This window comes from Cibotium barometz, chromosome 18 (genome assembly GCF_041138505.1).
Source record: "Cibotium barometz isolate CiBa-2024 chromosome 18, ASM4113850v1, whole genome shotgun sequence".
NCBI lineage: Eukaryota > Viridiplantae > Streptophyta > Polypodiopsida > Cyatheales > Cibotiaceae > Cibotium > Cibotium barometz.
Window position 1 is genome coordinate 11,662,124 of NC_141063.1, and position 72,089 is coordinate 11,734,212.

General features: G+C 39.0%; 1 protein-coding gene across 1 annotated transcript; it reads right to left on the bottom strand.

Annotated features, from left to right (window-relative positions):
* Positions 1–21,244: 21,244 nt before the first annotated feature.
* Positions 21,245–24,304, bottom strand: LOC147628936 (uncharacterized). The gene is made up of 2 exons (XM_086812102.1): positions 22,294–24,304; positions 21,245–21,603 (listed from the first exon to the last, which is right to left on the bottom strand). The coding sequence occupies exons 1-2, from the start codon at positions 24,253–24,255 to the stop codon at positions 21,529–21,531; spliced, it is 2,037 nt and encodes a 678-aa protein (XP_086668228.1). The 5' UTR covers positions 24,256–24,304; the 3' UTR covers positions 21,245–21,528.
* Positions 24,305–72,089: the final 47,785 nt, after the last annotated feature.

Sequence of the window (72,089 nt, forward strand, 5' to 3'; positions counted from 1 at the left end):
TACGGGGGACCATGATGCAGAGATCTTTGATGTAAAGATCTTGCTTAGACAGAAGTTTGAGATGAAGGATCTGGGGGAGCTCAGATATTTCTTGGGCATTGAGGTGATTAGGTCACCACATGGTATTGGATTACTGCAGAGACAGTATGGCTTGGACATGTTGTCCAAGTATGGTATGACAGGCTGTAAGCCTATTTCTGTGCCATTGGATCAGAATGGCAAGTTGAGTGCAGATTCAGGAGAGATCTTGGAGGATCCTACTATGTACAGACGCATAGTAGGAAGTTTGATCTACATGACGATCACCAGACCAGATTTGAGCTATGCTGTTGGGTTGGTGAGTCAGTTTATGCAGGTTCCACGAAAACCGCATTTGGATGCTGTGAGACGCATACTGAGGTATGTGAAGTCTACTTTGCATTGTGGACTATTCTATGAGACTGGGATAGAGATATGTGTACATGGGTACACAGATGCTGATTGGGCTGGTAGTATCTCAGACAGAAGATCTACCAGTGGCTTTATGTTTTCTTTGGGGAGTGCTGCTGTGACTTGGAGCAGCAAGAAGCAGCCTACGGTTGCTCTATCGAGTACAGAGGTCGAGTACAGAGGAGCTGCTATGGCAGCATGTGAGGTAGCTTGGTTGAGGAAGCTACTTGCAGATTTGGGTCTATCTGTGGATAGACAAGTTGTCATTTTCTGTGACAACATTAGCAGTATACAGTTGGCCAGGAACCCAGTCTTTCATGCTCGTACGAAGCACATAGAGGTCCACTACCACTTTGTCAGAGAGAAGGTCTTGGCAGGAGACCTTGACCTTGTTTATGTCAGCACAGAGGATCAGGTAGCTGACATCTTCACCAAAGCATTGGGTACAGAGAAGCTCTGCAGATTCAGGGCTTCGCTTGGTGTACATGAGATGGAGTTAAGCTCGAGGGGGAGTGTTGAGATATCGAGCTCTAGTGAGGCGGTGGACACTGATGACCCACCTGGGGGATAGGCCCCACACTTACACCACTGGCATGGTTGGTGAGATCTTGGGTGATATGCGGCCAGTGAAATGACAGGCTGTGTGACAGCCACTCTAGAGACTGGCATAGTTATAGCGCCAGCTCATTTAGTCGGGTTCACACTATAGAGAACCCGTGTATGTATTTGGTTGAGTACCTTTCATATTGTGTGTACTCTTATCTTGTATATGGTGTGTTGAGTGTTTGTGTAGAGAAGAAGAAGATTTTCAGCCTCTCACCTTTGTGTGTTCTCTATTAGGGTTTTGTGAGTGTGTGTGTGTGCGTGCAAGAGCTCAAGCTCTCTTCCCCCCTGCAACGTTTAACTGTCCATGTATGGTATGACAAGTTGTAACCCTATTTCAATGCCATTGGAGTAAAACACAAAGCTTTCTACAGATACAGGTGAGCTTTTGGAATACCCCACTACATATAGGTGCATAGTTGGGTAGCTTGATCTACACGACCATTACTAGGATAGACTTGAGCTATGCTATTAGACTTGTGAGTTAGTTTATGCAGGCCCCTAGGAAGCCACACTTGGATCTCTTTCCTTTTTACTCTAACCCTAACCTTTCTACTCTAGCTTCCAAGAAGATGTGGCCGCACCAAGAAGACCAAAAGATGAGATTAAGGAGATATCCCTGCATAACAAGAAGGATGATGATTGTGCTTGGGTGGGAGAGGCATTTCGTAAGAGCGCTTGGGTTTATCTACATCCTACTGCAATCAGGCCTCACCGCGAGTTCGAAGGTGACATGTACTAGAGCACCATTGGTGGAAAGGTCATTTACAAGGCTTCAAGAAGGCAAGCAATGGAAAACTAGTGGCTATGGTACAACATGTTTACACAGCACGAGATATCCATCCTCGCCAACAAACTCGATTTCCATGCAATTGTAAGTATCGCGGGTAGAAAGGGGCATGTGAGATTTTATGACAGAGATGTTTCAATCTAAGTGAACTTATTTCTTTTTTGCAGATATTTTTCCTTCAAACATGGTAGAGGAGCAGCCATTGGAAAGCCTTACCGGAACAAGCGGATGTATGTACCGGTATGTCCTACCCATAATGTTTAACAAATCCATACTTGTCCTTGTCCAACACCACTACTCTTCTCACCACATGGAGGTCCTGGACTTTGACGTACCTCTCGATCCATGTTAAGCAGGGACCTGGTAATGTAGCACAATATTTAAAATCATCATATAAATCAAGAAAATAAGCATACACTTATCAATTAGCATATGAATATCCTACATTACCTACAATGGGGCAAAGCATGGTGCAAGCCATCCATTATCTCCAAAACTAGAAGCGGCTATGGCTAAACCATATTTGACATGGTCCTTTGAAAGCAAGTTCCAAGGAGGCAATGGAGAGCCGACACCCAACTTCTCCCTTGTGGGAAAGTCCAAGATAATGAAATCTGTTGCCCATTGAACTACTCTCCTCTTCTTATTATACTCCATGGTAGGGTCACATGCCAGCAAAAAAAGTCATGTATCCTGGCATGCATGTCATTTTTTTAACCATGAGAAAAGTCATGACCCATCATCATTGAAGAGCCAGAATGTTAGATAGGCCTTATTACAAACCACAGAAAAGCACTCCCAAAAAGGTTTTGGTGTGCAACCGCATTAATAAAAGTGTTGGGATGAGATAAATTCGATGAATAAAAGAAAATATCCAAAAATGAGTAAATGCTCATGTAAGATGAAGAGTTGACTGAGTACAAGGTTTATTAGTTAAAAATTAAGAGATATTACTAAAAAAATGAGATATTTTGGAGAAATGATGCATTTTTGACACCTAGGTGAGGAGAGGGGGACCTTTTAGGTAGGCACCTTTTTCACATGTGTGGAAGGGTTTTTTAATTCAAAAAATTGTGATATTTGTATCTCTCCTCTTTCTTGGATCAAACTGGATCAAAAAGGGAGCCAAACTGGTATAAATCTTATCTAAATTGAGTCAAACTGAAGCTGGAAAATTCTAGAACCCAGTTGGACTTAGTTTGTGGCCTACCTCACCTATAAATAGATCCTCATTCCTTTGTATTGTCATATTTGACCTATAACATGCCAGTATTACATTAAAATAATCATATTTTCTATTATCCCTTAATTTTCCTCTACTTTTGGGGAGCTTGGAGCTTCTCTCTCTCTTCAATAACTCCTGGGGACTTCTCTTCTCCTCTTGCTAACCAATTGATTGGTTGGGGGCCTCACTTCTAGAGAAAGAATCAAGCTAATCCTTGGGGTAAGAGAGGAGTTTTATGGTTTTTTGTTAATTTCCTCAAATGACTTCTCTTCTCAACCCCTCTCAAACTTGAGAAGTTTTCTAAATGATTGTTTTAATTCAAATCAAGATTTCCCTAAGAATATTAATGTTTAATTAAGAGAAAATTAATCATTATGCTTATTTAGAATGCTTTCTTAAGTATATCTCTCTCTCAAAAAGAATAGTCATCTCTATGGCTAATTTTTTAGCAAAAGAATGCTTCTCATTGATAATTTCTTATTTCAAAACCAAACTCTAGGCTTGATGAGCTAGAGATTAAGAAAATGGTATTTTCATGATTTTGTGTTAACAAAATAATGGTTATTTCTTTTAGATTATTTATAAGTAGTTAAAAACTACTTTAATTGATTCTAAATGAGAAATAGATTATCCTATCAAATTGGGAAAAGAGAAATAAATCTAGTGGGATAATTATAATTAAGTTTATGATTATGGTTAAAATCATGATTTAAATTCATAGTTTAGATTTAACCTTAAAAGTAGATCTTCTATCATATTTTCATTACAAGGTTTTATTCTTTTACGAAAATTAAAAATTATCAGTAATAGTAGCGAAGCTATGGAAAATATTTTTGAAAAAATACATATCTTATGTTTATGCATAATACTAAAAGAGGAACTCCTACCATATTGTAGGTTTAGAAATTTAAAGTAAAAGATTGATTTTGACCATATTTAAGAAAGAATACTTTTTTGTTTTATTTATGCATAATTATTTAATTAAGAAAAAAAGAAATTTTTGATAAATTTATTTTATGCATAAGATTTTTTTAATGATAAAACAAGAATTCCCATGAAATTTGAAATTCAATCATTTGAATGCAAAAAAAGGATTTTTTGGCATATTCAAAATAATAGATATTTTTATTTAATTTTAAAAAATAGAGATATTTTTTATAAATTTATTTTTTGCATAAGAAGTTTTAAATGATAAAATAGAAATTCCCACAACATTTGGAATTCAATCATTTAAATGCAAAAAGAGAATTTTTTTGCATATTCAAAATAATAGATATTTTTATTTTATTTTAAAAAAAGAGAAATTTTTGATAAATTTTTTTATGCATAAGAATTTTTAAATGATAAAAGAGGAATTCCCATGACATTCCGAATTCAATCATTTAAATACAAAAAAGAGAAATTTTAAGCATATTCAAAAAAATGAATTTTTGTATTTAATAAAAAGAGAGATTTTTATGGTATTTGAAGTAGAAAAAGGTTTAAATTAATTTTGATATCAAAAGAGGAATTTTCACCATAATTCGTCCTAGAAAATTAGGGTTGATAATTAAATTGGTGGAAAGAATATTCTTAGATATTTTTATGTGGATAAATCATGAAATTGATATTTACCCAAAATTGGATTAATGATGAAGAAGAGTATTTTTATAAAATCACGATATTCTTGTATAGAACTATTTCTTAATCTATCATGGTTAGGAAGGAATGGTAGATTTTTATCTTGAAGAAAGTCCTTATTTTCGGAATCAAAGTTAGAAGTAAACCGAATAATTTTGGCTAGACCCCGACTGTGAGAATGGCGGCCAGTAAACTACTTGCCCATCTCTCGCTGAATAATCAAGCAAAAACCTCGTGACCAATTCCAATTCTTGACACAAAGAATAGACTACCATTGAATTAGCGTAGTTTTCCCTTAACCGAAATCACGAAGAATCTAGTTGGAAATTCAATCAAATGATGGGTAGATTACCTTGATGAGAGATCAATGATTCTCATTAAGAGAATCTAGATTATGGAAAAATGGGTTTTGTGGAACCAATCTCGAATCGAAAATTCTACTTGCATAGAACCTCTATTTTCTTTTAAAGGACTGTTTTTATGCCATAATGCTGGAGGAAGCATTTGGTATGTGATTAACTAAGGAGAGACTCGTTGACAACATCAGGCAGGGAGTCATCGAGGGACGTTGCTCGCGGCAAAGCCTGCCGAGTTCTTGACCAGCCTCAGTAGTATGGTTAAAATGATGCGCTTCCGGTACGATGGGCAAGGACCGACGAAGCGGTCTCTGAGTGAAGTGCTAGGACACCTAAGTAGGATCCTCAATGGACTCAGTATTTTGGAGGATTATGATCAGTAATACTATGATTTCATTGAAAGATTGTTTTAAAGAAAGCTGAATCTGTTAAAATAGTAATTTCATATTGGGTGTGTAAGTGGTATGACTACCTTGAAATTTGCTTGAGGTGCCGGCTAGGGGACTTGGGAACTCTTTTCCTCAGTACTACCCAGGAAAAACATAAGCAAATTTTTATAAAGGAATCCCACCAATATAGTGGTTGGGGCGGTTGGCTAACCCATGGGCCGGTTGGGCTGCTGGATCATCGGAGGATTCTTGCGATACAAATAGTTACGATTAGGTTACGTTAGTTAGATTAAGTCCTAGGAAGACCCTTGTTCTGTGGGAGGAAATCAGCGGCTTTGTCTCGCTAAAAGGGAAAAAAGGCGATGATTCTATATGGACCAAGTGCAAGTCTCTTCCTTGATCTGATCATGTGACTTTTGGGTTCGGTCGGATTAGTTTCACTACAAGACAATGCTTCCATACATGCGATAAGTTACGGGCGCGTGTATGGTCGTGCATGTATATGATTAATATCGGGCATGTATATGATTAAGATCGGGCGTGTGTATATGGGCATCTAAATTTGCATGTTTATTGAGTTCATAAACACGTGTAACAGAGCGTGTATATACGCGTAAATATTGTGTTTTAGACGTAGATATACACGCTTTATTACACGTGAGAGCAAATATTATTTAAGAAAAAATCCATACCTTTAAAAAAATATAAACCAAACTATCTCATAGTACATTGCAATATATATCATTACACAATCCCACTACATGTATTTACAACAATATATATTCAAAAACAAATCATGAGATGATAATTAAAAGACAATATATACAAAAGAATTGTCATCAATTTAGAATGATACAATGATGGATTGGTTAGGATTCGATCTTATCTTCAATAAGATCCATCCTTGCCAAACGATCAACATCAATAACCATTTGATGAATTTGTAAGGGTATGATTAAATTTATTCCACTATCGATATTCTGTCCATTGATAATGGTACCGATGCCCTGATCATCCACATCAACATCATCATCAATGGCAGGGTCATCCTTATGATCATGAGAAATGGCACTCTCATCCTCATTATCATGATCATCTCTTATGTCTTGATCTCATCAATCACAATATCTTCTTTGTGGCATGTTCGACATCATCTTTTTGGTGGCTTGCTACATCCTCCATATGCTCCATATCAGTGAATGTATTGTACATCACTTTGGAACGTGGTGCAACAGGGATGATGTACCACCATTTAGTGTCATGCACCATTGGCAGATAGATAACCTACTCAAATACACATACTTCAATGTATTAGCATATCAAAAGTGAAGAGGTACGTGAGCTTAGATATATATGTACATGAAACACATTAGTAAAAAAACTCATACCTCCTCACATTGTTGTGGCAATACGAGTCTATCTTTCTTTGTTTGCCAAAACTCTGTAGAGTCAATAGTTACATAGCCACTTGCATGGTGTTTTATCATTGCTTTAGGCCCTTTTTCCACCACGTTCATTTGCCATTTGACATCCAAAACATACACAAAGAAGCGACGAAAGTCAAGCCTAAATATGTCTTGGATTGTGCCACAATAATCATCCATTTTTCCATTGGCTCCCTCAAAGCTACTAATGACATTGCAATCTTGTGTATTCCTCTTATTATCAATTCTTTGAGTTCGAAAATGATTTCCTTCACACCATATAGCATTGAACATATTGCACTGGACCAAAATAGAAGCAATATTTGTGTAAGCAATGTGAATAAATATTAAAAGCAAATCACTTACAACTAATGTAAAACTTTAGTTCTATGTACCTTTGACATGCATCCTCGTGCATACTCCCATTCTTCCGCCGTGATATGCAGCCCCTCGTCTCTCTCTACTCTCTCCATTTTCTCATGCAACCAATCAACATGGATATCATTCGGAAGTGTTGCTAGATGCTTAGAGTATGCCTTATGAGAGCCATGTTGCCTCTAAAAGAGAGCTCTTTCTGCTTGCCTTCGTGTCTTTGCATCCTCATATCTTGTAACCCATATACTCATCACATCACTATTAAGAATGCAAGTGAAAGTGAGATCATCAATTAATTAATTTAGACACCATGAGTCATTTGGATACTATCAATTTACATCTACTCACCTCTAAGCCTGTTTGATTCCATTCTCCATATATGGAGATGTGATTCAAGGTTACAATTTGACGTGCTCGTACAATGCATCCTTGACATCGATTACATATACACTTGATCCTTTGTTCTAACCACACATCGCGATTACGGTGACACATTGTCTCATCTTCACCAGAACTGCTTGAGGAGGTTGATGACATTCTGTGTACAAAAGAGCAAATACATAATCATAATTAGTTTTTAATCAAAGTATAAAAAGTATCTATTTTGCGTGTATAACCGCGTGTATCTACACGTTTACCCTGTGTCAAAACGCGTGTATTTGCACTGCAGTGTTACCATACATGCGATCATACACGCAGCAGTCAATGTCATACTTAAAGTATGACATAATTAGTTTTTAATCACAATATAAAAAGTATCTATTTCGTGTGTATAACCGCATGTATCTACATGTTTGCCCTGTGTCAAAACGCGTGTATTTGAACTGCAGTGTTACCATACATGCGATCATACACGCAGCGATCAATGTCATACTTAAAACAAAAGGTGCCGCCTACTCCAAAACCCTATCGCTTTCTTCAATTTCATCTTCTTCGTCGCCACCAAAGCATCACAAGTGCAAGGAGATTGCAGGCAGGTGGAAGGAGCATACACACAGGTGCACACAAAAGCCAAAAAGGAGACTCACTTGTCAAGAGGTGAGTCAGTTGGTCCTGTCTCTTCCCTTCCTTTTCTTTATGCAAGTATCTCTGTCCTTTCTTCTCTTTTCTGCAAGTGTCCCTTTTCTTTATGCAAGTATCCTTTTCTTTATGCGAAAGTGGAGTTGGTTGGTAGGCGGCCTTTTTTTGGTACTTTTTTCGCAAAATCACTTGTATGTCTGTCTGCAAATGCAAATGTCCCTTTTCTTTATGCAAGTATCTCTATCCTTTCTTCTCTTTCCTGCAAGTGTCCCTTTTCTTTATGCAACTGTCCTTTTCTTTATGCGAAAGTGGCGTTGGTCAGTAGGCAACCTTTTTTGGTACTTTTTTCGCAGAATCACTTGTATGTCTGCATGTACTCTGCTAGACAGTTTTTTCACGTGGATATACACGCAATCCTGGATGAGATTTTACACGCAATACACTTCATGATGCATGATGCATGATACACTTCATGATACATGATGCATACAAATGGATTCTTTTTGCAGATTCTTCATGGATCGAGGTTCTTCATTCGATCAATTTGCGTACGGCACTTGGATGATGGAGATGCTAAATTATTTTGGGCGCCACCCTGGCCTAGTGTTGAGCTTACAGAGTATATGTATGCTCATCCTCCTCCTAGATTCCCTGGTATAGTCACCCCGCTCCCGAGTGCCCATGTCTCTCCATAACCTGCTGTGCCTGCGAGTCTGGCGCGAGGAGACATACCCCTTCCCAGACACACTCACGCACCCCCTCCCAGGCACCGTCACATCAGGGCTCATAGCCACCATCACGTACTCCCTCACAGTCACGTACATAATCCCCCAGTCGTGTGACGTCCACAATCATGTACACAGTCACGTACATAATCCTCAGTGTGACGTCCACAGTCACGTACATAATCCCCCAGTCCTCGTGACTCCACCCGCAGTTCTACAGAGGAGAGCATACGTCGTAGTAGGGAGAGCAGATGCCGTAGTAGGGAGAGTGGGAGTGGAGGATGGGGAGGATGCTCGGGGGGGTCACTATATGTAAATCCTCTATATCACGTGCGTTCAAGGCCTATTTAAAAAGTCCCTTATCTATGATTTTTTTAGTGAATATAATGTATCCTTTCCTATTCAAATCTATAATTTTTTTAAAAAAAATACAATAAATAAATCCCCTCTGTAAATATATTTCTGTAAGTTTTAAATATTTAAAATGTCCTTGATACTTACATATTTATACGAGTGACCCCCCCGAGGGAGGATGCGGCGGTTGCTTTTGTGGGGGAGGTGCTAGCACACGCGATGAGAGAGAAGATAGAGGGAGAAGAGTTGGAGGAGATAGTAAGAATGAGGAGGTGGTGAGAGAGGTAGAGGGAGAGATATACTATGATGTGACGGGAAAGGGGGGGAATAGTGATGGATGCAAGGGGGAAAGAGGTAATGGAATACATGCATGGGGTAGTATCAAACTTGTATAGAAATTATTTTATTAAATTTAAAGATCAAAATAGTGGATTAGTTGGGGAGGTGATAGATGCTGTACATAGTGGGTACCCCAATCCCCCACATGTGACATTCTTGGATGTATGGGAGAAAGACGTGAATAAGGGAGATCTTAAGTAATAAAAGATCTCACCTTAAGAAACTCGCGTATGATGATAGGGTAGATCAAGCTGCGTGTGGCTATCCTACGGAGAAACCTGCCACCCACTGCCCACAAATGCGAGTGGAAGGAGGCAAAGAAATGAGTAGAGGGTGGCGTGAAGAGCAGGCAGCATGTGGAGGCACGACGGATCAAGATGAAGACCATTGGATCTTTTCATTTTGGATCTGGAGGCGTCGAGTTGTGGGAGGCAGAGTTCATAAGTATCTTGCCACCTTATTTGATTTTTTACTTAATTCATTGATGCGCTGATTGTTTTAATCTTACAAATTGTGTTGATTATGTTACAGCGACCGACAGGTTATGGGGAGGAAGTCCACAGCCCCCCATGAGACTGCGTATGCTCGTCGGCATAGCAGACGTGACACATGGGCCCTCTTCAAAACCAAGAAACGTATTACGGATGCGTAGTTTGAGATGGCCTTGAAAACTCTAAACAAATGATTTTGGTTTATTAAATTTTGAATTTCATATACTTATATATGATATATTACTTGAACAAGCACAAGTTGTTGCTGTACCTGTTGATGCTCCTGTCTCGCTGATGATCCACCCGCCGCCGTCGCTGCATACTTATATATGATATATTACTTGAACAAGCACAAGTTGTTGCTGTACCTGTTGATGCTCCTGTCTCGCTGATGATCCACCCGCCATCGCTGCTCTTGCTCCTGCTGGTGGATGTGAACGACAGGGTGAGCACTACTCTTCGGACATGTATACCAATGTGAGCTCATCTGATCTTGGAGGGAGCAGCTCATCATCATTTGAGTCTGAGTAGTACTCAGACTTATAGTATCACATCCGTATTGAGGATGTGGTTGTATATATATTTTTGTAACTCAAGCCATGGGCTTTTTTAGACAAACCAAGTTGATTTTGTATATATTTGTTTATATTGAAACCATGGGCTACTTTGACATATGGAATCCCTTGTATATAAGTTTTTACATAATGAAAGCCATGGGCTTATTTTAGCACACATAAAATTTTGATAGTATTGCATTCATGTCGTTCTTGAATCGTGTATTGATAATGTCATTCTTGAATCGTGTATTGACAATGCACAAAATGTTCTCTGTGGATGGTAGAATTGCACCAAAAAAAAAAAATCCAGAGAGTGCTATTGGGTGCTGGAATGCTGGAATAGATTTCAGGCACCAAATACCACTCTCTGGATTTTTTATTTTTTCTCTCTGTTCGCGTGTATCTAGGCGTAAAGTCTACCAAAGTCGCATTTATATGCAAGGAAAATCTATTAAACACGCATGTATCTGCACAGCAAAACTAGTAAAATACGTGTATAAGCCCATGTATCAATGCATCTAACGGGCATCATACACACCCTTTTACACGCATGTCTGTGGCCGTGATTATACACGCGCTGATACATGGGCCTGCTACTTTTTTTCACAAGTCATTTTCTGCGGCTAACAGCGTGGGTATGAGCCCCATCCCTTGTAGCGTTTGGGTAGTTAAGACTTTGACTCGTTTAGATCAATTCTCTCGTTAGATGATTTTCCTGGCCGAATCGCCTGTGCCTTCCGGGGGCGGGGGGGAGATTTTCCGGATTCGATTTTAGAGAAACCACTGGGCTAGTCTCTTTTTCGGATATCCGTGGGGAAAGGCCCCGAGTGCGGATCCCTGCCTCGCTCGCGAGAGAGTGTCCCTGCTTTCGTCGCTAGCGCCCTTGGAGGGGGCATCGCGGAGGGGGCGCGGGTCTCATAGCTAGTATCAGAGATTTGTTGAAATCTAATAAGGAAAAATGAATTATTATCGTAAATTTATAATTAAAAACTCAGAAAGAGCATTTTCGTATTGTATTTTCATTCCTTAAGCTTCATTAATGAAGATTTTTAATCAAAGAATTTGGTTTTATAGATGGAAGTTCCATGCTTATCCGGTATTCCCGATCTCACCCAGTCACCACAGGATCTGACTGCTTTCACCTTCGAGCATATCATCTCTTCCGACTTGAACGAGGCGAGCTAGACTCGCAAGACATTTTGAGGATTTATATTTCCCAGACCCAGCGGAGAGATGGTGGCAGCACAAGTGGTTTGCAGAGCAGTATGTCCATGCCTCTTTGCGACCAGCGCGTGATGCTGAGGGAGAATATCGCGTTGGCCATGATTCTGATAAGGTTAAAAGTGATTCATGGTGTTATTCTGTATATCACCCCATGTCTCGAGATTTTAGACTTTCCTGCCATATCTATAGACTTCTTAGCTACCGTATCCCAAAGAGTAAGATAGTAGCTCCTTTGGCAATAAGGGAACATTTGTATCGGGACATGTTTGTGAGCTCTATGTACATACCTTTATATAAATAAAGAAATATTTTGTGGAAAAATTTCATGTTATATAAGTGATTATTTATTATATAACAAATTGAAGAAGTAAGATCTGTTACTCAAACACTCGGGGGGGGGGGGGGGTCGCTCACAAAAAATGTGAATATCACGTGAGTTCAATAGAAGCATATTTTTAATTTATGAAACTTATAGAAATATATTTACATAAGGGTATGATTTAAAATTTTTTCAAAAAAATTTATAGATTCATAAAAAAGGGGATATTATATAGATTAAAAAATTCACAGATAAGGGATTTAAAATATAGGCCTTGAATGCACGCGATAGGGATATTCTACATAGAGTGACCCCCCCCCCCCGAGCTCGAACATATGTCATGGATCTTCAATAAGATCTTTTATTGAAGAAGTATGTGGAGAAGAAAAATATGATGTGAATGATTATACCTTAAAGATCAAGGGAATTGTGGAATCCCTTGCATTAATTGGTGTTTCTGTTGATGATGATGATGATAAGGTGGAAGTGTGTCTACGTGGTCTTGGGCCACAATACAAGGTGTTCAAGACATCTATTCAGACTCAAGAGAACATTCCCAACTTCATAGATTTGGTGTCAATGCTGATCATGGAAGAGAAGAACTCACAAAACAAAAATAGTTCAGAGCAGCAGGCCTTCTACACAAGTGTAGGTAGAGGACGAGGTAGAGGTCATGGACGTGGCCAAGGTGCTGGCCAAACAGGTAATCAAAATTATGGTAAGCAAATAACAATAGTCCCAAGATTCACAACAACAACACACAAGTGAAAGAGGCCAGTTTAGAGGTAAGGGGAGTCGAAGAGGTCGTGGTAATTGGCAAAGACATCATAATGATACACGAGGGTGTTTTTATTGTGTTAAGCCTGGACATGTGCAGGCAGATTGCTATAAGAAGTAGAGTGACATGAAATGGAAAAGTGCAGGAAAACAAATATGCATCCTCTACGAAAAATAATGAGGATAATGAGAGGTTGTTTGTTATGCAACATGTAGTTAATGATGTGTCTGGAAATGATGTAGCAACATGTAAGGATGATGTATGGTATGTTTATTCAGGTACTTTGAACCACATGACAAGTCATGGGTGGTGAGTGGTTCAAGAAAATGAAGAGTCTTGAAAGACCATGTTTTGTTGAAACAGGGGATGACTCTGCTCATCCGATTGCCCATGTTGCCCATGTTGGAGATGTGCCATTGTCTATGCAGGATGGTAAGGTGAAGTATCTTGTAGATGTACTTCATATTCCAAATACCACAAAGAATCTGGTTTCTGTTGGCCAGATGATTGAGCAGGTTGTGTAGGTCCAATTTGGTTGTTATATAGAAGACTTTAAATATAAGTGCAGGTTGGTTGCAAAAGGCAATATAGTGGGTAAAATGTTTACATTCATTGAATGTAAATATTCCTGAAGTGAGTGTTGCAATGTTTTCAAATGGTTCATGAGTTGTTGCAGATACATACATTTGGCATAAGAGAATTGGGCATGTAAATGTGCAAAGAATGAAGTCTATGCAGATGAAAGAAATTGTGACAGGGCTGCCTAAGTTTAAAGTTACAACTATGCAGAAAGTTTGTGAAGCATGTAAATTTGGAAAGAAAACAAAACATGTATTTTCCACATGACAGAAATGTAAGCAGGGATGTACTAGATGTTGTGCATTCAGATGTATGGGGTCCCACAAAGACTATGTCTATGGGTGGCTACGTAACATTCATTGATGGCCACACGAGGAAAGTGTGGGCGTCTTTCATGAAGGAGAAGATGAAGTGTTCACTCATTTTTCAGAATTTCAGAGTGATGAATGAGAAACAGACAAGAAAGCATGTGAAGTGCCTAAGGTCAAATGAAGGGGGAGAATACTTTTCCAATGTGTTCTCTGAATTCTTTGTGAAAGAATGGAATTCAGAGACAATTTACATGTAGATGTACACTCTGCAGCAAAATGGAGTTGCTGAGCAAAAAAACATGCACATTGTGAGATAGCACGAGCATTGATGGCAGAGAAGAATATGCTGCATAGCTATTGGACTGCAGCTGTGTCTACAGCAGCTTACATCATGAACAAGACTCGTACTACAGCCATACATGATGTAACACCAGAGGAGAAGTTTAGTGGAAAGAAACTTGATTTGTCTCACTTGAAAGTTTTTGGATGTATTGCATATGTGCATGTGCCAGATAAGTTGCGTACTAAGCTAGATCCAAAAGAAGAAAAATGTGTTTTTATTGGGCATTCCCTTGAGCAAAAGGTATATAGGTGTTATATTCCTGCTACATGTGAATTGAGGGTAAGCAAGGATGTTGTATTGGGTATTCCCTTGAGCAAAAGGGATATAGATGTTATAATCCTTGTACACTTGAATTGAGGGTAAGCAGGGATGTTGTATTTGATGAGATGAGTAGCTGGTATGTTGCTGAAAAAGATGTTGTTGGGGTTGATGTGAGTGGAAATGTGGTTCCACAAAATGCAAGTCAGCAATCACAGTTATTGAGCGGACCAGGAGAGTCCTCATTCAACAATTCTGTTGATAGACCATGGAGTGGCAGGCTGTGTTATAATACCAGTCCTGAAAATGTAGCTCGTACATCACATAAAGGCAAAGAGAAAGTGGTTGAGCCCCTTAGAATGCCTAATATTTTGCAGGGCATTCTCTTGTTGTTGATGGAGATTCTAGTGGCTCGGAGATGAGCCTTGATGAGGAGCTTGGGATTCTAACGATGAGGACACCTTGTGTGAAGAAGGCTATGGAAGCCATGAATGCAAAGCTACGAAGATCTGGAAGAGTCAAAAACCATGTGCAGAGATTGACCTATGATGGTTATGTGGCACATCACTATGCTTATGTGGCAAAAATTATGCAAGTTGTAGAACCCACATGTTTTGTTGAGGCTATTGGAAATGTGTATTGGGAGAAAGCTATGGATGAGGAGATGGATGCATTGTATGGAAATGAGACTTGGGATATGGCACCTACTGCCATTGCATGAAGTCAAGAAAGTTATTGGCTGTAAGTGGGTGCATAAGGTGAAACATAATAGTGATGGTAGCATAAGTAGGTACAAGGCTAGATTGGTAGCCAAAGGATATGCAGACACATGGGATTGATTATGAGGAGGCATTTTTCCGAGTTGTAAAGATGGCAACTGTGAGAGTTGTGATTGCGGTGGCTGTAGCTAAAGGCTGGTTTTTACATTAGATGGATGTAAAAAATGTGTTCTTGCATGGTGACTTGCAACAAGAAGAGGTGTATATGGATTAGCCCCACCAGGTTTTGAGGATACAGGTCACCTAGAGTATGTATGTATGCTTCGTAAGGCCTTGTATGGGCAGAAGCAAGATCCACGAGCATGGCATGACAAGATTGTTGAGTATCTTGTCACTATTGGTTTTTATATGGTAGATGCATATCACTCTTTGTATGTGTGCAAGAGTGATAAGGGTATTGTGATCATCACCATTTATGTAGATGATCTTATTTTTGGGAGTGTCAACTTGGATGAGATTGAGCATGTGAAAAGTCTTCTCAAAAGGAAGCTTGAGATGAAGGATTTGGGAGATCTGCGCTACTTTTTGGGAATTGAGGTCATTCGCACACCTAAAGGTATTTTGACTGTCACAGAGACAATATGTATTGAACATATTGTCCAAGTATGGGATGGTTGATTGTAAGTCAATCTCCGTGCCATTAGATCAAAATGACAAGCTTAGTGCAGATGCAGGTTATGTGTTGGAGAATCCACTATGTACAAGAAGATTGTGGGGAGTTTGATCTATATCACAATCAGCAGACTAGATTTGAGTTACACTTTTGACTTAGAGAGCCAATTTATGTAGGTTCTGCGGACCACATCTTGATAGTGTGCGACACACACTTCGGTATTTGAGGGCCATTGTTCATTATTCATTGTTTTATGTAGTAGGTGTACCATTGGAGCTATATGGGTACACAGATACAGATTGGGCAGGTAACATCTTAGACAAGAGATCTACTAGTGGATTTATGTTTTCATTGGCGAGTGCTCTTGTGACGTGGAGCAACAAGAAGCAGCCCACAATTTCTTTGTCGAGTAGTACAGAGGAGCTATAGTGATAGTATGTGAGGTAGCTTGGTTATATAAGCTATTACTGATTTGGGGTTGCATGTGGAGGGAAAGGTTATTATATATTGTGACAATCTTAGCAGTATACAGTTGGCCAAGAACCCAGTTTTCCATGCACAGACAAAACACATCAAGGTAAATTACCACTTCATCAAGGAGAGAGTCTTGGCAGGCGACATCGACTTGGCCTACGTTAGCACATAGGATCCGGTCGCCGCTGACATTTTCACAAAGGCCTTGGGAGCTGAGAAGCTCTACAAATTTCAAGATATGCTTGGAGTTCATGAGCTGGAGTTGAGCTTGAGAAGAAGTGTTGAGATGTTAAGCTCAATGTGAGCTGACACTCACGAGGCACCTGCATGACTGTTCGACATTTATATCACTGGCAGGTTTGGTAGCTGGCACCGACATATCTTTGCCAGAGATTCTATAGCTAAACTACACCGACTAGTCCACATCTATCCACTCCACTTAGCGTGTTCACATTATGGACCACTTGTATATACTCTATTATGTGCGTTAGTCACCTTATCTTCTTTGTAGACCTATTTTGTTGTGTGAAGAAGGAGAAGACTTTTCAGCCTCTCACCTTGTGTGTTCTTTTCTAGGGTTTGTGTGTGTGTGTGTGTGTGTGTGCGCGCGCGCGCTTGCAAGAGCTCTCTTCTCTCCTTGCATCTTTTCATAGAAGGGCTATAAGGTTATGAGAGTTTAGATGTCTCATAGTCTTTTCCAAGACCATTTCAATTTCGAATAGATATATGAAACTTATCATAGCCTTCTTTTCCAAGCCCATTTGAAACAGGTGATCAACATAAAGTTATTATCATCAACTACTTCTCCAATAGAGGCGAGAGAATTTGCAAGCCCTTTAATCTTCAATGATTAATCATTTCCTTTATACATTATGGGAACTCTTGCTTTAACTACATCTTCTTAGCCTTGGTACTTTTTCTATACATCTTAATAAAAGTATTCCACACATCTTTACGTGTCACTTCATTATGTATATGACCAATCATATAATAGGACATACTAATAGAGAGCCAATATATAATCTTCATGTCCTATTATATGACCAATCATATAATAGGACATACTAATAGAGAGCCAATATATAATATTCATGTCCCTCTTAGGACATGCCTTAATAATGACCTATACCTATTGTGGAGTGGGATTTCCATCCCAAAGGTGAGGATCTTTCTCATCACCTCTAATAAACTCCTAATATCCTTTTCGCCTGAGGAAGTTTGGCATCCTAAACTTCCACATTTAGAAGTTTTTCTTATCCTTCTTCTTGTATTAGTTATATCTATGATAGTGTGTTAGACATTGTTATCGGTGAATTTCACATGCACACTAAATATAGTATTTTATAGGTCAAACTAAACTTGTAATAACTTTTGCACTCCTAATAATCTTGCAGTATCCAATAATTAGTTCAACATATAATGCTATTGTAAACCTATTATGCATCCACTTTATGTGAACCAATCACATGAACAAACATCTTCCATACTAATAATATTGCTCCAAGTAACTTTGCTAAAAAGTTGATAACATTTAATGCATGTAAATTTGGTAACACCTTAGTCACCAAAACCACCAATACTAGACACCAACAGGCTTGGGCAAGAACCACCACTAGGAATGATAAATATGCCATAAAAATTTGATATTAAGCCACCTAAAATTTGATATTAAGCCACCTAAAATAGTAAATTAGCCACCAAAAATAGATTAACACCTCTAAACACAAGAGAGCTATGAAATATAACAATTACGGAGATCACACCATCACAAGCATGAATGAATGTATATGAACCATCTCTTAATGATTTGTAGTTGCTTCAACATAAACGACCTCTGAAAGTCCTTTTTTGGGAAAATAAATATTTATTAATGGTGATCACACCATCACAAGCATGAAGGAATGTATATGAATAATCTCTTGATGCTTTGTAGTTGATTCCACATAAACAACCTCTAAAAGTCCTCTTTTGGAAAAAAAATCTAGATTAATGGAGATGCAAAATGAATGGAAATCATTTTCCTAAAATGTTTTTATAGGAGGAGATGATAAGGTGGCTAGCCACCTATGTAGGGTTATGAGGGCTTTGTGGTGTGCCACAATGTAGGGCTATCTTGGGAGGTCCATAGAGAAATCGGTCCTTATAGGTGGGCATATCATTGTAGACAACATTGTTATCTAAGCCAAACACAAGCCTAAATGCCACCTCTCCTAAGTGAGCTCCACATGGGTATGAATTGTGTGTTGCTGGGACCAGGGATTTCACTGACGTAAACGAGAACATGTGAACATGTTAATAACATATGTTAATAACACAAAAAATCTTGTGATCACATGTTATATTCACAAAGCTTTCACAAGGGCCTAAAAAAATTATCTTTGTCGGACATAAAAAATCTTCTTAGGTGGCCACTGACCTGCTATTATGTAAAGATGGTAACATGAGAACATGTGAATAGCTTATTCCCATGTGTAGCCAAGCTTTTAAGGGGTTCCCAAATGGCAAGTGACCTGTTATTTTGTGAACGGTAACATGAGAACATGTGAATAACTTGTTCACATGTGTTATTATCACAAAAAATCTTGTGATCAAGTGAATATTAAATCCCTGGCCGGGACATAGATACATTAATTTTAGAGTCATCATCAAGTACACTGTCCTTTAATAGAAAGTCACCTAGATCTCTACTTGGACAAAAAAACCACATCATGTACACTAGAAAGGAGCCGCAAGGATTGTCATGCTCGAGTTTGAGTTAGAAGGTTTCATGCCTTGGTTTTGTATTTATTTCAGTTACATGATTTTAGGCTTTGCATGAATTTCAATCACATGATTTGGTTTTGATGTGCAGCCCTTGTTTCTCATTTGCAAGAGCTTGAGGGCTCTTGCTCCTGTGTTGATTTTCTATTGGTGTTTGTTTTCTCCTGCTAGCATGTGGATCTTTCTATACATCGTTGAAAGTTTCTTTCTATCATGTTTATTTTATGTTAGGTTGTGCATCATGGATGGAGCGTGATGTACACATCGAAGGTCCCTTCATTCTTGTTCATTTCTTATTTGTTTGTTTCTCATTCTTCACATGCACGAAGTATAGTCTACATGTGTGTACATCGTGCCTTCTTTATTGAGAACACATGGAGTATAACCTCCATGTCTATACATCATGCTTGAACTTTATTTCACTTTATTGATTGCTATTTATTGTTTTTTCATATGTATGTGCACCAATGTATATCCTACGAACCTATCTCCTCTCCGTGTCCTTCTGTGTTTATGATGGAACTACACAAAAACTACTTCATGACATTACTAATGCCATGAAGGACCGGAATCATCCTTTGCCTCCTTCTATCACATTCATGATTCCAAGATTTTGAATTGGGATTGTGACACCTCCAGAAGGACCTTCAACAATTCATAATCTCCATGCTATTAAGAAAAACGATCGATCCTTTTGGTACACAAGGACTGCTACACTCTATTTTTCAGACTTCAGTTCCTTCTCTGTATTATGCTCTAAGTTCTATATTTTTTTATTAAACATAGGTTATATCAAACTCATACTGACTTATTTGTACTATGCAGCTTCTTTAGAAGCACGCAATGAAATTGCGAGAGAGGTCCATCTATTCAGAAGTCACCCAAATTTCCCTTACAAAAGAAGACTATATTATTTGAGGTTTTTATCACAGTTGAGATTGGGAATGGAGACATTAGTTTGTCTTACTGGGAACCCTGATCAAGATGGAATGTATCAAGGTTTTATTCTCTTTGGAGAAAAGGGTACCTTGAATCATCTTCACTTTCAAACGATAGTAACATTGATGTTCCCTTCCCTAATCAATGCAGGGAAGCTCATTAAAAGGTTTATGAGCTGGGACTATTTCAAACCAGAAGGATGACTTGTAATGTGCAAAGGCTTGAATCAAATCAGAAAGCATACATTTGAAGGCATGCTGGGATATTACATGAAGAACTTGCATAAGATACATTTCAAAAAAAAATCCATAATGTGTCTGTAAAAGAGATCACACGAGGGCGTCATTATATGCCTTGTACTTACAAGGAGAAAACTAAAAATTTCAAGAAAGAAATTATAGATAGTGATGAGTTCATTGCACTTTCACCTAGTGTTAGGAAGTATGTTGGGCTTTCTGAAGATGATGAGTGCTTCGGTTGGTTCATGCTGTACTATTTGCTCTAGCTTTTCCATCGTTCATGCACAAATTGCTTGAAACTCTACTATCTCATTTGTACATCCTTTTTTTCCCTGGGTCGTGGTCATTTTGTTGATGTTTAAATGCAAATCTTTTTTGTCCCTTCTAGTACTATCTCTAAAGTGTAATGTATACCCGCATAAATCATTTTGCATGTTTTTTATAAGGTATGTACCTTATAAAAAACATTTTACAAGTTTTTTAAAATAAGGTGTACACTTCATAATATATATATTTTAAATTTTGGTGACTACTAGAAGGGAGCAAAGTACTCCATGAGGATCCCTCATATCCTCTACAAAGTAATGGCAAGGTAACTATCGAGTGTCCAGCCAGGGATCGAACCTGGTACCTCTAAGTTACAAGCGGTGCACCCACTTCAACCACTAGAACAAGCGCCTGATGTTACCTTATAATATTTTGAGTTAATTAAGTGACCCTCTAATTAATGCATACCAAACAAATGGCTGAATTGAAATGCACAATAAACAAATAGTGGTCTCCTCTGGTGCACGAATAAGGAAGGTTAAAAGTAAAAGTATTCCACCAAAGCCACTTGACTAGTATATTGGATAACGAAAAATAAATAAAATATGTCCAAACAAGCTTGCCTTCTTGAACTTTAAAAATGATAGGTGTGCTAACAACTCAATTTGCGAGCTTTCCTGAATCCTCATTAGCATGAACAAACATTTACACTTAATACACTAGTACAAAATTGAAGTACATGAAGTCTACACAAGTTTTAAGAGAACCACCTAATTAACTGTACAGATTAACTTGCAGTTATGCTGCAAATTAAGTTGGAAAAGATGAGTAATTAGGGGGTTGCAGCAGAAGGGGCATGCCTTGAGATCAGCACAATATGTTGGTTAACACCAGGGCGGAAAGCCTAATTACATATGATCATTGACTCAGCTTTGCATTGATCACAAATTACTCATGGAGATGTCCATGGGTGGCAAGCTTCGATCGACAAAGAAAAGCTCTTCCTAGAAAGGAGCACATGGGCTGCAATACACATCATACAATAATTAGTATTTTAGACGCTAGAGGGAATCCTAATCAAGCGGTGTGAGAAAGAGCGTCACTAATCAATATATTGATGTCATAAGCAAGGGGATCCTAATCTCTAATACTCTGATTTGTAAGGGAATTAAACCTTCCGTGCTCGAATTAACTCGTGAGGAAAAAAGGCCTAATTCTTGGTGTGAAATCTCATTGAGATATTTTAAAGCCATATCAAGGCTTTAGAAATTTATTAGCATCACCAAAATCTCATCAAAAGAACTAGGAACTTAAAAGACACGTTATACTAAGGAAATGGGTAATATGATACCAAAACTTTTCAGGATTCAACCCCTTTTTCCTCCTTTTCTAGGTATAAGTGTGTACTCTAAATCCACGAACTTCCAGGACAGATTTAAGGGTGGCCATTCCAATATATCCTTGACCTTGGTGGGTCTTCACAGACAACTTGCACACCCTGGGGTTGCTCTGGGGTTGCTGGTAGAAAAGATAAGACACATGTGAAAACGGAAGATCTTACCTGCCCGGCCAGAAAGGGGAGGTGTGTGTGTTATACTGTATTGTCTGGACTCTGTACAGCTAAAGACTCCATTTATTTGGTAACTGGCTCTAGAGATACAAGCATTAATTAGAAACGCGTGAGCTCTGATGTTGAGAGAAAGGGTACTTTACCAGGCAAGCAGGTGCCCGGATGCCATCTGCTGCATGATCCTGTCTTCTTCTGTTGTAAAGCTGCTCATCGGCCTCTGCAAACCTAAGCAACACGGATGAAATCTTCTGTGACCCTGTGTGATTCAAGGTCCTTTGCTGCATATGATCAATCGAATTATGTGGATCCCCCAGTGTTGTATAATTAGGTGCTACATTAAGCTCGTGAGAATAATTAGTTCCTGTCTTCTTGAGTATGGACTTCAGCTCGGGCTGCCCATTAGCTGCATAACGATGGCTATTGTTTTCATTATTGTAATTATGCGCTCTTGAAGAGGGTTTAAAATAATTATCAGCAGTGTTATGAGAGGATCTCCGAGGGGAGAATACAAAAGCAGATGATACTGGAGAGTAAGCAAACCCATTTTCATCATTTGCTTGGATAACCACCTCTTGTGCAGGCCTTTCTAATGGGCTAGTAGCTATCGTGTTATTAATTGACCCATCATCAGTCACAATTGAGCAATCTAAGCTTGTGTCAAGAGCATCCACATAAGCTTGCCTGTCATCTGGGCTCTCATCCGATTGATACTTAGAGGCCAGCTTTGCACTTAATTTGCATGTATTTGGGCTCTTCAATGGGAAAAGCTGATCCAAAACACTGCATGTGGGGTCTTGCATGGGTGAGAAGTTGGTTTTGGGCTTTGCCAAAGCGTTTAATTGAGCAGAGTAATACTTCTTCCGAGGTGATTTCCTGTATAAATCATCAGCAAATGTAACACGAGAAGTAGAGAGAGATCTGTTCATTAGTGGCCCCCCACGGTTGATGAACTGTGCCATTGTGGTCTCTGACTTGCTAATTAGATTATAGCTTGTACTAGTTAGCCCTTCATCTAGTACCTCCAACTCGGGAGATGCAAAAGATCGAGAATTGCTGCCATTTTGCCCCCCCCCATTTTCAGCTCCTTGCAGGGGGGCTTCATCAGACAAAGAAGCGATGGAAAGAAGGCAATTGGCAAGCATTGCAGGCCCATTAGAAGGGTTTAAAGTGCTAGGGCCACCATTTGAGGCATGTAGACAAGTATGAGAACTAGTTGAGGCATGGGAAAAGGTGTTGGAGGCATGGGAAATGGTGCTCCCAGTAGAGCTTTGAGCAACGGAGGGACGGGGAGATATGATGTCTTGGCTGAGAGAAGATGAGTTAGACAAAGGTGAGAAGTAATAAGGAGAAGAAGAATATGGAGAGTAAAGCATTGATCTATCACCAGAAATATAATCCAAACTGTTTCTTGTCATATAAGCCTCACCCTTAACGTTACCATTTCTTAACGTTGTAGAGTAATAGGGGCTAATAGAGCTTTGCACAGACCCATGGTCAGATGATAATGAAGATTTCCTCTCTCTTCCTACCTTGTGAGATGATCTTTTTGATGGGCTTTTGCTGAAAGTGTTCTCTGGGGTGCTGGTTGTGGAGTCCCCTGATCTCTTCACATTAGTAAGGAGACTCTTCATTTTGCCTGTTATTGATTTAGGGGATTGAGCTGCAGAAGAGGATGGGCTGTGTGAAAAATTTGAAAGCCGGATTGGAGGCAAACTGAGAGGGGGCAACTCTTCTTCTTCCTTGATAGTGGGCTGGTTTTTGGGCTTTCCGGGCTCAGCTTCCCATTCAAAGGGCACCCCTCCTGCTGCCACTGCAGTTGATTTGTAGCCAACAAACCGATCAGATTCACCAAGACTTGAAGGCTCCCTGTTCAGCATCCGGCCAACAAACTCATGATCATCTTGCAAAAGAGAGATATAATTAGTTCTAGCATGAGTACTAGCTGTTGTCTTATCTTGATTACAATTATCAGTGTTCTCCATGGCATTAATATTGGTTTGGCCTCCCTTGCCGCCTCCTAATTCTTGGAATAAACCCGGGCTTGCGGTTTGAACCTCATCATTAAGGATGATGGAGAGCTCAGCCATGGCTGCTTCTAAGAGCATTTGTGCAGCCGCAGCAACTACTTACAATATTGTTATGATGATCAAGATGCAATTATAAGTAAACGCAGAGTCTATCTGTTTTCAAAACACCAAAGTTGGGTTAAAGGCCAGAGGCCCAGCAGTACATAGGGTCTCCTGAGCAGCTCTGAAAAGGCAGCTGGTGAAAGACTAGTAGGGAATACTGGAGCTATTGTAAGGTTGGCAACATAAAATACAAAAAAATAATACAGCTTGCAGTACTATGTACCCATGGAATAATATATATTGACGTGTATCCCCATGAGATGATATTCACCACGTTAGTCTAAGGTTGAATGGATGGTTGATAGAATCAATATAGATATACAAAATACACTGTAAAGTTTGAGGAGTGAAGGTATAAGTTTATTTACAATATCAAAATATTGATGGAGGATGATGTGAGTGTAAGAATTAGCAGTAGAGGGAAAGAGTTGAGGGGATGATGAACAGATAGTTAATTGATGGAAGAAACAGAAAGGCGGTTAGCAGAGAGTGGCCTGCAACGAACTATATAACGTGGTGGGGGGGGGGGGGGGGGGGGGGGGGGGGAGCGCATGGTAATGAAGGAAGATGGATGCCATGCATGGCGCATCAGCATTGCCAGCCTTATGAAGAGAGAAGCACAGAGTTTTCACGGGCACGGGGGGAAAAGATCGACGAAATTTACGTGCACGCGCTTTCACGTGCATGGGAAAACTGCGCTGCTTTTTTCTACGCGCCCAGACGCAGGAAAAAAGCAAAAAGGGGCAATGTAATTAGTGTGCAAGTCAAAAGGGTCGGCGCACCGCGCGCGCGGGCGGACATGCGCACTAGTCGCGGACGTGCCGCATCGTGCCCGACTCGTTCTCTCTCTCTCTCTCTCTCTCTCTCTCTCTCTCTCTAGAGAAACAACCAAACTAAAAGATGAAAATTTGCCAACTACACTCCCTACCATCATGTTCATGCTAGCTATTCCCCATTTTTCCATCACTTCCCTCAAGCCTTTCAAACTTCAAAGCAACATCAAAAACCAATGTGCTAGCAAACATTACACTATATGCCAGGTTTCTCCAGCCCTACTTCTTCAAAGTGCCCCATACTTAAGTTGTCTCTCTTCTACTATTGTTCTAGTCCTACACGAGGCTTCACGTACCCCTTTGCTTTGATGCACCCTTTCGAACTTTTCAAGACTACATGCCCAAACATTGTTGCGAGCTTCGTTTTGCAATCTTTCGGCAAAAGAGTCTTTTCAAGAGCACCACCTAAGTTATTTAATATCCACGAAATACCACAAACTTTTGCTTAGTATGGCCTTTTTTTAATCACCTGTTTTTAAGCATTCCTGACTATTTCCACTTTTGAGGTGCATAAAAGTGAATGTTTATGGATCCCAAATACACACATGATAAAACCTCCAATAACATCCTGACACACTTCAACAAACTACTTGAAAAATTTTTGTGATGATTTTCATGGAATGCATTTTTATGTTTGAATCACATAGCTACTTTGATTCTGTATAGTTCACTATTGCTTTTTTCCTTCCTTTTGAGTGAATATATGTGTTATCTTTGTGGCGATCGACACATGTAATCATGATAATCTTATAATAAGAAGTGTAGGTATGAACCTCTATCCTTGAACTCTTTTAAAAAGTGTAGGTATGAACCTCTATCCTTGAACTCTTTTAACTTTTAAAAAGTGGTACTTGATGCCATTGAGTCCTTGAATTAAAAAGCCTAATCAAGATCTCATGTAGAGGTTCCCTTTATGGAAACTTATATGTCTTAATTACTAGTGCATTGAAAAAATAAGTATACCTCGTAATTACTATAATCTTGAGTCGGGCTTATTTTTTATGATTATATCAATCAAGCTTGAAGCAGTGGTATAAGTGTCAATATAAGCACCACTATTTTTGTAACTTATACTGATGCTAATACCGGTGGTGTACGTATAAAAAAATTACCAAAAAAATGGAGCAAACTGGGAGAAGTCTCCCAATCTGTCCTAATTGCTTTATTTGTTTTACATACAAGGGTTTAATCAAACTGTTATATAATAGTGCATGTGCTTATATATCAACACTTATACCATCACTTATACTGGCATTTTTGAAAGATTACAAAAAAAAACTTTCCAATAGATTGAAGAAAGTCCCTTGTCTACCTCATTTTCTTTATTTTGGTTACAAACAAGGGGTTAGTCAAATTGTAAGCTCATAGTAGTCATTGTATATATAATGTATATAAGCTAATGTATATGTGTGTGTGTGTGTGTGTGTGTGTATAATGTATATAAGCTAATGTATATGTGTGTGTGTGTGTGTGTGTGTGTGTGTGTGTGTGTGTGTGTGTGTGTGTATAATGTATATAAGCTAATTTTTAAACTCTTTCACACGATACAAAAGAGATCATGCATGAGAGAAAGTTGTGCATTACGTAAGACCTTGTAATAGTCCTTGCGTACATAATGTATACAAGCTCATGCATAAGCGCTTGTGCACAATACAAAAAATATGATGAAGAAGATCCCTTATGCACATGCATACTTGTACAATTAAGCTTTATATGTATAATAATTCAATGCCTCTAGAAAATCCCAATGCATATAACAACACAAGGGCTCTTATACCTATGCATACTTGTACATAAGCTTCATAAGTACAACAATTCAAAGGCTTTAGAAAATCACATATGCATAACAATTCAAAGGCTAGAGAAAATCCCAATGCACACACCTCCTTCTTTTTTTGGAAAAGAACAGGTGCCCCCCAAGGAGAGCTACTGGGGTGTACGAATCCTTGCTCAATGAGTTGGGAAATGTAAATAATGGAGTTGAGGACTAGATTTTTACCAAACGACAATGCATGTGGAGAAAACTTAGGTCTGATATGAGACTCTGTGTGTGAAAGATTTAAGTAGATCTAGATGTAAGAAGAATCATATCTACGCATCTCCTCTATATCCCTTAATCCATGGAGCAAAGATTATAGGGCACATAATTAGATGCAAAGTTAGGCTACTTCTTCATAAGGCACGTTTTTATGCATAAAAGCACATGCATTAGCTCTTTTAAATTACACAAAGCTATGCATTGGCCCTTATGTAGATAAGCTCTTCTACCACATGACATGAAAAAAAGTTTTATAATAAAGTGTGTGTTCAGTAGGGATGCTTCACTTATTATGACTATTGTATCATGAAAAAAAAGACTTAAAGTGTAGAAGTATGAATGGGAGTTGAATGAGACGTTGCAGTGGGATGTTGAGGCCTTTTATAACCTCTCCTCCAAGTGATGGTAGATATTGGCAAGGTTTTTGGAAATGGATATGGTGGCAAGGGTAGGTGAAGATTGTAGAGGACATGTGGGGGAATTCAAGGGTCTCGGTGGAAGAGATGGAAAAACTTGATGATAAGCCTCTTACATCCAAGAAGAATTTTTTATAGAAGACCTTTCGGATTGGTGATAGTCACGATGATAGAGATTATGGGTGTACATATATTGATGAGGGTGATGGCTATGAGGATTCTTGGGTGGTACCACTAGAACTAGAGGGGAAGGGAGTTGAAGAGGATGGCCTTAAGCTCTCATGGCTTTGCATCATGCGCATCGACTACATCGGAGATATTGGGGGTCTCCTTATTATCAATGGAATCATCCTCATCATCGTCATCATCATCCTTCACATCCTTTCTTGAAGATAGTAGTTTTTGAATTTATTGACCTGTATATTTCATGAGCTTACCCATATTCTTCATCATCCAGGTCTTGAGTGTAGATAGTCCATATTAAATAGGTATCTCTATGATTGTGGAGTTACTCAAAACTCTTGCTACTACAAAACATAGATGTCGAGATAGAAAGGTACTTTGTGCTATTCTTGGTAATAAGATGTCCATATGTGCCATCTACAAAATGCCATCCTAGCCCGGCCACTCCCAAGTATCTACTTTGTTGGTGATGCTTTGCAATACCTATTATCCCGAGCCATAGGGGGACGACCTACTACTCTTTCCTACAACAAATTACAACATGCATGAGATATGAAATTCATGAGGACAAATAAACTAAACTTTGTGATGCATGACAAAGAAACTAAACTTTGTGATGCATGACAAAGAAACTAAACTTTGTGATGCATGACAAAGAAAAAAATTACGAATCGTGTGAGCCAAGCTACCTTTCCTCTAGAGCCATACTTTATCGAACCGTACTTCTATAGCTGACTCGCATGCGCTACCTTTTGCTGAGGGTGTTGAGTACCCTCCCTGGCTACTTTCTTTGCCTTCTTCCACTCCTTAATTGTGCAATTAGAGGACATTTGTGAACCATCTTTTGCTCACCTCTGTGTGTGAGACCTCCTGTTATTTAGTATCTTTATTATGCAATTCCTCACCCACTCATCGAAAAAATACGTGTGTGGTGGGTTTGGGAATCACGAGGGAATCACTCATGCATGCAATACACCACATACATGAAATTTGTATCCTTATTCTCTCCCCATAGTCTTAAGGCACCTTCATAGGTTTGGTTGACTAATTGACGGAAGGTAAAATAAACCCTCTGCCCCATCTCATCCATAAAAGGCCTTTCCTTCTTATCAAGGGTATAGTAAAGCATACCATCCCTACCGGGCACTTTGTTTGTTGCGCCATAGGTGAAGGTGATTGCACATCTCTCCCAAAGCATCCGCCGCACCCACCTCCCATACTACTAGATTGCCGACAGCTCTCAGAAGCCCTCGAGCTATCACCACCTGAGTGGAATCATAAGGATGTCGCATGCTGGGGAGATGGCACCATGGATGTGAGCGGGGTCTACTATGTAGCACACTATGCAAATCAGGGTCATCTCTACAGGTATGGGACGTATACTAGAGGATGCCCCTCCATATATCGGATTTTGATCTATTGGTGATCCCCAAGATGGCCACATCTATAAAAATGAATATGGGTAGTATTAAGATTAATATACTAATAATAATGCAGGTCTTGTAGGTATATTGGTCTTTGTGTATTATATATAGCAGTCTTAATAACACCATAACATAGAGGAAATGTGGTATGTAGTATTTCATATTTATCATGAAGTGTGTGCTATTGCTATGTAGTGTATACTATGCTATATAGGTATGTAGTGTAAACTGTGCTACACAGCTAATATTGGGCTATATAACTCACTGCTTGTGGTGCTATATAGCTTAGATTGAGCTATACAACAAAAATTAGTCCATATAGCCAAGATGCAAGTGCCTTATGCTATATTAGACTATATAGGTTAGTGCTTTTGTGGTTTGTGCTTTATGCTATATAGCTCAGTGAGATTATCCTATACAACTAATAATCCTAGGTTGTGTAGCTTAGTGCTTTGTGCTATATACCTTCGATTGAGCTATATAGCAAAGATTAGACTATATAGCTAACTGCTTTGTGCTATATAGCTGAAAATGCATGTCTTTTATGCTATATTTGAAAGATCCCAGCTCCCTCTGCACATCGAATTCTCGGGTGCTAGCAGCAGAAGTAGCACTTCTTGCGCTAGGCAAAGCCTCTCACTTGGGATCTCGCCATGGATATCCAAACAAGAGACTAATCCCTCCAAAACCGAACCCGAAAAATCTTCCCGCGCCCAACAGAGCAGACATAGGTAATTCCTCCATGATATTTTATTCTAACGTAGTCAAGGTCTTCACTAACCAAACTAATCCGACCGAACCCGTAAGTCTCATGGTCAGATCAAGGAAGAGACTTGCACTTGGATCATAGTGTCCAACGCTTTTTTCCTCATCAAGAAGCATAGCTGTCAATTCTTTTCCATAGAACAAGGGTTATCCGGGATTTACTGCAACTATCGTAACTTAACAAAATTGAGTCTCATTTAGGGATCCATCAGTCCAGCCTAACCCCATCTAATCCCATGGGTTAGCCAACTGCCCCAACCACTGTGTAGTGATAGGATCCATTTTGAAATTTGGTTATGTTTTGCCTCGGGTACCAGGGAAAAGAGCTCCCAGGTCCCCTAGCCGGCGCTTCAAGAAAACTTCAAGATAGTCACACCACTTACACGCCCAATATAAAATTGCAAGTTTCATAGATTCAGCTATCTTTAAAACAATCTTTTAATGAAACCATAGTATCACTGATCATAATCCTTCCAAATATCTAGCTTGAGTTTCAATTTGTAATCATTCCTTCATTGGTGTACCTATGGCATCATTGGTAACCAGAACGCTCACCACCTGTTCACTCAGGGGCCTTTTCAATAGTTCCTAGCTCATAGTACCCGAAATTATATTCACTTAAGAAAATCCAGATGGACTCTCCGTTTTGAAGATCACCAAGATCAACCAACAGATCCATATAAAAGAGTCATGGACTCATTCGTTGAGGACCAGCAAGGCCAATCAACCAGATCCATACCCAAGTTCAGAAAACAATTCTAACTCCTTGTTCCATTTTCTTCCCCGACACATGCGTGGGTATATTTGGTGACCCAAAGCCCGAGCACCGTATGGTCAGCACTCTCTAGGCTCCTTCACAGGTCACCTAGCGCTTTACTCATAGGCCGTTTCCTTGGTCCCTCATCCACCGTACCGAAGGCTCACCATTTAAATCGAACCAAGGCTCACCATTTAAATCGAATCGAGGCTAGTCAAGACCTCGGCTGACCTTGCTACGTGAGACATCCTCCATTGACTCTCCCTCAGCTATGCAACTTTATCACTTAGGTCTCCACGACCTCATTGACAAGATGGTCAAAATGATTCCCCAGCATTCTTGACATAAAACGGTCATTTAAAAACAAGTCATAAATATAGTTTCTAACGAACTCTCATCTTTCCACATCATTTCTCGTTATTCCACATTCTTCTACATCAATTCACATTGCTTATTCCACATCTAATCATATGTATTACCATCGTCCTCCTTCACCCATTCTCATCCAATCACATCATATTACATCTCATCACATCTCATCACATCTATCCACATCGATCCTCATCTATCCTCATCACATCACATCTATCCACATCTATCCTCGTCACATCACATCACAACATATCCACATCACAACATCACATCACAACATATCCACATCACATCTCATCCATTCATATCACACCACATCCATCTACATTCATTCAAATCCACATCACATCCACATATCATCACATCACGTTCACATCTATTTACATCACTTCACATCCATTCACATCACATCACATCTCATCTATCCATATCATATCTCATCCATTCATATCTAACTAGATCCACATCACATCCATTCATATCTCATTACATCACATTCACATTTCACCACATCTCATCCATATCCTCATCACATCACGTCACAACATATTCACATCACATCTCATCTATTCATATCACATCATATCACATCATATCCATCTACATCATATCACATTCACATTTCACCACATCTCATCCATATCCTCATCACATCACGTCACAACATATTCACATCACATCTCATCCATTCATATCACATCATATCCATCTACATCATATCACATCACATCTCATCCATTCATATCACATCATATCCATCTACATTCATTCAAATCCACATCACATCCACATATCATCACATCACGTTCACATCTATTTACATCACTTCACATCCATTCACATCATCTACCCAAAGTTCACATCACATCACATCTCATCTATCCATATCATATCTCATCCATTCATATCATATCTCATCTATCCATATCATATCTCATCTATCCATATCATATCTCATCCATTCATATCTAACCAGATCCGCATCACATTACATCCATTCACATCACATTCACATTTCACCACATCTTACCACATCCACTCATATCTCATCACATCTATTCACATCCATCACACCCATTCACATCCCACATTCATTCACATCTCGTCACATCCATCCTCATCTTTTCACATCTCGTTCACATCCATCCACATCACATCACATCACATCACATCACATTCATTCCATCCACATCACATCACATTCATTCCATCCACACTACATCACATCCACATCTATCCATATCACACAACATCCATTCACATCTCATGACATTCATCCACATCCATTCATTCATTCACATGCACATCTATATCACATCTCATTCTCATCTATTTACATCGCATCACATCCTTTCACATACCATCACATCTCATCACATTCACATCCATATCCATTTACATCACATCACATCTCATCACATTCACATCCACATCCATTTACATCACCTCACATCTCATCACATCCACTCACATCTCATCACATCACATTCACATCTTATCACATCACATTTACATCCTATCACATCACATCGCATCCATTTACATCCCCTCACATTCATTTACATCCCCTCACATTTATTTACATCACATCGCATCCATTTACATCCCCTCACATTCATTTACATTCGTTCAGATCCACATCACATCTTATCACATCCACTTTTAGTATCGTTTTCTAGTTTCGATACTGATAGGATTTTTCTAAGTTTCTGCCAGTTGCTTGGTCTAGTTAAAGGTACTTTTTCTCGATCCCATTGAATCTACATATGAGAGTGTTGTTGAAGGTTTTAAAAGGGAAAATAAACCTTATCAGAATTGAATAGTAAAAACTCAGAAAGAGCATTTAAGTATTATATTTTCATTCCTTAAGCTTCATTAATGAGAATTAATTCTACTCATTGGATCCTCGATCCTCCCAGGGATTCCAGATTCTCTTTTCTACATAAGAGTTATCCAAGTTTTCTCAATGGATATTTTCATATTCTTTCTCAAATTTCTTACGTAAAATATGTTCAATATTCTTCTTTTTGAATAAAAGATTCCTGGGATTTACAAAAATCAATTCTACCTATATTTCCCAATAATAATACTCAAAATTTTACTGTTGATAAATACTCATAATTTGAATTATGCCAAAAATTCATCTTTTACCATTTAATTACTTGGATCTTAAATATCATGGGAACTGTTGGGAAAAAGGGGTGGGAAAATTGAACTTTTGAGTGCCCATGGTTGGGGTGTGCGCAAGTCCGTAGGATTTTGTTAAGGAGGAGGAGACTCACCAAACCATATTTGTCGATTGGACATGTACTGGCATGGTGGGTGTGGTTTGTACGAATTGCTGAGGGGTATGTTCTGGGAGCTAAATGATGGAATTGCCATCATAAAAGCCTTGGGCTTCTAAGAGACATTTGGACACTCAACACTTTTTGGTTGACGAGGCTTTGAGCTATGATGTGGTTGTCGACACAGAGGAGAGGCTTTTGATTGTGGCTTTGGGAGCCACAAGTGTGTGTTGCCTTCATGGAAGCCTTGAGCTTTGAGCACATTGGTAGGCACCTAGCATTGTTGGTTGTGTTGTGCTTGGGGTTGCCTAACTTGAAAGATCCTTGTCCCCTCCGCGCAATGGATTGGGGGGTGCTAGTAGCGAAAGTAGCACTTTTTGCGCGAGGCAGGGCCTCTCACTTGGGGCCTCGCCCACGGATATCCGGACAAGAGACTAATCCCTCAGTTCTTCCAAAACGAACCCGGAAAAACTTCCCTCACCTAGAAAGCACGGGCGATTCCTCCAGGATATTTTTACTCTAACGTAGTCAGGGTCATTATTGACCAAACTGATCCAACCGAACCTGTGAGTCACTTGGTCAGATCAAGGAAGAAACTTGCACTTGGATCATAGAAACCAACGCTTTTTTCCCCATCGAGAGACACAGCCATTGATTCTTTTTCTATAGAACAATTACTATCCGGTATTTACTTTATCTAGATAACGTACTATAACAGAATTGAGTCTCATTTTACAGATCCATCAACTACATGGTCCAACCTATCCAGTCCCATGGGTTAGCCAACCGCCCAACCACTGTAGTGATGGGATTCAATTAGGAATTTGGTTAGGTTTTGTCCTGGGTACCAGGGAAAAGAGTTCCCAGGTCCCCTAGCCGGATATTCATGCAAATTTAACGCCAGTGGATCACACCACTTACACACCCACTATGAAATTGTCTTTTTCACAGATTCAGTTATCTTTAAAACAATCATTTAATGAAACCATAGTATCACTGATCATAATCCTCCGGTTGAATCCTAATTTCCAATCATTCCTTCATCGGTGTACCTATGGCATCATTGGCAACCAGAACACTCACCACCTGTCTCTCAGGGGCCTCTTCGATAGTTCCTAGCTCATAGTACCCGACAATATATTCACTTATAAAAATCAAGATGGAATATCCGTTGAAGATCAGCAAGATCAACCAACAGATCCATATAAAAGAGCCATGGACTCATCCATTGAGGACCAGTAAGGTCAATCGACTAGATCCATGCTCGATTTCAGAAAACAACTCTTACTCCTGATCCGTTGAGGACCAACAAGGTCAATCAACCAGATCCATGCCCAGTTTGAGAAAACAACTCTTACTCCTTGTTCCAATATCTTCCATGATGCACGTGTGGGTATCTTCGGCGACCTAGAGCCCGAGCACCATATGGTCATCAGCACCCTCTAGGATCCTTCGCAGGTGACCTAGCGCTTCACTCATAGGCCGCTTCTTGGTCCCTCATCCACCGTACCGGAAGCTCACCATTTAAATCGAACCGAGGCTGGTCAAGACCTCGACTGACCTTGCTATGCGAGACGTCCCTTGTTGACTCTCCGTCTCAGCTGTTGCAACTTTATCAGTTAGGTCTCCACGACCTCATTCTCAAGACAGTCAAAATGCTTCCCCAGCATTATTGACATAAAACAGTCATTGAAAAACAAGTCATAAATACAGTTTCTATAATGAACTCTCATCTTTCACATTGTTCCACATCTGTCCACATTACTTAATCCATATCCAATTCATATGTATTCCTATTCTTATCCAATCACATCATTTTTCATCTCATCATATCTTTCCTCATTTATCCTCATCACATCTCATCCACTCGCATCTACCCATATTCACATCCCATCACACCTCATTCATTTACATCACATATCATTCATTCACATCTATCTCAATTTACATCACATCTCATCACATTCGTTTCACATCTCATCTCATCACATTCATTTCACATCTCATCTCATCTCATTCATTCTTATCTCGATTCACATCACATCATTCACATCCCATATCATTCATTTACATCTGATTCACATGACATCACATCCCATATCATTCATTTACATTCGATTCACATGACATCACATCTCATTCATTCACATCCTGATTCACATCACATTACATCTCATCCATTTACTCACATCGACATCACATCCTTTCACATACACATCCACATCCATTCTTTCACATACACATTCACATCCATTCTTCCACACACATCCACATCCATTCTTTCATAGACACATCCACATCCATTCTTCCACATACACATCCACATCCATTCATCCACATACACATCCACATCCATTCTTCCACATCCATTCTTTCACATACACATCCACATCCATTCTTTCACATACACATCCACATCTATTCATTCAAATGCATATCCACATCCATTCTTCCACATACACATCCACATCCATTCTTTCACATACACATCCACATCCATTCTTTCACATACACATCCACATCTATTCATCCAAATGCACATCCACATCCATTCTTCCACATACACATCCACATCCATTCGTTCACATACACATCCACATCCATTCTTCCACATACACATCCACATCCATTCTTCTACATACACATCCACATCCATTATTCCACATACACATCCATAGCCATTCTTTCACATACACATCCACATTTGTACACATCCACATCCATTCTTTCATATACACATCCACATCCATTCTTCCACATACACATCCACATCCATTCTTTCACATACACATCCACATCTATTCATCCACATCCATACACATCTTATCGCATCCCTTTCACATGCTATTTCCATTTAGTAGCTTTTTCTAGTTTGATTCTGATAATGGGACTTTCTCTAAATTTCTACCAATTGCTTGGCCTAATTAAAGGTTCCTTTTCTCGAATGACTTTTTCTATATTCCTTCTCAGTTCCTCAATTCAATATTCCTCTTTTGAATAAAAGAATTCATGGGATTTAGAGAAATCAATTCTACCCATATTTTCACTTTTGATAAATAATCATAAATTGAATTATACTAAAAATTCCTCTTCTTTCCATTTAATTTCTTGGATCTCAAATATCATGGAAATTCTTCTTTTTTTGCACTTAATTATTTGCATTCCAATGTCATGGAAATTCTTCTTTTATCATCAAATATTTCTCATAAAATAAATTCATCTAAAATAAAATATCCATTTTTTTAATATGCTAGGAATTTCTCTTTTTTCATCTAAATGATGGAATTTCAAATGTCATAGGAATTCCTCTTTTAACATTTAAATATTTCTCATAGATAAAATAGATTTATCTAAAATTCATCTTTGAATTTAAATAAAATACTCATTACTTCCAATATGCTAGGAATTTCTCTTTTTCCATCTAAATGATAGAATTCCAAATGTCATAGGAATTCCTCTTTTAACATTTAAATATTTCCCATAGATAAAATAAATTTATCTAAAATTTCCTCTTTGAATTTAAATAAAATACTCATTAATTCCAATATGCTAGGAATTTCTCTTTTCCCATCTAAATGATTAAATTCCAAATGTCATAGGAATTCCTCTTTTACCATTTAAATTTATCTATGCAAAAAGATAAATTTAACTAAAATCCTTCTTTAATTTTTAAATAAAATATACATTATTTTAGCATCCTAATTTTTCTCTTACTTCATTGGAATACATGGATTTCCATTGTCATGGGGATTACTCTTTTAACATAAAAATGAATTACTAGAAATTTCTCTTTTTTCTAATTAACTATTTATGCATAAACATAAAAATTAATTTTTCCATAATTATAATGAGAATCATTCAATTAATCTAGGATTGTTAATCCTAGAATATGGTAGAAAGTCCTATTTTCATATTATGAATGAAAATGATTTATGTGTTAATTTTTAAAAAAATTTACCATAGCTTTGCTGCTATTACTGATAATTCTCAATAATTTTGAAAACATACAGTTTAGTAATATCATATGATAGAATAACCATTAGTTGGATTAATATCCAATTATGGACTTGATTCCTAAATTTTCCATGAATTAAATAGCATAAAAGCATTAAAAAGCCTCTTATTTGGCCTCAATTTGACAAGCATAGAAATTACTTTTAGACTAGAGAATTGCTTCATGAGAAGCTTCATTTGAATTAGAATAGGTCATAGGAATGATCATTCTTTGGGGGAGAGAGAGACATGCTTAAAAAAAATATTTAATTTAAGCATAAATGAAAATTTATGTGCTTTATTACTACAATTCATTAAAGAACTTCAATTGTATTAAAAAGCCATTCAATTGAATGCTTCTCAAGCTTGAGAGGGGTTGAGAAGAGAGAACATTTGGAGATTTAAAAAAAGACCATAAACCACACTTTACCTCCTAGATTGCTTGATTCTTTGATCAATGTAGAGGCCCCCAACCAATAGATTGGTTTGGTATGTTGATGAAGACTCCAAGGAAGATGGAAGAGAGAGAAACTCCAATCTCTCCAATTTGTAGAGGATTTTTAAAATATGTTCCCTAAAGTGACCTAAAATTGGTCCAAAAATTGACTAAACTGATCTGGAAAATTCTAGAATTAATTTGCATAGTTAGGAGCTCACTTTTTCCTACAAATACTTATGCATCTATCTATGCATAAAAATCCATTTTGATAAAAATAACACTTTTATAATAACAAAAAATATTCTTTTATGCATCTATTTATGCATAAAATCCATTTTGATGAAAATAACACTTTTATAATAAAAACAATAATCAATATGCATCTTTCTATGCATAGAATTTAATTGTATTAAAAATCACTCTTTTATAATAATAATAAAATATTCAATATGCATCTTTCTATGCATAGAATTTAATTCTATTGAAAATCATTCTTTTATAATAATAAAAAATAATCAATATGCATCTTTCTATGCATAGAATTTAATTCTATTAAAATCACTCTTTTATAATAAAAATAACACTTTTATAATAATAAAAAATATTCTTTAATGCATCTATTTATGCATAAAATCTTTTTTGATGAAAATAACACTTTTATACATATAACAAATATTCTTTTATGCATCTATTTATGCATAAAATCCATTTTGATGAAAATAAAACTTTTGTAATTAAAAAAATATTCTTTTATGCATCTATTTATGCATAAAATCTATTTTGATGAAAATAAAACTTTTATAATAAAAAAATATTCTTTTATGGATCTATTTATGCATAAAATCTATTTTGATGAAAATAACACTTTTATAATAAAAAAATATTCTTTTATGCATCTATCTATGCATAAAAATCCATTTTGATAAAAGGAACACTTTTATAATAAAAAAATATTCTTTTATGCATCTATCTATGCATAAAAATCTATTTTGATGAAAGTAACACTTTTATAATAATAAATATATTCTTTTATGCATTTATCTATGCATAAAAATCCATTTTGATGAAAGTAACACTTTTATAATAAAAAAATATTCTTTTATGCATCTATCTATGCATAAAAAACCGTTTTGATGAAAATAACACTTTTATAACAATAAAAAATATTCTTCTATGCATAAAATCCATTTGATAAAAATAACACTTTTATGATTAAAAAATCATCAATATGCATCTTTCTATGCATAGAATTTAATTCTATTAAAAATTACTCTTTTATAATAATAAAAAATATTCAATATGCATCTTTCTATGCATAGAATTTATTTCTATTGAAAATCATTCTTTTATAATAATAAAAAATAATCAATATGCATCTTTCTATGCATAGAATTTAATTCTATTAAAATCACTCTTTTATAATAAAAAAATAATCAATATGCATCTTTCTATGCATAGAATTTAATTCTATTAAAAATCACTCTTTTATAATAAAAAAATAATCAATATGCATCTTTCTATGCATGAATGAAATTGACACTTTTAGAATACACAAACGATGGGGATTACTCTTTTTAATTAATAAAAGATAAAATTTATTTCATAAATTTTTTAAAAAATTTACCATAGCCTCCTTTGTATGGCTGACCATTTTTTAAATTTTCAAACCTTATTTTATTATAAAAGTGTTACTTTCACTAAAATGGATTTTTATGCATAGATAGATGCATAAAAGAATATTTTTTTAATTATAAAAGTGTTATTTTTATCAAAATAGACTTTATGCATAAATAGATGCATAAAAGAATATTTTTTTTAAATTATAAAAGTGTTACTTTCATCAAAATGGATAATTATGCATAGATAGATGCATAAAAGAATATTTTTTTAATTATAAAAGTGTTATTTTCATCAAAATGGATTTTATGCATAAATAGATGCATAAAAGAATATTTTTTAATTATAAAAGTGTTATTTTCATCAAAATGGATTTTATGCATAAATAGATGCATAAAAGAATATTTTTTATTATAAAAGTGTTATTTTCATCAAAAAGGATTTTATGCATAAGTAGATGCATAAAAGAATTTTTTTTTATTAAAATCATCAAAATGGATTTTATGCATAAATGGATATTTTTTTATTATAAAAGTGTTATTTTTTTTTATATATCTATTTATGCATAAAAGAATATATTTTTTATTATAAAAGTGTTATTTTCATCAAAATAGATTTTATGCATAAATAGATGCATAAAATAATATTTTTTATTATTATAAAAGTGTTACTTTCATTAAAATGGATTTTTATGCATAAATAGATGTATAAAAGAAATTTTTTTATTGTAAAAGTGTTACTTTCACTAATATTGATTTTTATGCATAAAATGATGCATGAAAGAATTTTTTTATTACAAGAGTGTTGCTTTCACCAATATTGATTTTTATGCATAAAATGATGCATAAAAGAATTTTTTTAATCAAAATAAGAGTTCACTTTAATCCTATGTTTAAATCCCATGAATATTGGAAAAATGAATAAGTAAATACTCAATGAAGGAAAATTATAGCGTTTTATATTCTCTAGGATGGTAATGAGAAAATTTAGAAAAAACTATCGAAGTCGGAATTTAGATAAATGACTAATTTATTCCTCATAGGAATTCGTGTTTAGTTTTGAATTCAGTAAAGTAGTAATTGAAATATTACCTTCAAGAAAGATAGTTCAGGGAGAACCTTTCTAGACTCAAACCCTGAATCAGACTATGACCAAGACGTAACTCCTTCTCAATTTCAAGAAATGACGATGTGACCAGTTTAGTAATCTACACTCAAATCACCCACCAAAATTGAAACTAAGTTGAGACCTTTGATTTTGATCTGAGGATCAAGAATTCAGAATTCAAGGAATTCTACTTGGGAATCCAGACCTGTGATCTAGAAGTCTTGGGATACGGAATTAAGATATACTCATTGTATTCAAAAGAAAATCAAAACTAAAAACTTGCATAGAAACCCTGTTTTCTTAAAGGACTGTCTTACGCCAGAATGCTAGAGGGAGCATTTGGTATATACGTGTTCTAAGGGAAGTTCGGTTGCAACAGTTGGCGGGGAGTGTTCAAAGGACGGCTCACGCGGCAAAGACCAGCCTCGGTATGGTTAAAATGGTGCGCTTCCCGGTACGATGGACGAGGGCCAAGGAAGCGGTCCCTAAGTGAATTGCCAGGACACCTAAGGAGGATCCTGGAGGGTTCTGACCAGGCGATGCACGGGCTCGCAGTGCCAAGGACACCCATGCGTATGTCGTGGAAGATATATATGTATGATGACGAGAAACTTATTGTAATCTGTTACTGGATCTCGTTGTTGACCTACTGGTCTCAATGGAGAGTCCATAGTGATTTGTTTTGTGAGAAACAAGGATTGAATGGAAATTTTGAGTTGTGACATCTGTACCTAGTAATTGTTTGTCAATGGATTGTCTTATAAATTAAAGTTTAAAGAGGAGTGTGTAAGTATCTGTATTCTAAAGCAAAAGTTAAGAAAGGCTTTCAATTATGGGTGGATGAGTACTTGTCGAGTTCTACTATTCCAGTGGTTGGGCGGTGGCTAACCCATGGGCCGACCCATGGGCCGGATGGGGTTAGTAGAGTTTTAATAATAAAATTGATCAATAGGAATACGTTTAGAACTCGAGAAGTTAATTAGAATCCCGAAGACTTCTCTAAAGAATAAATCAATGGCTATGCTTGATTCAATTAGGAAAAAAGCGTTGATTCCTTCAAAGTTAAATTTGTAATATTTTTCCTTCTATCTGGTTTTATCAGATGAAGGTAGTTCAGTATCTTCACTTTGTTAGAAAAATTCATTTAAGAAATTTAAAATGGTGGAATCGTCCCCGCTTTCCGGGCATGGGAAATTTTTCCAGTTTCGGTTTTCGGAATGACCACCAGCTTAGTCTCGTGCCCGGACATTCGAGGGCGATGCCCCGACCGAAGGGGAAACCCTGTCCCGTGCAAGAGGAAGCTGCTTCCGCTGCCAACACAATCGGGAATCCAGTGCTCGGAGGGGGCAGTGGGAGTCACAACCGGCATCTGTTTTGGTAAGTTCTTTGCATTTGGTGCTACCAGACAAGCGGCCCTACATTGTCTTCTTCTTCCACGATTCTGTGCCCTTCTAGTAGGAGGTTCCCGATGGATCTTGGACTATTTTTCTACTGTGCAGCCTCTTGCTCTCTCAGGTTTGAGAGGGGGTTGTTTATTCCTGGTGCCTCGCTTTGTTGGAAAGCACTTGAGAGAAGTGTTTGAGAGCTGAGATTTGTTCTTTGTTGTTGTGGATATGGCTCCCCCCTCTACGAACAAGAATGACAAGTTGAAAGGACCCAACTATGCTCATTGGAAGCTTGAGATGTGGATTTGGTTCATCCATAAGGATCTGTGGGACATAGTTCACGGCAGTCAAATGAAGCCTGAGCGTCCTCAAAACTTTAGGTGGTGGACTCAGGATCAGGAGGATGAATTTGATGCGGAATTACAAGACTGGGAGAATCAAGACCCAAAGGTGCATTCTGTGCTTGTATGGACCATCACAGAGGAGGTCTCACTGGTAGTGCAAACTCTCACTAATGCTCATCAGGTATGGTATGAATTGGAGGATCTCTTTGCTCAAGATTCATCAAATGAGGGCAGTTACCTTGCAAGGGTAGCTCTATGGTTTGTTATTCCCTGAAATCAATTCAAGGGTAGTCTTTTCTCATGAAGGCCAAGGTTACTGGCTATGGGTGCTGCATTTTCCTCTTCTCAGCTGGCTTCCCTTATCCTCACCAATCTTTGTCCAGACTATGATGTGATTTCTCGATCTTTGCGATGCCATGTCACATCCACTCAGTTGGATTTTGATGATCTTAGCTTCCTACTTTTGGAGGAGGAGTCCGTCTTGTATCACAAAGTAAATTGAAGGTGTTAGTCAACAGATCTAACTAGGAACTTTCCTCAGTCCAGAAGAAAGGTCGAAGTCACTGCTTTACTTGTGTGGAAAAAGAGGCCATCTATTCAAAGATTGTTTGTCCAAGAAAAAGGACAAGAACAAGAGCAAGGTTTCATCTCATAGAAAAAGCAAAGACACGACAGAGGATAGTGATACAGCTTCTAGTATCACTTCTAGGGCTCCCAGGGTGCTTCTCGCTTAGGAGAACCCAGATGGTGTACTTCTCTAGTACACATGCAATTTTCCCCCATGTGGTTCCAGCTAGAGGAGGCTTGTGGGTGGGAGAGGGGGCTGATTGCAGCTCCACTTATTGGTGCATGGGGATCGTGATTCGGAGTTCCAAGCATTACACATCTGGCAAGACATGGTTATCTTTGATGCAATAGAGATTATAAACTAGATCTATTCCAAGTTCATTGTTCGAGGCTTTTGGGATGTGATGTGTTCTATCCACTGTTGGGGGATTATGGGTGCGGTGTGTCTAGCAGCTCCTCATCCATTCTTGGAGTTCACTACACACTTGTCTAGGAATTTTTGGCCAAGCAAAGTTCCTTGATGTTTGTGGTGGCATCTTGTTTCGAGGAAACATGTTGGCAGGTGCTCTCTTCGAGGTGATTCTAGTATTCACGATGCTGGAGGGTCCATGGTTGCATCTTCATCAACTTATCTTCTTCCGACTCTTGTACACTATGAGCTATAGAGGGGGTGTTAGAACTTATGCATCTTAGTGTTTTGGGGATCTACCATTTATTTAGTATTTTATGTATTTTCTCTTATTTATTTTGTCCAGGGCTAGCCGGCCAGCCCTAGAGGCAATCGGCCAGGTCTCTCTTGCACTATATAAGGAGTTCCCCCATTATTCACTCATTCATCCACTTCCCTTGCACAAGTTTAACAATTGCTGGCTATCGCCATTGTAAAGCCTTAATGCTATTATAAAAGGTGATCTTGTCCAACTCTCTCAATATCCTTTGCACTCTCTCATAAGTTATATGTTTATGCTTCCGCCATGTGCATTCTCCATCATGAAGCTACTTGGAGAAAGATTCCTAAGAGCTTGGGAGAAAATTAGGTTCCTCCGGACTTTTGAAGAAAGACAAGTTCATTGAAGCGCTACATGAGAAGATCAAAGAGAAGGTGGGGTTGAAAGGCCACTAATTTTTGCCTAAGACATGAAGATTGTTGTATACCAGGAGAGGAAGATGAGGTGGAAGGCTGGCTTGTATATGCCACACCCACTAGGTAGGCCAAGTAAAGTGGCTGCATTTGATTTGTCTTATATGTGTCATACTAAAAACAATGTACAGGTTGTAGATCCCTATGTGAGTGCTGTGAGAATGTAAGGGCAATGAATCAATATGTTTATGAAGTTGAAGAGAGTGTAGGATGTGTGGTTGTGGACCCAGAGATGGAGCTAGTAGATGTTGCCAAAGATATGAAGGTTTGGTTATAGGTTGGTGAATCTGCATTTGATTTCTCTTATGTGTGTCATACTAAAAATAGTGTACATGTTATAGATCTCTGTGTGAGTGCTGTGTGAGACAGAGAATGCAAGGGAAATGAATCAATATGTTTATGAAGTTGAAGAGAGGGTAGGATGTGTGGTTGTGGACCGAGAGATGGAGCTAGTAGATGCCAGCGAAGGGTTGAAGGTTTGCTCAGAGTTTGGTGAATATGCTATGGAGGGGCAAGTGATCCCTAATGTGCTAGAGATGGAACGGGAGCTTGAGATGATGATGATTGCTTCATCAGAAGATGCCAGTCTAAAGTTTGCAAGTTTGTTTGATGGTGTGGTATGTTGAGAGAACGTGGTGCTTATGCTAGATCAAGATAAGTGGAGGAGAGAGACCCACAAAATACAAGAACACATCTTTTTTATTAAGTTGCTTATGAATACAACTTGGCCTTAGCTCACACACAAATGCCTTCTAGCTCCAGCTTCAAATAGGTGAGCTAGTAGACCATAAGTCCATTCACACACACACCCTTCTCCTACCATTTTACATGACCTTAGTCTTTTAATACCCTCCCTCAATACCAACTATGAAAGAATTGGAATAGGTGGTATTGGACATAGGTTGCCTTTATAACATTAGGCATACAAGGTTTAGAAATATAGGTGTTGTTACATTGAGATTTAAAACAAGTGCTCAGAGGAGTTAGAGGTTGATACAAAGTTAGCCTTTGACTCTTTGTTAGGACATTTAGAGGTGATATGTCCCGTTTGTTTACACTTGTTACATTTCATCTTGTTGGGATATTTGATCCAACAGTTATTTGCAAAATGACCTACCTTTTTTTCAATGGGTAACCTTACTTTGCTCATTTGATGTGACAAAGCTTGTTTGATATTCAATGGAGTCGATGCATTTGAAGATTCAGCTCCTCCCTTTGGCCTCTTTTCTTCATCTCAAGACAAGACAAGATTGAATGACTCCTTCAAGGGTGGGATTTCATCCCATTTCTCCTTTGCAGTTGGAAGGTGGTCCACATGGTGAATAAGAGCCTCATCAAGATGGAGCATGATGATGGCTTGTGCCCTCTCATCATTTTCAATATCTTCAGCCTTAATTCGATCAATGGAGATGAATGGCCAAAAACCTTTGGACATCATCTTGTACTTGACAAGAACTTGCCAAGTGTGGAAGCCCTCTCCTGAGAACTTCTTAATTTGGGTGTTTTTCTTTGACATTGGGTATTTAAGGGAGATTACAAGAGTGTAATGGGCTGATTTATGAAGAAGAAAACCAAAAAATTTGTGATGTTTTGGCTTAAGTAGAAAGATAATGGCTTATGAGAGTGCAACAAGCCAAGGATGTTGCATAAAAAGAGATTAAGATGATGAAGCTTATGGTTTAGCACTTAGGGTTTGTGCCAAACCACTAATTTTGATGGAGATAAGCTTAGTGTCAAAGAAAACTTTCTTTGCTGATTAAGATCACCATTAGTGTTTAGCAACACTATTAGTACTTAAGAGCACATTTTTAGCATCTAATGACACTTGCATTGGTGATTAGATTCACCATTAGTGTTTAAGAGCACTCTTAGTGTTTAGAAACACTCTGAAATGGCTCCCCTTTGTTGGATTAGTTGCATCATTAGTGGTAATTAATACTATTAGTGTTTAAGAACACTATTATCAAGCTTTTGAAGAAGCTTTCATGGCAGAAAACAGGAGCAGCCTGGTCTTTTGCTTCTAGCGCACACGTCGAGCAGCCATTGAGGCTGATTTCTTGGCTGTAGAACCTTGAGGCTTAGGGCTTCAAAAGCCCTAAGCTTGTGTAGCTTATACTTAACCACAGCAAACAGATGGCTGTACAAAATCTAGCACTGTAGGAGTGTGCGCCAGCCTACTCAGAACGCAATGGTGCGGTTGAGAGAGGAGTAACCCTTCAATTGACTATACGTTCCTGAGCGCTCGGTGATGTTCTTCATCTTCTAGTTGGAATCAAGCCAAGATATGGCCTCCACAAGCAGCTGGAAGGCCTCCACTGGCTGGGGGTTCATCTCCACAAGTAGTGAGATATGGATAACCTAGTCTAAACCACAAAAAATGTGACCTAATCTACCCAAGCTCTAGATACCATGTTGAGAGAACGTGGTGCTTATGCTAGATCAAGATAAGTGGAGGAGAGAGACCCACAAAATACAAGAACACATCTTGTTTATTAAGTTGCTTATGAATACAACTTGACCTTAGCTCACACACAAATGCCTTCTAGCTCCACCTTTAAATAGGTGAGCTAGTGGACCATAAGTCCATTCATACACACCCCCTTCTCCTACCCTTTAACATGACCTTAATCTTTTAATATGGTAGAGTATGAGGAAGAGAGGCTGTTAAAATTACCTTTCTATGATGTAGGTGTTGATGGTGCTGGCATGACTATATGTACATGAAGATATGGATAGTGGTGTGGATAGTGCTATGGATGTTTTGTTGGATGATGCCTTGGAAGGTGTTTTTACCTTGTTTGAAGGATCTGTGGATCTAGGTGGCGGGCGGTGAACAAATTGATGCCTATGAGGATGCTAAAGTGTGTGACAATGATGATGAGTTGTTGGATGTTGTGAGTGGACTATGGAGTGAGGAAAATGTGGATGCTAACCAGGTGATGTAGGCATTTGATTTGGGTTGCTTGGATGATAATGTTCAGGTTACTACTGAGACTTTTTTTGGGATGGTGAGGATCCTTTGGAGGAATGGAATGAGGGATTGGTGGAAGTAAAGAGAATTGTAAAATGTATGGGTGATCAAAAGAAGCGGGCGACGCAGGTTCTGGAAGGAAGCAAGGTGGTGAAAAGGAGAATTAGGGAAAGTTTTTGAGGGTGGTTTGTTTTGAAAGTGTGGCTAAAGTGACCATCGAGAAGAGAGACCACCAATGAGAGACTGCAATGGAGTGTGTCTTGCAATTTTGTTTTCTTTGCTTGAAGCTTGCAGGCTGGAGATCCTGTAGTTTTTTTCTAGAAGAAGACAATGCAATGTGACAAAAATTGCTTGGATTGGATGTAAGGGAAGGGAGAGCTGGAGACTAGAGAGTCTTTTAAAAGGTGTGTCCCCTAGGATCTCTAAGGAGATTAACTCCATTAGATACTTGATTCTTCAGACCAATTCATCCTCAACTATAGCTACTTCCTATCAGCTAAGTGCTAGTTTGTGTGAGAGAAAGACCTGTTGTTCATGGCAGTGATTTCAGAGTTTAAAGTTATCACCGCAATCATGCACTCTATACAATACCACTATATAATACTATATTATATAATACTAAATATACTTTACTATACTACAATATACTATATATAATACACTATATTACTATACTATAAGTAATAATATTTATATAGTATTATAAGTAATACTATTTACTATACTATATGTAAGTAATACGCTATACCTTAAATACCCTTTTATTTGTTACTAAAAATATAATACCTTTTATTATATTATATATATAATAAAAATAAGACACTAAACTATACTATAATAAATATACTATACTTTTCTATTTATCTCTAATACTCTAGTACTGGTTTATATAAAACTTGAATTTTATATAGCATTGTTTTATTAAAACTTTATCTCAATCTTAAGAACCTGTTTGTGGCCGCCAACGAAGAAGAAGAAAGTGAAGAGATCGCGAAGAAAGAAAAGAAGAAGCAGAAGATCCCGTGCATGCGCTCCATGCGGCGCAGGTGCTTGGGGAGCTCTGGGAGAGCTTCTTTTTTAAATTTTTGAATCATGTGTTTTTGTTGTCTTGTTTCTGAATGCTGTGTAGAGGGTAGGAGTATGTTGATAGACAAAAAAACATGCCCACAAGTGGTAAGAGTATGTCCATAGAAACCATGCCAAAACGAATGGTAGGAGTATGTCCATAGACAAAAAAAGGGGGCTCCCAGAGCTCCCCAAGCACCCATGCGCGCGTGGTTGCTCTAGGATCCCCCCTTTTTTTGATGCGTTTGGAACTGTTTATCTATTTATTCAACATCGGGGGTCTCTGACTTTAGACAGACTGATGCATTGCAAGTTTGAATGAACAAGCATTTACAAGTATCCTTTTTTGGAGCTCCTCATCTAGTCTTCTTGGCTAGACTCTCTCGATCTCAGAGGCTCATCGTTCGTTTGCTGGGAAGTCTTTCCACCAAGACAACATAGAATGTAACTATAGGTGTGTTGTTCACTTTAGAGACAAAGGCTCACACACATATTGCTGAGAACTTCTGGAGACTGGACTGAAGTGAAGGAACTTGCATTTCTCCTTGTGGGCTTCTGAGATGCAGCCACAGAACATCACACACATAGATGACCCTTCTTCTTGCTTGCATTTCTTGCTCCTCCTAGTGGGCTACCTGGCGGCTGCCAGAGCTGAGGGCTGCAATGCATGAAATGCATCATGAGTGGGGCTAGATCCACCCTTATATGGGGCAGGAGGAGGCAGTTGAGTAGGCCGCTGACCAAGAGAGGATGATGCATGGGTTGGAAGTAGAGGGTGCAACATGTTTTTGTTGTCTTGTTTATAAATGCTATTTAGAGGGTAGGAGTATGTCTATAGACAAAAAAGGAGTATGTCCATAGAAACCATGCCCACGCGCGCGGGTGCTCGGGGAGCTCTGGGAGCCCCCCTTTTTTGATACATTTGGAAATATTTGTCTATTTATTCAACATCGGGGGTCTCTGACTTTAGACAGACTGCAGGTCGATTGTAAGACTACTGATTCATTGCAAGTTTGGGTGGGCGGGCATTCACAAGTATCCTTTTTTGGATCTCCTCATCTAGTCTTCTTGGTGGACTCTCTCGATCTCAGAGGCTCACCGTTGCTAGGAAGTCTTCCCAAGATGACACAGAATGTAACTTTAGGTGTGTTGTTCACTTTAGAGACAAAGGATCACACGCACATTGTTGAGAACTTTTAGAGACTGGACTGAACTAAAGGAACTTGAATTTTCTCCTTGTGGCCTTTTGAGATGTAGCCATAGAAGATCACACAGATAGATGACTCTTCTTCTTTCTTGCATTTCTTGCTCCTGGTGGGCTGCTTGGCAGCTGCCACAGCTAAGGGCTTCAAATGCATGAAATGTATCATGAGTGGGGCTGGATCTACCCTTATATGGGGGCAAAAGGAGGCATTTGAGCAGGCTCACTTGCAGAGGATGACGCATGGGCTGGGCGGACTTAGAGAGGTTGGAAGTAGAGGGTGCAAGCTGCTCATGGTATGCCTAGGTTAAGAGCTAATTTGCCTCACATTCCTTAAACATTGATGACTTGCCATATTTTAATTATAGTCTTGTTTCCCCTCTCCCACGGAGAGATCAATCACCTTATCTTGATTAGATTAGAAACCCACACCACACGGTTATTCTACAAAGATCACTTCCTCAAGCTCACACTATAAAGACACATGTCACATGCTATTAGAATAGCCACACTGGTCAAATTGGAGGATGATCCCATAGCTTGAGGATAGAGATAAGGAGATATGAGGGCATAGAGGAGGAGAAAAGGAGTTGCAAATATGTACCATGGGGGAGGTAGAGACAGAGGACAATTACATATGTGTGTGTCTCGAGTAGGTGTGTAAGTGTATAGGTAGAGTCTATGTGTATAGGAGTGTAAGTTTCCTTGTATATGAAGGTATACTCTTTCATTTAAATACTATTATGTAATACTAAATTCTATGTTTCTCATGTTGGCTCACTTTGATTTTGCATGCTTTGCACTATGGCTCCAAAACATAATGCAAGCAAACAAGGAGGCAAGAGGTCTAAGCATGGCATGGAGGTCTATTGATAGAGATTTTATGATTGATGGTTTTATGGTTCATTGTGGATGGTAATATAGTAATTATGTGGATGGTTCATTTTATGATAGTATGATGTGGGTGATTTCAAGGTTCTTTTCTATAATACAGGAGGCATGCTCTCACGGTCAGGATCCACTGGCCAAAGGTCTATTGAACAAGAGGCCTCATCTAGAGTACATGTGGCCACACCAATCAAGAGGCGAGGATCTTCCAAATGATGCATTTTTGTAGATGATGAGGCTCAAGATAATGGATCCAATGTGGTGAGTGATGAGGAGACACTTCCATTAGTGATGTTACATGGCTTGTTTCCACTTTTGACAATGCCACCTACATGGAAAACATGAGATCCTTTACGGTGTCTCTCAACGGAAGATTTGGGGAGCGTATGCCAATTACTCCCCAAGACTTGGATAGTTGGGGACCTGTGTGGAGACAAGTCAATGATGCTTTTGAAGAAGAACTACCTGAAGAGTGGGAAGATTTGAAAGGTATGAAGTTCCTTATTTGGGATGGAAAAACCACCGCTACAAGACATGGATGAAAAGAGTGAAGGATGGTTAGTATTGGAACATGTAGTTTCAAGTGAACCTAGACATTGTGTTTATTTTTGTGTTAAGCATGGTCTGATCAAATTGATTATCATGTGTGGGTTCGATGTATCTTTCTCAATTGTGAGAAAAAAAAGAAAGGAGAGCTCTTGCTAGCTCTAGATTCTACAAACATGTGGGTTTCTTTCTATTCTTATATGTATGCTATTTGATTCTTTCTATTCTTGTATAGTAGATGATGCTATTTGTCGTGGTTATTTGTTTGTTTTTAGTATCACAAGAAGTCATGTGAAACTAGCTCTTGCCCATGATATATACATGTGTCATAAGTTTGGGATAGCTAACAAAGAGAGCATTCTTGGGTATATGACACCCGAGCAACGACATTTGTTAGAGATTGAGTATGAGATTGAGACAAGGGCCAATTGTGCAGTGCAGCCATGGTATAATTTTCCTTGTGGCCTCATCTCTCAATTGGTGTGGAAGGTAATTCTTCTCTCTATTCTCTTTCAATAAGTATCGAGTTATTCTGGCTTTCTAAACATTCATTAAATATCACTATGTAGGAGGACCTTAGTCTTGCTCTTTCAAAAGAAGAGGCTCGCTTAAAGCTATTGGGAAAGTTAGAGCTGACTTGGAGGTGGCCATGGATTTGGCATCTGAAAAGGAACAAGAAAAGTTGAAAGATAAAGGTTGGAAATACCTTGCCATTGCAAATCCCACCAATGGTGAGGAGTTCTTTTCCTTGCTATATGAGCTCAAATGGGATGATAAAAGCATGATGGGAATTACAAAAGACAAGCTCTACTGCTTATGCACATCAAAGGTAGCACTAGAAAGGTATCTACTCTTTCAAGTCCTCTTAGCTCTAGTAATAGATTATAGTCTTCTTAAACTGTTTAAGTGGTACCCATTTATCCTCTTTGTTTTAAAGCATGTGGAAAATTACTCCCAAAAGCTCTACAATTTACAATGTGATCTTTTTAGCTTAATCTTGATTATGGTCCTGTGACATGTTTAAGTTGATTAATTGCATTTTCTCTCTTTGAGTTTTGATACATAGGAAAAAGGAAATTCTCCTCGCCATGAGCTTGACAAAGGCAAAGGATCCACAAGCAACACATTTTGCTGACTATAATAAATGGAGAGACTACATGAGAAAGGAAGCATATTGGGTCCACATGTATGGTGAGTGTTGCTTTCTTGTTTGGATATTGGAGATGGAGGGCATGGAATTGCCAAAAACCTTTGAGGCCTTCTTCAAAATCTGCAAAGGACAAACCACATCCAACAAGCCTATTGTCGTTTGCTTGCTACAATCAAGAGTTCGAGAGATTCCACATCTATGCCAGAATTACAACCATCAAGCAAAAGACTAGTGTATAGGTATTAAGAATATTTTTTATCCCATCATAATCCATTTCATATTGAGTTCTTGTTATAGAGAAATAAAGGGTGTGTCTTGAATGAAATCTCTATATGTTGTAGATGGGTCCATGACTGCATGGTTGGGTGGTTGTGCAGGATCATGATGCCTAGTTTTGTCCACTTAGGCACCCTGTAAACAGTAAAAAAATAGGCATTTGTTTACCTTTATTGACCAATCTCTCCTAGCTAATGAAGGAATTTCCTTTCAAGTTCTTTTGTTGGAACATCAAATGAAAGTTGGGAATATAGTTGCATAATCGGATTAAGCATTAGATAGTCAAATCTCCTCATTTTCTTAGATACAAAGTCAATGTATACACCCTGTCTCAAATTTGGACCGATTTCATAAAATACTAATATCTTTTACATAGAAACGCATATGAGATTCCCACTTTGGACCTTAGATATTCACATAATATAGAGCTTAACTTGATTTTTTGAGAAAATCTTAAGCTATTTGTCTATTTTCTTTAAATATTTCAAGATCTTTAAAGTGTTATAACATATGTCACTTTTTTCTCCCACAATAACTACCACTTAAAATTCTCAATCTTGTAGATCAAAAGAGTGGTAGATAGTGAGACATTAGTAGAACGTGGTGGTTAGTCGAAATTGCAAATCCAATGGTTGGTTTTTTAATGATCTCTTTTTCAAAATTCTTCCAGACAATGAGAAGGCTTGTAAATATTAATAATCTAATTACTAAATTATATTTTTGATGTAAATCATCTAAAACCTATAGGCACTAGTATACTTATAATGGTGCATCTATGAAAAAAAAAATTGGATCACTCTAAGTATGGAAATATCATTCTGTTATCATTTCATCATATTTTTAATTAACTTTGATTAATTAGATTAATTTGTATTAATTTAAGTTATATTGGGTTAATTTGAGCACATGTGTATTTTCTATTAGTTTCTTGATCTCATTTGAAGTACCTTACTCTCCTAAATTTTCTCTCCAAGTGTTGTCCTAGTCTAGCATAAACTGGACAAAACTGGACATCGTGATCTTGTAATAACCCGACTAAGAATGAAATTTAAGCCATGCCATTGGTGGCTGCCCAAGTGTGGATGCAGCCTTCAGACGAGACTACCATGCTCTCTTCCACCATTTTGGAGAGAGGAATCAAGCAACGAGAGTGTGAACATTATCCTTGGTGGATAGATTATCCCATTGACATGATCCCCAAACAAGAGCATGAGTTGCTTCTAATATTTTGGGTGTTTTGGACTATAGCCTTTATGTGTTCATAATGCTTTCAGTTAGTATTTATGAATGATATGATATGTGGAACTAGGGTTTCTTGCCCTTGGGGAAACACCCGTTGCAAAGAAGACGGGTGTGGATACAGAGGGGGTGCAAAGAATGAAAAGAAGGGTAAGAAATATGTGGAAACTACAACCTCTAAAGAATCATCCAAAAAGAAACATGATAAAGGCAAGCAGGTACATGCAGGGGAGGAGGATAGTACAATGTTAGGAGGCCTGTCAAGTGTGCCTAAGTCTTGCATGGTTCGTGAGGGGTTGTTATATGTGAATGACTCCACTCTCGAACCCTCAAAAAGGAGGATAGTACAATGTTAGGAGGCCTGTCAAGTGTGCCTAAGTCTTGCATGGTTCGTGAGGGGTTGTCATATGTGAATGACTCCACTCTCGAACCCTCAAAAAGGAGTCTCTCTACACGATAAACAGGTATGGGATGCTATCTTTTTTAGAGTCTGACTTTGAACAAAGATGTTCTTGATCTTATGGTATTCAAATGGTCTTTTTTAAAGACTTCCAGTACACCACTGTGGTGGACGCTCTGTTGGTGGATATTCAATGTATTGATGATTTTGAACTCGACAAAGGTGGTTCTTTTGATTCCTTGTTTTGAAAGTGATAAAATATTTAGCTCTTTAAGTGTAATGTTTACTCTTCATAACACTTCATTTTTGTATGTAATTGCTTTCATATTATTAAAAGTTTCTTGAGCACGAACACGACATATAATTATGGCTATCATGGGGCTCCATCTAAAGAAATAGCACGGCTCATCATATTATTAAAAGTTTCTTGAGCACGAACACGATATATAATTATGGCTATCATGGGGCTCCATCTAAAGAAATAGCACGGCTCATATTTGTTGATTTTTTGATGTCTTTGTTGGTAGATGGGCTTCAGTGTGGTGAGTGCTTTAATCGTACTTTATTTTTTAAACCATTAGACAGAGTATGCTCTATTGTGTACTCTCTTGATGGTTGCAACATTGTTTTTCAATATATGTGCCAGATTGGAATGTTTTCTCCACTTCCCTTGTGAAGGGCACAATGGATATTGCAATCGAGTTTCTTGTGGATGAAGGATTTTTGGTCACTTGCAGGGAAAGGTGGTTTGTGTGTTCATCGTACATGGACTCTCATGTGCGATGGTGGCTATAGACATCCTTTCACACTCGAGAAGGTTATATTTCTTGGAGTCTTTGCGTTGTTATCATAGGGGTACATTATGTAAGTTGGTAATTACATGATTGATGTAATATTGCAGATGTGTGACCTTGCAGTTGGTCTTTTTTATCATGGTGGAGACAAGCCTATCCCAAACTATGATAGAGAGGTAGGAGCAAAGATTTGTCCAAAGACGTTTCCAGTGACTAGGAGCTTTGTTGTAGAGAGCAAGACATGCAACCAGGTGATTCGCGCTTTTGTTGATGACGTTCCTGTCAGAGGGGGAGCAAAACGGACTTATGCTTTTTTAGGTGTGGTTTCCTTACAGAATTGTGATTTACCATATCTATTCATATGTACCATATATTCATAAGTTTGTTCATGTGCCATATATTGAGAAACATTATTTTTTGAATGTAACGTATACCTTGCAGATGGTTGCTTGCTACTTTCACGGATGAGCAAGATTACATCATTGATGTATTCGCAGGCTATGGAGGTATAGGTGCAACCAGTGCAGGGAAATTTCACTATTGTCTCTGCATCGAGGGTTATTCTTTTGTGTGGAATGAGTGCCTCACCAAGGTTGTGTGTGGCCCATTGCCATTGCAGGACAATTAGGTAGTGGGCTTCTCTTTATAGACCTATTTTGGGCAACATTTTTTCGGATTCCAATGTTTTTGCATTTTGATGTATCTATGGATTGTGTTGTTTTTTGAATTGGGATGTACAATTTATGGATTGCATAGCTTTTGGATTGCAATGTTTTGGTGAGTCAACAATGTTTTGGTGAGTCAACAATGTTTAGAGCCTTTTATACTTTATCGTTGGTTAATTGGCAGTGTAATGTTTGTTAGTCACACAAATATTGCATTGGGAAATAAAATTCACAGCTCAAGGAGATAAAAGTTCATTGCACTAAAGAATTTATGGATTGCATTGTTTTTGGATTGGGATGTATTTATGGACTGCATAGCTCAAGGAGATAAAGTTATTTGCACTAAAGAATTTATAGAATGCATTGTTTTTGGATTAGGTATTGTGTTATGAAAAACTCTAATTTTTTACCAAGACAACACGAAAACTCTAAGTTCAAGGCTCACTTTTGTAAAACCACCTCAAATAATGTGCATCTCTAAGTTGGATAATTCACAAGATCCTAAGTGTTGTTCCTCTCATGATGGAGTCATACTCATTCTTCATCTAGTCTCTTGCAAGTTCAGATTATGCTTCCTCCTCTAAACTTGTTGGGTCTTGCACATTTATTATATCAACCATCAACGCCATAGTGGCAATGTGTGCATTTGCCCCCCTCTTCTCCTCTAATATCTTTAAATGGTTATTGTGTTATCATATCGAGCTAGGGGAGCTTTCGCATCAATAAGTTTCATCACCCACCTTGGACATGGCTATCCCTTCCATTCCTTAGCAAGCCTATTATCTTTGTTTTTAGATTCCCACCTCCTAGAAAGGGGGTGGAATCGCCCTTCATCATTGAACCTCCATGATCACATGTGGCATTGGTGGATTTAATTCCTCCATGAGAGGAGGGTCATTACTCACCAATACATGAGCACCCAAATGCTCTTGGTGGAGTCTAAATTCCCTCCTCAACCATCCACTTCTAACTGAATAGCATGTCATCAAATGCAAGATTCTACGATGGGTCTCTTCCTCATCCTCATCCTATATCAGAAACATCAGATGCCTAAGTGGTTCCAAATTGTCCATATTCATCTGCATGTCTTATCGTAATTTGTCAGTGATGCACACTCAAACGTTTGCATTATGCACATGGACACGAGAGATTTTAATGTAACCATCATAGACTTCCCTTACGAGACCCCACCTCCTCCTTCTCCAATGATGAAGATGACCTATTGCCATGTGGTGCCTATAAACACATCGTGAACAGGCCCCAAAAATGGCAAGTCGTTAAATTTTGTTAACACACTATAGGGTATACCTTCTCCATCTAAGAGGATAGTTGAATCTAAGAAAATTAGAAGACAACTCAAGGAGGTGATGATAAAACCAAACGAGACACAAGGGAGACCCAAGAAATCATGCACTGATAACAATTGTTGGAATGGACACAAAGGTAGCAACACACATAAAGGTGCAACAAGTAAGTAAAGATGCAAAGATTCATAACACTCAGACTAGATTGATGAGAATGAGTGAAGTACAAGTGAAGTGACATGATAGGTCACTTACACACTCTCATAAGAGTGTGTACACAAAGTCAGGAGAAAAAACCTCATTAAGGACAGAAAAAGTGCCTTGGCCCATAATTAGCCTACGTACACATTTCACTAACATATAAATGGCTATAATTAAGTGTATGTGAAAGAATATAGAAAGGTTCTCAAATTATAAATGCAATTGTAATGTAGATAGATCACGTGCTTTGGTACATTCTCAACCACTTGGATAATATTTTTCTCTTAGCTTTGCAACAGAATGACTCTTAGTAGAAGCATGTCTCTTTGCATTCAAAAGTGTGGATTAATCTTCTCTCCTTGGAGCTTGGTACTAACTTGTGGAACTCTCTTTTGGACTTGGGTATTCGACGTTCAAATTATTGGCTTATTTCCATTGGAAAGAAGAGAGAGAGAGAGAGAGAGAGAGAGAGAGAGAGAGAGAGAGAGGAGGAGGAGGAGGGAAGAGAGAGATTAGAGAGAGAGAGAGAGGGGAAAGGGATTAGAGAGATAAAAAGAGAACGTAGACAGATAATTGGTGAGTGAGTAAGCTCCCTCGAAGTAAGCGGATAATTGGTGAGTGAGTAAGCTCCTTCAAAGAAGCTTACTTCATGCACTCACTCCATCATTAAGAGGAGAGAGATTATAAAGAGGAGAGGGGAAAGGGATTAGAGAGATACAAAAGAGAACATAAAGCGATAATTGGTGAGGGAGTTAGCTCCTAAAATTGTAAGAACACACACCACTAATGAGAAAATTGCAAGAACACACACCACTTCTTCTCTACTCATTCTCTCCACTGATTAAGAAGACATAGGCTCGATGACAATCTATCACCTCTTTTCTCTAATCATTCCTTAATGGGCCTGGGGCCTTGGTTACAAGGAAGCATGAGGGAAGGGGCATGATTACCAAATTGTCACCCATCGTCCACTAATAAATCATTTAGTTGATTGAATTAAATAATACTTTTGGCGTTGCACACTTTCCCATTCTTTGAGGGCGCACGATTACCAATCGCCACCCCTCCTCCAATAATAAAACATTAAGCTGATTAATCACACATGATTTAAATAATATTTTTGGCGTTCTCATTGTTTCCAGCTTCGTTGATTTACTCTTCAAATTCTCTCATTTTTGTTGCAGCCTGTTAATGGGGGGGAAGTTGGTGGCGGTCCTTGCGAGGGGTTGGTGCAGTACTCTTTTGATGAAGGGTAAGCAAGCTTCAGTGTATAAATACAACATGAAAATAATAATTCAATATGAAGCTTCAGTGTAGGTGAAAATAATAATTGAATATCAAGCTGAGATTAGCATGGGGCGCAGCAACAACGTTATCGTCAAGCTTTTGACTGTGTGGATGCTGTTTGTAGCCGCGCGGTGGAGATGTGAGGGCCAGTCGACTATCTCGTGCGCGGCTGTAAATATGAGGCTGGTGGACTGTGTAGGGTTTCTCGTGGGGCAGAAACACTCTCCCAGCACCCGCTGCTGCCGTGGGGCTCAGAACGTTTTCACACTCGCAGACACCACTCTGGCCCGGCGGGCCATCTGCACCTGCCTCGAGCAGGACGCCCGCAACCTTTTTCTTGATATTCGCGCCTTTGCTAGCTTGCCGGCACGCTGTGGCGTCCCCCTCGACGAACCCCTCCTTCCCAACTTCAACTGCTCCGCGTAAGCTTTTAGTGAATTGATCATCACTCACTATGCTTTCATACAGTGAATAACAACACCACCATTGTTTTATTTACCATTACTTATGCTCATGTGTCTTCAAAACTTTTTTGCAGGATTCCATGATGCCTAAGAGATTATGCTTCCCAGATGCATGGTGCATCTCACATTCCTTTGTGTACATACTATCGGTAAAGCTTTAATACTATTTTGTATCCTTGAGTCGCTATGGTTGTAATAGCCATGATGAGATTTGAGAACAATTGTGTACATGAGGACTATGCACTACACAAACTCTACCTTCCAATCTAGCACTTTATAGGATTCACATTCATATAGGAATTGAGAATAATGGCAATGGTGTACATGAGCATTATCATGAGTTACATAAACACTCTGCCATCTAGTAGCATAAACTCTCTACCATCTAGTAGAACACTTTATAGCATTTACCTTCACATATAGGAGACATTATAAGAAACCAACTAGGATGCTACTAAATAAGTATAACTATATGCTTATGTAAGGTGATATCTGATAAAATTCTTGTATACGTACAAGTTTGTACTCATGATCTATGATTCATAGCTACTCTTTGCATACATTGCATTGAGAATGCATTATAGATTAAAATCATTATTACAAACAATTTGAAACTTACAAAATGTGTATCACCTAAGTGAATATTGAATGTGAAACCTTTTTCTATTTGTGCATTTTATTCAATGAGTCCACTATATGGAAAACAATTTAGAGGTGTTGAATAGCAATAGATTACATAAGGTGTTTGTAGACAAAGGTGGGAGTTTTAGCATATTTATCCAAACCAAAATAAAGAATGGGCATTGGGAAGTCATCCATTGCCCTTCAACTAAAATGTTATGAACATAAACCAAGGTTCGCCAAACTAAGGAAAATAAGAGTCAAACTTTCAAGGAAGAATAGCCCTTAAGTAATCATAGCCCTTAAGGAGTCTTTATGTTCGATCACAGCCCTTAAGCAGTTTTTGCGTTCGGTCACAACCCTTAAGTAGTCTTTAATATTGGTAGCCAAGGGACATGCAAATACTTATGGCATTAATTATGAGAAGACTTTCAATTCGGTTCGTAAGAAGATATTTGTGAGAGCAATCATTGTTATGGCTACAACTAAGACATAGTCTTTACATCAGATGGATGTAAAGAATACATTTCTACATGGTGGGAGGTCTACATAGTGTAGCCATCAGGTTATAAGAGCATACACATCCAGATTTTGCGTAAAGAATGCATTTTTACATGGTGATTATTTATAGGAGGAGGTCAAAAAAATGAGGGTTAAACTTTCAAAGAAAAAAACCCTTAAGCAGTCTTTGTGTTTGGTCATAGCCATGAAATTTAGCAAATTAGTTAGGAGCATCCATCCTTCCCACAAAGCCTCAAAGCATACATGTGGGTTAATGGGTAAGGTAAGTTCTTTGATTAGTTATGGATGAAAGAACTTATCATGTCTTTTGCTCTTTTGCTCCAGCTTGTCATCATTCATAAATACTATGCACACTACATGAAGTCATCCCTTCTTCTCTTGTGCTATGATATATAGCCATCTTTACATTGTTCAATCACCTACTTCAGCCAAAAGCTATAGTAACATGCACATAGACCATGCCCTAACCACTTCACACAAAAGAAAAGTTAGTTGTCTAGCATTATGGAAGCTAGTATAGCATTAGGACATTTTGGAGGTCATTTGTAGGGCCTTGTAAGAAATTCATGAATTTCTAATTTCTCTCTCTAGAAAATGTGTAGTATAAAATAAATAAAAACTAAATTTCAAGATGTAAAAGTTCTATTCTTTCATTTAAGAACATTTGGAAGCTTGTCATAAAGTCCATGTACCTCATGTCTATACCCCCCACATTGCACTTATGATGTGAGATATGTGGAATTGACGGCATGGAACACGGGCACACATCACTAGAAGAATGCACGTATTTAATATCAGCAGCATTGAACTTGGGCACGCTTAGTAAACTCTAGCTGAGGGAATGGGGCCAAGTTAAAAAATACAATAAACATTGCCACCAACTGCATCAATAAATCCCTCACATGCACATGGATAGGTCATGAGCTCCTTAATCTAGGGGTTTAGGGTTCAAATCCCAGCTAGCACTACAAGGGATTGGGCTCATACCCGCGCTCTTAGCCGCTAAAAATGACTTGTGAAAAAAAGTAGCGGGCCCGTGTATCAGCGCGTGTATAATCGCGGCCAGAGACATGCGTGTAAAACCGCGTGTACAGTACCTCTCAGACGCGCGTATACACGGGTGTGTAGCCGCGTTTTTGTACATAGACGCGTTAATACACGCCAGTATACACGCTTCTTATTATATTAGACGCGGTTATACACGGGTGTATAGCCGCATCCTGTTCAGTTCCAATGTCACAGACGCGTTTCTACTTGCGTGTATACACGCGTTTCTTTTATTTAGATGCGCTTATACACGCGTTATTGCCAGTGTATACGCGTTAATACACGCGTAATTTCCAGAGTATCCGCGCAGATACACGCAAGTTTTAGCAGTTTTGACGCGTTTATACACGCGAACAGAGAGCAAAAAAAAAAATCCAGAGAGTGCTATTTGGTGCCTGAATACTGTTCCAGCATTCCAGCACCCAATAGCACTCTCTGGTTTAGGGTTTTTGGTGCATTAGACCATCCCATTTGACCATCCACGAAGAACATATGCACGAGGGAGATTAAGACAAGAACGACATGAATGCATACATTGTCATTACACGATTCAAGACAGCCATGAATGTAATACTATCGATCAATCAATTCAATATTACTATCAAAATTTCATACATGTATACAAGGGAGTCCATATCTCGAAGTAGCCCATGGCTTGAGTTTACAAAAAAATATATACAATCACATCCTAAATATGGAATGTGATACTACAAATCTGAGTACTACTCAGACCCAGATGATGACTCGGTGCTCCCCCCATGCTCAGATGAGCTCGCATCGGTCGGAATGTCCGAGGAGTAGTGCTCACGTCCACCCTCTGCAGCGGGCGGCCGGTGGATCATCAGCAGCTTGTGCCTGTTCAAGTAATATATAGTATATAAGTATATATATATATATATATGCAATTCAATAAACCAAAACCATTCGTTACGAATTTTCAAGTACCTGTCGACCGTATGGTCTCATGGCCAACTCAAACTGCGCGTCCGTAATATGTCCCTCGGCTCTGAAGATGGCCCACGTGTCACGTCTGCTATGCCGGCGAGTATACGCAGTATCGTGGATTGTGGGCTTCCTCCCCGTAACCCGCCGCTGTATCATAATCAACACAATTTGTAAGATTAAAACAATTCATAGAATCAATGAATTAAGTAAACAATCAAATAAAGTGACAGGATACTTACGAACTCTGCCTCCCATGACTCGACGCCGCCAGATCCGAAATGTGAAGATCCAACGGTCTCCATCTGGATCCGTCGTGCCTCCACATGCTGCCTGCTCTTCACGCCACCCTCTGCTCGTTTCTTTGCCTCCTTCCACTCGCGTTTGTGCGCAGTGGCAGGTTTCTCGGCAGGATAGCCACCCGCAACTACATTTAGTCTATCATCGTACGCGAGTTTTTTAAGGTGAGATCTTTTATTACTTAAGATCTCCCTTATTCGCGTCCTTCCCCATACATCCGAGAATGTAGCATGTGGGGGATTGGGGTACCGACTGTGTACAGCCTCTATCACCTCCCCAACTAATCGGCTATTTTGATCTTTAAATTTAATAAAACAATTTCTATATGAGTTTGATACTACCCCACGCATGTACTCCATTACCTCCCTCCCCCTCGCATCCATCACTATCCCGCCCCTATCCGTCACATCATAGCAAACCACTCTCTCCATCTCTCTCATCTCCTCCTCTTCCGAACTGTCTCCTCTAACTCTTCTCCCTCTATCTCCTCTCTCACCCCGTGCCCTACTACCTCCCCCACCTCCCCCACCTCCCCCACCAAAGCACCCGCCGCATCCTCCACTCCCACTCTTCCTACTGCTGCGGGTGGAGTCACGACTGGGGGATTGTCTACGTGACGGTGGCTGTGAGCCCTGACGTGACGGTGGCTCTGAGGGAGCACATGATGGTGGCTGTGAGGGTGTACGTGAGTGTGTCTGGGACGAGGTATGTCTCCTCGGTGGACGTGGAAGAGGAGAAGCTGCATGCCGTCTCGTCGGACTCGGAGGAATAGACGGCACTGGAGTGCCCTGGATACTCGCGGTAGGGGTGTAGACACCAGGCAGGGAAGGAGGGGGATGAGCATACATATACTCTGTAAGCTCAACCGGACCAGGTTGGCGTCCAAAGTGATTCATCATCTCCATCAACCAATTGCTATACGCAAATGGATCGGATGAAGAACCTGGAATATCCATAAAGAACCTGTAACAAACATCATCATGTACATCATGGGCTGTCTCTTGACTCACACATTGTCATTACACAAGTCAATTGCCTGCAAACCATGAAATCTGAAACGCCGCAGTTTTCTGTCTGCAGAAACGCGTGTATACACCCGTCAAAAAACGCGTGTATACACCCGGCAAAAAACGCGTGTATATTCGCGTGAAAGAAATCTGCAGACAGATTACACGCGCTTCTACACGCGTTCGTACACGCGACCTGCGAAAAAATTTTCTCGAAAAGACCGACCCCCCGACAAAGACAGAATGTCCTTATAAAAGGACCAGCCATTATCGCCCCTGTCAGGATGCAGCAACCCAATCGTGTGCAAAAAGACAAACCCAAAGAGCAAAGAGCAAAGTAAACAAATCTGACAAAAGAGACAAGGCACAGGACAAAGTGACTCACCTCTGAAAAAGTGAGTCCTCTCTGCTCCTTCTCTGCTCCCTCCTTCTCCCGTGTGTGTGCTCCTTTCTCTGCTCCCTCCTTGCTGTTGGAAGAGGCAAAAACAGGCGAAAACGCATGCACTGTTGATTTCTAAGTTCAAAATCTATATTTGGGGAAGGCGGGCTATTTTTAGTTTAAATATGCCGCCGCGTTTATGTTCGCGTTTATTAACGCAGGTATATTCGCGTGTACATGATTTTAGCTGCGTTTATACACGCGTTTTGCAGACATTAGCCGCGTGAATACACGCGTTTTTTAGGAAGTAGCCGCGTTTATACACGCAAGTTTTAGGATATAGCCGCGTGAATACACGCGATTTTGTGCTTTCATTTAAAATATATAATGAGTTTTTGTTTTCTGGTTTGTACACAGGATGTCATCAACCTCTTCAAGCAGTTCTGGGGAAGATGAGACAATGCGCCATCGTAATCGCGATGTGTGGTTGGGACAACGGATCAAATATATGTGTAATCGATGTCAAGGATGCATTGTACGAGCACGTCGAATTACCTTGAATCACATCTCCATGTATGGAGAATGGAATCAAACAGGTTTAGAGGTGAGTAGATGTAAATTGATGGTATTCAAATGACTCATGGTATCCAAATTAAATTAATAGAGTTGTAACATATAATTTGATAAATTGAATTCGAAGCAGGATGCAGTACCACACCCTAACATGGTACCCTACGCGCGACGAGAGCACGTAAAGCGTCGACGAGATGATGCTGGAGCTTCGGGATCTATTGTCAGAGATGAGTGGGAAAGGGACGACAATAGCCCTGCACCCCACGAAGTTGTGGAAGAGGAGGTGCTTGATGATATGGTGCGGAATCTTTTTAAGGATGATCCCAAAAGTATGGACGACGATGATATGGAACAAGAGCATCTTTATAAAGCTTCATCGACACCGGTGTTTGAAGGGTGCACATTCTCAGTTTTACGTGCTTCCCTTGAACTACTTAATATACAAACAGTTTATGGATGGAGCAATGCAAGTCTTGACGCATTGTTGAAGTAAGCATTCTAACTTATAAATTTGAATTAGTGATTTAAGGTTTAGGATTTAAGACTAATTATAATTGATGATATTGGATGCAGGCTATTGTCAAACATGCTTCCAAAGGAAAATAGACTGCCCACCTCAAGAGACATAGCGAGGCGCTATGTGACATCTCTTGGAGGACTGGATTATGATAAAATACATGCATGCGTCAATGATTGCATTCTCTTTCGTGGGACGCATAAGGAGGCTCTGACATGTCCCACTTGTGGTGAAGCAAGGTACAGAACAGATATGAAGAGTTTTGATGTACCTCGTAAAGTCTTGCGACACTTTCCTATAATTCCTCGCATCAAACACATGTTCAAGTGCAAATCCATAGTGGAGCTCATGTCATGGCATTCCTCACATCGATCGGATGATGGCATGTGGAGAATTCCCGCAGACACTCCTGCTTGGAAGCATATTGAAGATGAGTGGCCCAGCTTTAAAACAGAGCCCAGAAACTTGAGACTTGGCCTGGGTATGGATGGAGTGAATCCATTTGGTTTCAAAAGCACCGCATACAGCGTGTGGCCAGTTGTGCTGGTGAATTATAACCTTCCACTATCAATGGCGATCAAGAAGGGACATCTTATGTTATCCCTTCTAATTCCAGGGAAACATAAAGTCAAGCATATGGATGTTTATCTTGAACCACTGATTGATGAGTTGGAGGAACTATGGAGAGGTGTTGCGGTGGTGGACATTAGTAGGCCTCCCTCCTCTCGACACTTCGACTTAAAAGCAGTGTTGATGTGGACAATGCATGACTTTCCAGGATACAGCGATTGTTCTGGTAAGAATTCTAATTACCTCCCTACTCTATTACTATTGGCTATATATATTAATTAGACGGTTTGACTTTATTATTCTAACTTTTATTTATATTTTAACAGGTTTGAAAACATCGGGTAAACATGCATGTCCTGTTTGTGGCCCTTCGTTAGTACATGAGTATGCTGATGGTTTGTGTAAGACTATATTCGATAATCATCATCGATTTCTCCCCTCAGATCATCCTAAATATGTTGCTAGTAAGAGTAACATTCCTCCACAAACACTTCGTGCAAAAGATTGGAAGCGTATTTGGGAGTCTACAACTATTCTTCCTCCAGATGGCATGAACAGGTATAGTGATGTTTTTTCAATCTTGTTTTGTGTAGTCTCTAATTGGATTAAAGGTCACATAGAGCAATCCCTTGTGCAGGTACTCCATTTTTTTCCGGCTGCCATATTGGACCCATCTTAAGATCAACCATCTTCTTGATCCCATGCACATCTTCAAGAATGTGGGATCTGGTATTTGGGAACATATTACTGGTAAACGAGACAATGTTAGCGTACGTGAGGACTTGCGGGTCGCAGGACGTATGCGTCAAGCTTGGCCACGAGAGGTGGGTGGGCACGTTCGTCTTCCGCCTGCACCATGGATTATATCAAAGAAAGAGGAGAAGCAGGTAAAGCAGGCCATCACCACTTTGCGTACTCCCACTGGATGCATGAGATCATTGAAGGGAGCCTTTACAACCACTAAGAAAAGAGGCGTTGAGCAACTATATGGGTTGAAGTCCCACGATTGGCACAAGATGCTTCAAGTAAGTGTTTTCCAAGTCTTGTACGTACGTTGAAATTAAATTTTGTAATGCCATAAACCATAAATGTGCTCTTATGTGCGCAGTTCATACTACCTACTAGCATCGACCATTGTGCGAATAAGAGTTTGAAAAAATGTATTTATAAGATGGGCGAGCTTGTGAGGTATGTAAAACCCATGCTCAGATCACCCTTCATTATACCTTGCAAAATGAACGTGCATGAGGTATAACGTACTATTTATTTATTTTTCAGATATGTTAGTTCCAAAGCAATTGATCCAGCCACGTTGGATGATGCGCGTGTTATGGCAGTGGAGGTGGTTTGTTTGGTAGAGGAGACTTTTCCGCGAACCATTCTCACAAGTCAACTACATCTCATTGTGCATTTAGTGGACGAAATTGCTTTATGTGGTACTGTGCATGCACGTTGGATGTTCTTCCTAGAGCGCTTCATGAAGACCTTAAAAGACTTTGTGAGGCAAAGTGCAAGGCCTGAAGGAAGCATGGCCGAGGGTTGGTTGGTGGACAGCTCTTTGCCACGACTATGGAGCAATGAAGAGGACTTGAGGATGACCTCTATTGTGCCTCAAGGAAAAGGACAGAGTAAAGTAATTGACAGAACATTGATTGATGATCTCAATTTCACTTGTATCCTTAATAGTGATGTGATGAGCAGATGGGTTACAAGATATGAGGATGCAAAGACAAAAAGGCAAGCAGAAAGAGCTCTCTTTCGGAGGCAACATGGCTCTCGGAAGGCGTACCCTAAGCATCTAGCAACACTTCCGAATGATATCCATGTTGATTGGTTGCATGAGGAAATGGAGAGAGCAGAGAGTGACGAGGGGCTGCATATCACGGCGGAAGAATGGGAGTATGCACGAGGATGCATGTCAAAGGTACATAGAACTAATGTTTTGCATTAGTTGTAAGTGATTTGCTTTTAATATTTATTCACATTGCTTACACAAATATTGCTTCTATTTTGGTCCAGTGCACTATGTTCAATGCTATATGGTGTGAAGGCAAGCATTTTCGAACGCAAAGAATTGATGAAAAGAGAAATACACAAGATTGCGGTGTCATTAGTAGCTTTGAGGGAGCTAATGGAAAAATGGATGATTATTGTGGCATAATCCAAGACATATTTAGGCTTGACTTTCGTCGCTTCTTTGTGTATGTTTTGGATGTCAAATGGCAAATGAACGTGGCCTGATGCAACGATAAAACGCCATGCAAGTGGATATGTAACTATTGACTCTACAAAGTTCTGGCAAACAAAGAAAGATAGGCTCGTATTGCCACAACAATGTGAGCAGGTATGCATTTTTTTACTAATGTGTTTCATGTACATATATATCTAAGCTCGCGTACCCCTTGACTTTTGATATGCTAATTAATTACTGTACTGTGTGTATTTGAGTAGGTTATCTATCTACCAATGGTGCATGACATCAAATGGTGGTACGTCATCCCTATTGCACCACGTTCCAAAGTGATGTATAATACATTCACTGATATGGAGCATATGGAGGATGTAACAAGCCGCAATGAAGATGACGTCGAACATGCCATTGAAGATGTTGTGATCGATGATCAAGAAATAAGAGATGATCGTGATAATGAGGATGAGCATGCCATTTCTCATGATCATGAGAATGACCCTACCATTGAGGATGATGGTGATGTTGATGAGGATGATCAGGACATCGATACCATTATCAATGGAGTACAGAATATCGATAGTGGAATAAATTTAATCGTAGCCTTACCAATTGATCAAATGGATATTGATGTTGATCGTTTGACAAGGATGGATCTTATTGAAGATGAGATCGAACCCTAACCAATCCGTCACTGTATGTTCTAAATTGATGACATTTCTATCATCTCATATGCATGATTTATTTTTGAATATATTTCATTGTTGTAAATGCATGTAGTGGGATTGTGTAATGATGTGTACTGTAATGTACTATGAGATGGTTTAAGGAAAATAGTTTTTAATTTTGTTAAGGAATTCAGTTTTTTTTCAGTTTTTCTCTGCCATGCGTGTATTAATCCGTGTACAGTGGCGTGTATTTCTCCGTGTATAATAGCGAGTATTACCCCGTAAATATTATCGTGTATATATGCGTGTATTACTGGGGCAGGGAAGTCAAGGACCCCGAATTCAGAGACCAACCCCTTCATACCAGTCCAATCAACATCCGCCTCACCCATGCCAGGGTAACCCCAGAAGAACTCCAGTACCTCTGTCCAGAGTAACCTCAGAACTCCCTCCCAGAACTGGGGCAACCAAAGAGAAAGAGTTCCATCTCAGACTGTAGCAGCCAGAGCAGTCACAATTTCAGATGTAGTAGAATAGGAAAGAGGGCAGATCTTTGCTGCAATTGAAAACCAAGGACCTAACCATCAGTTCTCAGTCATCCATACTCCAGCAGAATATCAGGGTAAGCCTTTTAAGCTTTTGATTGATTCAGGCAGTTCTCATTCATTCATTTCCCCTGGATCCTTGCGTAAGCTAGTCTTAGAGCAGAAATCAGGGAAACCTATGCAAGTTGAATTGGCCAGTGGGAAGACTCTTTTCACTCACCATGAGACATATCTTATCCAGTTCAATCTAGATGGTAATGTAACCGACTATCAGTTCAAAGTCTTACCTCTGGGATTTTTTGACGGGATCCTTGGAATGGATTGGCTCCACAAAAATCAAGCTGACATACACTGTCACAATGGAACCATTTCCTTCCATGACCTTCACAGGAACAAAGTTCAAGGAACTGGAGTTTTTGGATCCCCAGACCTTCAGTTAGTAAAAGCTTCCAGGTTGCTGAAAGGACTTAGGAAGAAGCAGCAAATTTATGTTGTCAAAATGAACCCAGTAGACTCAAATCTTAAGGCTAAAGAACCAGAATGGATAAGTGAATTTATTCCCAGCAGAACTAACTAAAATGCCTCCAATTCGGGAAGTAGATCATGTGATTGAATTGACCCCCGGAGCCCAGTAGCCCTGCACACGTACAAAAATGCTAGTTCTTGAAGCCATTAAACTCAAGGAACAGCTTAGACAGCTGTTAGAACAAGGGTTTGTAAGACCCATTGTTTCACCTTGGGGTGTGCCAGTTCTCTTTCAGAAAAAGAAAGATGGAACGCTTAGACTTTGTGTGGACTAGAGAGGTCTAAATCAGCTCTGACAGTTAAGAATAAATATCCTATCCCAAGAATTGATGAGCTTTTGGACAGACTAAATGGAGCCCAGATCTTCACAAAGATAGATCTCAAATCCGGGTATTACCAGATCAGGATCAATGATGATCAAGATATATCGAAAACAGCCATCAATACTCGCTATGGGCATTATGAATTTACTCTCATGCCGTTTGGATTAACTAATGCCCCAGCTACATTCAATCGCCTTTAAATGCAGGATATCCTCAGAGAATACTTGGATGATTTTGTTCTAGTTTTCTTCGATGACATTTTGATTTACTCAAAGAATGCAGCTGACCATGAGACTCATGTCCGAAAAGTCCTTGAGATTCTAGGGAAGCACCAACTCTTTGCCAAAAAGAGAAAATCCATTTTCTCTGCCGACCATGTTAAATACTTGGGCTTTTTGGTATCCAAAGATGGAATTTCTCCAGATTCTACAAAAGTCCAAGCAATCATAGATTGGCCTGAACCAAAAACAGTGAAAGAAGTCAGAGGTTTCTTGGGATTGACTGGTTGGTATAGAATTTTTATACCAAAGTATGCTCTCATAGCTTTCCCCTTGACTAACCTTCTCAAAAAGAATACCCCATTTCAGTGGTCTGCCAGGTGCCAGAGTGCTTTTGATAAGCTGAAGACCGCCTTGGTAACCAGTCCCGTTCTGAAGCTGCCAGATTTCTCTTTACCCTTTGAGGTAGTAACTAATGCAAGTGGTTTTGCCCTGGGAGGTGCACTCATGCAGGAAGGTCATGCAGTGGCCTATGAATCCCCAAAGCTCAGAACGCATGAGAGGAATTTTGTTGTCCACCACGACCTAGGACTACTTTCAGTAGTCTATGCCTTAAAGTTGTGGAGACATTACCTACTGGGAAAAAGATTCACTTTGATGACAGATCATCAGAGCTTAAAGTGGATCTTTACTCAGAAGGACCTCAACATGCGCCAAAGAAGGTGGATGCAGACCTTACAGGAGTTTGATTTTGAAATCAAGTACCGCCCAGGCAAAGAAAATGTGGTAGCCAATGCTCTTAGCAGAAAAGCCTCCTTGCTTACAATTACTATAATATCAAATCCTTTGATTATTGAAGCAAGAGAGAAGATCACGCAGGATAGATTCTTTGGCCCTATTGCTACCCTACTTCTGATCCCAGTAAAAGAAACCTACACTACAATGGATATGGCCAGAGTGTTCCTCAAAGAAATCTTCAGATTGCATGGCCTACCCAGGAGAATAGTAAGTGATTGAGATCCCAAGTTTACTTCAAGGTTCTGGACTGCATTTTTCAAAGCAGTGGGAACTTTCTTGGATCTCAGCACAGCTTATCACCCTCAGACCGATTGTCAAACTGAAAGGGTAAACCAAGTAATCGAAGATATACTTCGGTCATGCTTATTAAGAGACTAAGGTTGAGTAGAAGGGTGAGAGAAGGGTGTGAGTGTGAATGGACTTGAGGTCCACTTGTTCACCTATTTAAAGGTGAGGCCATGAGGCACTTTGTATGAGAGCAAAGCCTAGTTGTATGCATAAGCAACTTAATAAGCAAGAGTTCTTTCTTGTATGCATAAGCAACTTAATAAGCAAGAGTTCTTTCTTGTATTTTGTGAGTCCCTCTCCTCCACACACTTGATCTATCATGAGCACCACGTTTTCTCAACATGGTATCTAGAGCCTAGGTGATGTGAAGCTCTTGTGGTGTAGGTTAGGTCAAAAATATCCACTTTTCCTCATCTTTCTTGTGTGGAGCTCAACCCTCTTCCATTGGAGGCTTTCCAGCAGCCGATAGAGGCAAGATCTTGAGGAGATTACTTCATGGAAGATGTTAAGGGGGTCTAGGCGTTCACATTCGTACGGTTGATTTCTGGAAATTTCATCTTCTCGCAGCGGCATTGGCTCTGCAGCAGCAGCCCGGCGCCTGTTTTTGCTTCCTGCGCTGGTCGTACAACAGTGCTACTTGTGTGGGCCACAATAAGGCAAGCCACTTTAGGGCTTTGATAGCCCATTGTGTGGAGACCCTACAACGAATGTGCCGGGAATCATCAAAAAACCAGGCGCCTCTTTCTTCCTTTTCCTCAAGCTTCCATTAAAGCTTGAGTTTTTTGGGTTTTGCTCTCTCTAATCATCTCTCCCTTCTACTAATCAATCAAGTGTGAGAGTGCATTAGTATTGCTGGTCCTAATCTTGATTTTGAAGTGTTTTCCATCTACATGAGGTAGCCATAAACCTCATGCCCGTCAAGCTTCAACATCAACACCAAGTTTTTAAGCTTTCAAAGTGATTAAAGTGTGCTTCTAAGCACTAATTGTGTTGTTTAACACTAATCACTCTGTTAATCCAGCAAAGGGAGGTTATCTTAAAGTGTTTTTAAACACTCATAGTGTTATTAAACACTAATGGTGAGTTAATTACCAAAATAAGTATTATTTTACACAAAAAATGTGCTTTTGAGCACTAATTGTGTTTTATACACACAAATGGTGATATTAATCATCAACTAAAGTGTTGCTAAACACTAAGGTGGTCTTAATCATCAAAGAAGGAGGTCATCTACATTACGGAGGCTCTTCTTCATCAACATGGAGGCCGGGCACACACCATAAGTGCTACATTAAGTCTTCATCATCAACCGCTTCTTCCAAAGAGGAATAGTTCAACCATGAACCAATTATCTTCATCTCATGAGCTAAAGAGGTTGAAGAATTCTGGTTTTTTATCATAAAACTCAGATTTTTGAGTGTTCTTAAATTTGGGCACATGTACATTAAGTGCTCATCTTCAATGTTTATGTGTGTTACCCTTGAGGCCCTTGTTTGTAAGAGGCATAGGCAAGCCATAAGCCGTATGCTCTCGTTTCCCAAGCCCAAGGCACTTCATTCCGCTGCATATTCTGCATTTTCATCGTATAAGATGAGTTGTAAGGTTGAGCATAGAATCCCTAAATGCTCTACCTTATTGGTTGTCATGATTTTAAGCATTTTT

Bases quoted from the DNA above. Each gene is read 5' to 3' on its own strand.
- LOC147628936 (XM_086812102.1), bottom strand. From the start codon at position 24,255: ATGCTCTTAGAAGCAGCCATGGCTGAGCTCTCCATCATCCTTAATGAT. The intron at 21,604-22,293 runs GTAAAGTACCCT...TGTGTATTGCAG, and splicing joins TCCGGGCACCTGCTTGCCTG to CCCATGTGCTCCTTTCTAGG.